This window comes from Cyclopterus lumpus, chromosome 1 (assembly GCF_009769545.1).
Source record: "Cyclopterus lumpus isolate fCycLum1 chromosome 1, fCycLum1.pri, whole genome shotgun sequence".
In the NCBI taxonomy this organism is placed as follows: Eukaryota; Metazoa; Chordata; class Actinopteri; order Perciformes; family Cyclopteridae; genus Cyclopterus; species Cyclopterus lumpus.
The window spans coordinates 11,377,921-11,450,009 of NC_046966.1; the positions used below are offsets into that span (position 1 = coordinate 11,377,921).

The window sequence follows — 72,089 nt, forward strand, 5'->3', positions numbered from 1 at the left end:
GGTTTGAGGAAAGTGGCTTCTAGTCTTTTTCACAGTTCAAGCCAGAGGAGGGACCTGTGAATCAGCCTGAGAAACACCGTCAGTGAGTTACAAAGGACTGTCTGGCTACCAGGAAGGGTGTGCTGAGCTCATAAAGGTAAAAGTCCACTGCCTCAGGAAAGGCCATGGAAATCCCATGTGGTCACTTTGGATTGTGTCACAATAATTAAACCCCTAAGGTTGATATTTTAATTGGCATCCAGGACTTAATTAAGGTAGATGTCCAAGAGTCCATGTGTTATCTGCTAAAGGTTTACTTATGATGTTCACTTATTGAAGTTTTCTACAAAGACATGGCAATAAATTATATATATATATATATATATATATATATATATATATATATATATATATATATATATATATATATATATATTGATAGATAGATAGATAGATAGATAGATAGATAGATAGATAGATAGATAGATATTTTCTTTTATTTCAGACTCATGAGTCCATACAGCAACACACACAAATACAACAACAATATACAAAATACAAAAACGAGGACACAGGTATAATCATTGCAGTTAAAAAGTCACTTATGGTTAAAAACATAAAAACACGTGTCAGATAGATAGATAGATAGATAGATAGATAGATAGATAGATAGATAGATAGATAGAATAGGTGCCATTGTTTTTTTAAATGTGTCCCATTTAGCAACCAAAACGCGAACTCTTTCTCTTAGAGTTTACATTTATTTTTCTAACAATCTAACACAACTTTGTACAGTAGATGAGGGTTTAAAAAAGTTGCAATGGACATGAATTCATCCAAATACACTCTATATGTTTAACCAGTATAATAAGACTGAAGAAAATACGAAAGATAGGAAAGAGGCAGAATGAGATGAAACCATGCAACTCTACGGCGGTGAGTTGAAGGTGGCTCCACGATCCTCCTTCAGGAAGTAGCCTCCAGTGGGACGCAGGAGAGGTTGTCTTCCTGACAGCGGAGAGCCAACTCCCTGTGGAACTAAAGTCTTCTCGCTCAATTGTTTACTAATAGTATCCAATAAGTAGACATTTGTATTCTTTTCACAGACGGACACCATGGAGGTCGACTCAGGTAAACTTGAAGTTAGTCAGCGCGATACTCGTGTTCGCAGCTGACGTTTTGCTTCTCGATAAGTTCGCTCGGCCATGTCAAACATCGCGAGCTAACGGCTAACGAGGCTAGCCTCAGACTAACAGCCCGCAGCCGAAAACATCTCTGACCTGCTCGGAAATAATAATTTTAAAAAAAAGGGCCTTTTGGTTTTGTTACATCGTTGAAGGAGTTGTTTGGTTTCGTCTCTTTGCCGCATCAACACTCGCTGAGTGTGCTTCTTGGTGTAACTTGTTGTTATTCTGCTGCTGGATGAACAGACAGAGAGACGACATTGTTTGTGGTGGCTGCTCGCTTGTTTCAACTAGTGGCGTTACTTAATAACAAGCAGTGCTTTGGAACCGGAGACACTCCCATGTGAAACATCTGCTTCTTGCCGTCACACCAAGTGTCAGTCATGTTACCCAGCATCCATGACCCAGTCCCACTCAAGATATTAATATGGGGATTCAATTTATAATATACAACTACCTACCGACATGTCTATCTCAATTATTATTCACAACTGTTTTTATTGGGAAAGTTGCTTATGGCAGACACAAGTAGGCTACCATCTGAAGGCTTCTATGGGAAGTCATTTTAAGACAAGAATGATGAGGCTTCATATTCTGATTTTGACTGAAATTGTGACCAGTATCTAACCCCAGTGGATTTGAATTGTACACAAAGGTTGGCAGCTGTGTTTTGTTGTTTTTCTTCTTCTTCTTTTGTTCAATTGTCTGTCTTGAGACATTATCTCCATCTGTCAATACAACTTTAACTGACTTCAGTCCAGTGTACAATACAATATAATTGACTCTTTATGATCTAATCATATATATATATATATATTTACATGTTCTAGTCTTCTACACTGATCACAGTGGAAGAGTCAATAGTAACCCGCTGTTGGACCAGCTCCCCAGCTACCAGTCCCTGCTGTACCGCAGAAAGTCATCAACTGTTGGCTCCAAGCGAAGAAGCAGCTCCAGAGCACGACTTGGCTCCTCTGGCAGCGGGAAATGGGGCTTGAGCACCGTCAGCAGAAATGAGGAGAAGCAGAAGAGTCTGATGGCTCAGAGACCCATCAGGGAACAACCCAAGACCATGGCCGAGAAACGCCGAGACAAGTAGGAGAAAAAAAAGATGTTAAACAGACCTGTTCAAAAGGTTCAACTCATTTTTTATTGTTGACTATGTTTAACAAGTATCATATCGCCAACACTTCTCAAAAAATATTGTGTTTGTATGTTAGAACACAGCGCTTGGAGGAGAATCGAGAGCTCAGCAGTTTGGGCCAGCGGGTGCAAAGCACACGCAGGTATCTGAGGAGGCTGGGGGATGATGCCCATGAATGGCTGAGCTCTTTGAAACTCTGGAGGGGAGACATCCACCTGATCGAGGGTAAGAGAATTAAAAATGAGATGGACTGTCCTGTTCCTCAGAGGCATTTATTGATTGCCCACATGAGTACACACACACTTTTGCTCTAACAAAAAGTGTGTCCCAATTGTGATATTGTTTTCCCAAAAGGAAATGTCTCCCTCTCTTCTCCTTTCCACTCAATAGGGATGTTCGGCACAGGTATTCTGTCCTACTTCTCCTTCCTGCGCTTCCTGGTCATGCTCAACTTGATCATCTTTTTGCTCATGTTCAGCTTCGTCATGTTACCCATCATCATAGCCCCGAACGCTTCAGCAAATATCACCTACAACCAGAATGACGGTGAGCGGATACCTGCTTGTTTCAACCTTGAGCATAAACAAGGCAGTGCATAGTCTTCAGCTTGTTTGTGCCTGTGTTTTACTGCAGGAGGTTTGTGCACTGTTTATCCAAGCAGCGCCCGTCGAGGTCTGGTCATCTTTCATGAGCACATTACTGATCTGCTGTCTGGTGGAGTAAGTCACTTCAAATTGAATGGATTCAAGCGAGGTTTGCATTTGGTTTCTTCACTCATCTTTGGTGCTTCATCTGCAGGGCTTTCTGGAACAAACCTATCTGTTCTATGGCTACTACAAAGTGGACAAAATCCACTTTCCAAAGACCACTTACAATTTGCCGCTGGCCTACCTGCTGGTCACTATAGCCTACCTGTTCCTCAGTCTCATCTGGATAGTTAAAAGGTAAAAAAAAAAGACTGAAAATCATGGGGAATTAACTGGAAGTTTCTGGAAATGTTACACGCGAATAACTTCTCTTCAAGGTCTGCCACGGGATTCAAACGTAACCTGGTTCAGGATGAGGATCGCTTTCAGAGCTTTTGCAACAAGATCTTTTCTGGCTGGGACTTCTGCATCACCAACGAGAACGCAGTGCGGTTGAAGAGAAGCAGTTTGCTCTACGAGCTCAGGGTTAGTTGTTAATGATTGTTCATTCATTAGTGGTTCAGTATTGAACAAGATGTTTTGTGGGACAGAAGAGCATGCTCAGAGTACAGTGTAAACCTCAGTACCAGCATAGTATCGGAAAATAATGAAGCTCTATGCCGTATAGAACAAGTGTAAGATTTCTACCTCCTTATTTTCTTCAGCATGTTTTATATTTAAGAGCCTTTCAAAAAGCTCTTCTCAGGCATGATGACTGATTTATAATTTATTTTCCTCCGAATTTAGTTGTTTGTTGCAAATGTTTAATCTTTGTATCCACTAAATGTTTGTCTGCCTCGTCCTAAAATTGCATATTCTTATATTCCCAGACAGATTTGGAGGAGGAGAGGATCAAACAGAAAATAGCAGATCGCACACGTAAAGAGAGATGTCGGATTTACCTTATCCGCCTCATTCTCAACCTTTTTGTCATCGGCGTCCTGGCTAGTTGCTTCTACAGCATTTATGAAGCCACCATCTTCTCCCAGAAAGTACAGATGGATAAGATAAAGGTAATGAAATGTTGCTGATGTCCTTGACCCCCTCTTCAGCCTTTTATTATTATTATCCTTCTTTCCATGTAACTGCTTGTTGCCGCTAGAAACTTCCTTCAAAGGAATGCACTTAGATCCAGATTTTGTTTGAGTGATATCACTCGTTCTTTTTCTTTTAAGATAAAAACTTAAACATAAACACTTTTTGCTTGATTGCAGGACAATTTCATTGTGGATCTCATCTATGAGTATCTACCCTCAATTGTTATCACCATGGCCAACTTCATCACCCCCCTCCTCTTCTCTGTTATCATCAATTACGAGGACTACTCACCTGCGTTTGAGATCCGCTTCACGCTGATGAGGTACAGTGGACTTCCATTCATTGACCACTCACTCATCCCTTACTGCTAAAGGTGTCCTTGAAAAGTAATTGCATTAGGAGACAAGTGGTATATCTTCTGCCATGAAAGGATGATGCAAAAAGGATTTAATACATAGTCGGTAATGACAAATGTGTAAAACTGGGAAAAAGATGTCCTCAATTCATTGTTGTCCTTGTTGTCCTTCCAGGTGTGTCTTCATGCGGTTGACCAGTATTGGGGTTCTGCTCTTCTCTCTCTGGTCTCAGATCACTACATGTGAACAGGAGCCCTGCATTTGTGGCTATAACCATAAGCTTTACTCTGTAAGTCATGTTTCTCCATTCCATTGCAATACGCAATAGGGAGGTCCCGAATTGGGCTCATTTAAAGCATTTCAAAATTGATTGGTACCAGTTATTGAGCTACAGTGTGCCCGATCCCATCCTTTATTTTACATCGGCTGTCACATACGTGTTTTGACCCGTTAAGCTGCAGTCATCATCAACTCTGCTGAGCGCCTACAAAAAAAACTTGATGGTGACATTTCTTGTATACAGTGATCCCTTTGAATAATACACAAAAGTGCCAGAATCAAACCCACTTTTATCTCTGTGTCAACGTGCATACCTGTAGCTCAATGCTTATTGACTTCCTGGAACTATTGAAGGGGTTGCAAAGCTATTAAGATCACAGTTAAGATTGTACATGTGCATTAGTTAAATTATAACTACAAAGATATGCGATTATTTTTTTTTTGGTCTTGATAAAATATTCCCTTCATTGCTAAGTGAGCACCATGTGTTCAGTCCTTTGTCACTTGTTTGGGTTTCCAATTTATAATGCATTCTTAAACTGTAACATACCTCCCAACAATGTCATGGTAATATATATATATATATATATATATATATATATATATATATATATATATATATATTTACTTGTTTATTTGTTGTCCACAGTGTTGGGAGACCCATGTGGGCCAGGAGATGTACAAACTCACCATCTTTGACTTCATCATCATTATCGCAGTCACAATCTTTGTGGAGTTTCCCAGGAAGTAAGTTCTCATCTTTTTTAAAAAAAATCTTCTTGCCTAATACTTTTAGGTGGAAGTCTTGCTCACCTTTTGTTCTTTAGTCATTTGTAACAGTGCCCTTGTGTTACTCCTCCCTTCCCAGGCTGATAGTGAATTACTGTGACTGTGGCCTGGCTAAGTGGTGGGGCCAGCAGGAGTTTGCTATCCCTCAGAACGTGCTCGAGATCGTCTACGGTCAGACCATCTGCTGGATCGGCACGTTCTACAGCCCAATGCTGCCGGCCATCTGCACGATTAAATACTTCTTTATCTTCTATATCAAAAAGGTTGGTTGATTATTACATTTTCTTTACACAGATCAAAATCCGATGTTGTTGAAGTGTGCGATGTTCCACCTGCTCTTTGTTTTAGGTCTCATTGATGGCCAACTGCCGTCCGGCCACACGTCCGTTCCGAGCTTCCAGCTCCAACTTCTTCTTCCTGGTTGTGCTGCTGATCGGCCTTGCTCTGGCCTGTCTGCCCGTCTCTTTTAGTGTGGCTCAGTGAGTAATGCGCTGTCAATACGCGTGTTATGTTTATACTTCAGTTCATTGGCCATGTTGATACTTATCTCTTGGTTTTTGCTGTTAAACATACCATGGAGACATGATATTTGTCGTCTCCTTCTCCTGCATTTCACCGACTAAATCAATGATGCATCGCTCGTTGCTACTGTTTACACGTGCCTTGTGCACCTGTTTCTTGTTGCACAGGATAAACTCTTCCCAGGCCTGTGGACCGTTTGTTAATTACAACACCTCCTGGGAGGTGCTGCCAGCTACAGTATCTGAGCTGCCTCATGGAATCAAAACACTCCTCTTCGCTCTCTCCTCAGAGGCCTTCGCTGTCTCCTTCTTTGTTGTCACGTGGTACGTGTGTCCGTCAGGTATTGCAGCATTTAACTGTTAATAACAAGTGGTCTTTTCTCTCTTTGGTTGTAATTTTCAACGCTTTGCTTTTCCCCTGCAGTTTGGCCATGTTTTATGTGATCGCACTAGCTGGAGCTCACAAGAGAGTTATTAACCAACTAAGGGAGCAGCTAGCCATGGTAGGTTTTCAAGAAACAAGTCGAGTTATTTGTGAGCATTTTAGTTTTTACACACAAAAGATGGGATCTACTATCGGTGTCATTTTTGTTTCCCAGGAAGGCCGTGATAAGCATTTCTTGATCCAAAAGCTGTGCCAGGCCCAGAGGCTCTCAGCTATCAAATCACCGGTGTCCAAATCTCAACCCCGCAAAAGCAGCAGCAGAAGCAGCCCCAGCTATCACACCAGCTTCTCCAACAATTTTGATGAAGGTGTGTTTCTGGCACACTCACTTCATGACTCCTCCACACATGTGTGAGGCAAGGGCCGGATGTTACAGACCAGAGACGGGACAGACGGACTGGATTTTAAAACCAAATGAATATCTTAAATTATGTGAGTGGCTATGGACTTGCTTACATTTATGTGTTGCCTTTTTTTGTGTTCTTTTGTTGACAATCTCATTATCATAAAACTATTAGGAGGCCACAATGTTCAAGTATTTTTAAACCAGAATAATCATTGCTGGTCAGATGGTTTGTGGTGTTTTTCTTCTTGTGGCACGCATCTTTTCCTTCTGAGAAGGACTTGACTTAACGTTCTCAATTCTATGCACTTTAAATGTATTAACACTAGTGTTTTCTTACTTTTTTTTAACTTTTGTGTTTATGTTAGTCTCTTCATTGTGTGTTTTCACCATTCATCATTATTAAAAACACTATAGTACTTGGTTGTAATTTTCTATGCCCGGGAGCTTCACTGCAGCTCACTGCTCCTTAATACCTAAGGATGGGTCAAATGCAGAATTTCCCCACAGGGATCAATAAAAGTGTACATTTCTTTTTCTTTATTTCTACTGCAAATAACTAATACATTTCAAAAATAATGATCTGTAACCATTTCTATGACTGATTTTAACGATTTGATATAACTTTCCTAAATACTGTACATAAAAGATACATCATACATACTTGCTTATCAACCAAACAAAAACAAACAAAAAATACAACAAACACTTGTATTTTGAAAGAAAAAAAGAATAATCCAACTTGGTGGATACTTCTTTGTATCTTGAAATATACAAGTGGATGGGGTACACAATTCATTTCACTCCCAATAAACACTGTTCTATATCAAACCAAACGTTTTGACTTTTGCAATAATCCTTAAAAAGTGGATCACTAAATATCTAAATCCACATTTTAGACTGTTGACATAACTTTTGAATCTCGTCTGATTCTTGAAAAGGGTGTGGGGAAAGTGGGCAACTATGTCCCCAGACAGTAAGTTATTAATATAGATCTTAGCTGTAAGATATTTATCCAGTATTTTTACACAATTTATCATTTCAACTGGAAGATAAAAAAATAAAGGCTACACAAAACTGGTTTGTTTCTCTAGGATGACTTGTGGATGGTGGGTGCTGGTACAATTTGGCAGATTTAGGGAATAAATGCTGTTTTACTTTATTAGGGCGCATTTTGTATATAACTGTGGTGACTGGACAATAAATACTGAAATTGGCCAAACAATCGTCAATCTTTTTTTTTCCTGACAAAACGGCCCTCACGCTGCGGTACCACCTCCAACCCAGCAGAGGTCGCTGCTCCCGGCGCTTTGCTCGGTCCTTGACAGCAGCTCAGCTGGTACGGAACCGGAGGCAGCGTGCTGTTGCTCGGCTCATCGAGAGATCAGTCAGCTAAAAATGTTGAGAATTACTATTCGGGCGGACGTGGGAGCCCTCTGGGTGTTATTCTGCATCACCTATTCCCAGTTCTTGACCGTCTCCTCCGACGACATAGTGGTGGCATGCGGCGGCTTCGTGAAATCCGACGTTGAGATCAATTACTCGCTGATCGAGGTGAGAGCGCAACCCTCGGGCTGGCTAGCTAGCAGCTAGCTGCTTCATCGTAGTGAGCTGAAGGTTAGGCGGAGGCTGGACATTTGGTTCAGTTGCAGTTTGAATGAAACCACCACCGCAGCAGCAGCGGTCTACTTTACCTCGCGGTCGGCTTTCTCTCGCCGGCAAACACACATTGGCACAATGTGTGCGACGTTGGTTTTACGTCAATGTAGCTATGTGCTAGCTCGCTGCTGCGGATGCTTTCTCTGCGCGGCCACGGTCGACTGAAACCCCCGCTATGTTATTTAATATCACCGTTGTTGTACATTATTTGTGTTAAACGCGGTTCACTCCTAAACGTGAACTACGTCTGTTGGAGAGGAGTACGTTAAGTGCTCGCCTAATCCCTGCTCATTCACAGGCTCCATCGGATTAGCCATTTGCTTAATTAGTGACATTAACTAACGCTAAACCCCAGATAGACTGGTCCGTGTGTGAATGACAGCTGATACTAATTACTTGACGTAGTGTTGGCGTGAAAGCAACAGAAGCCGTACCCTGCCTCACCAGTTCCGGTTTAGTAATCAGAATAATGTATTGATCTGTTTTTGTCTTCTTTCACCATCAGATCAAACTGTACACCAAACAAGGTTCCTTGAAATATCAAACGGATTGTGCTCCAATCAATGGCTACTTCATGATCCCTCTCTATGACAAGGTACGAGATCCACTCCGTTGAGAACTTATAACTCTTTTTGTTTTCTCCAACTAATGATTGTAATCTATGGACGTGTCTCTTTCACACAGGGAGACTTTGTTTTGAAGATCGAGCCACCTCTTGGGTGGAGCTTTGGTAAGATTATACAATGGCTTCATCCTCCCAATTTATCACAACAGCTGTTGTCCACCAAATGCTATTATCTTTGTTCTTGCTTCATTTTTGGGTTTATGACTTTTATTTATTGTTTTCTCTCACCAGAGCCGACCAGTGTTGACCTCCATGTGGATGGAGTGAGTGACATCTGTACAAAAGAAGAAGACATCAACTTTGTTTTCACTGGCTTTTCAGTGTCCGGAGCGGTGAGCATTCTGAAGGATTTCATGCCTCATTGATGGAAACATTTAGTCTTGAACACCTTAAAAGTGTATCTGTGCACAAAGGGGGTATATGAATGAATTAATGTCATAAATCTCTCTCTCTCTCTCTCTCCAGGTTCTGAGTAAAGGCCATCTCCTGGGTCCAGCTGGTGTAGAAGTCAAACTCACTCGAGCGGGAACAGAGGAGCGACTTCAGAGTGTCCTCACACAGCCTGGAGGAAAGTAAGTGGCTCTCAACCTTCTTTTTGTTAAGGTGCTACACTTGTTATTCTGTAGTAAACATATGTCTCTAAAATTGTTTGCTGTTTCAATGGCTTTCCTTATTTGATCTTCCTAAAACAGGTATACCTTTTTAAAAGTACTCCCTGGAAATTATGACATCACAGCTGCCCATCCCTCCTGGACTCTGGAGCAGGTTGGTAACGTCACTTCAGCGGCCTTTTTAATTTGATCAGCTCACCAGGTTTATAGCTCATGATCTCCAGATGTAATCTCACTGCTCCTGACGGGGACATCATTCTCATCCTCACGGTAACTTCCATGGTGACCTTCTCCATCTCCCTATAGAGCACCACCTCAGTGCTCGTTTCCAATGCCAATGCCCCGGCCGTCGACCTTCTGGTCGTCGGAGGCTACGATGCCTCGGGGGAGGTCCGCAGTGATGGGGAGCCCATGAAAGAGGTCACCTTCCTGCTGTACTCAGCCAATGTCAAGAAAGAGGTAAACCAACACTTTAATATTTGTTTAGAAACTGTGAGGAGTCAAAACAGATAATTGCGGAGGGCTAGTCTCACCTGTCCTGCATTATTTGGTGGAAGTCGGTATACATTCATTTTAGATGTAGGCTATTCCTGGAATATCATGGAATTTTGTATGAAATATAAACACAAAACTAAGTTAATGCGCCATATTTATTCATGTGTGTTCAGGACATTGGGGGCTGTAACATGTCTCCAGTGGAGGGGGCAGATTCTGGGGACAGCTCCCTGGTCTACCTGTGCAGCGCTTTATCCAGGGAAGATGGGACCTTCGTCTTCCCCTCACTGGCCAGCGGCGAGTACACCGTGGTAAGTTTTTCACAAAGCAGAAGAAGGCGTGTGTGCGTGCGTGCTCGTGTGTGTGTGTTGCAGCTCTTCATCTAACAGCTCACTGTGGCTGTTTCCTCTTGTTCCACTACTCTCAGGAATATTTCAATGACGATTACAGTGCTTTACTGTGACAATAAAAGCCAGTTTCCCCAATTGATTGCTTTTATTTTGAAGGAGCAGCGGTAATTTTAAATGGCAGTTATGCGTTGTAAAGAGAACCATAACAGCTAGGCTGATATCCATAGATAATATTACACTGTCTAGCATGCCATTTGTTTGCGTTGTCCTTATATAAATGAACAACAGATTTCTTTTTTAAATTTTTTTTAAATATATATATATATATATACTTGCATGTTGACAAACTGTATTACATCATGCTGTAATCCAGTACATGGCAAACCCTGCTATTACCACTAAAACTACCATATAGTACGATAATTAATGAATGCAAATACATCGAGTGTGTATTGCTGGAAAATGGAGAAGCATAATTGGATTACATTTAGCTAATTCTGCTTGTGTGAACTCCTTCCCTTCAGGTGCCCTTCTACCGTGGAGAAAGGATCACATTTGATGTAGCTCCTTCTAGGATGAATTTCAACGTGGAACACAACAGTTTGAAACTGGAGGTAAAGAATCTAATATCTCAATACTAGATTTAGTTTTAGTCGTCATCTTGCATTTTATCCACAGTACCGCCTTTTGTCATGTAATGCTTTTTCTTCTGCGTTACACGCAGCCCATCTTCCGCGTCATGGGCTTCTCTGTGACCGGCCGAGTTCTCAACAGTGTGGGTGGGGAAGGTGTCCCCGATGCCACAGTGTCCATCAACAATCAGATCAAAGGTAGCCATACTAGAAGACTCCATGCTTTAGTTTTAAAAGCGACAAAAATATCTAAATATTTAAACACATAATATAATAAACACATTTTAACACTCTAGCTTACTTTGCTGTTCTGTCCTCAGTCGTCAGCAAGGAGGACGGTTCTTTCCGGTTGGAGAACATGACAGCTGGTACATACACTATTCGGGCCAGCAAGGAGCTCATGCTCTTTGAGCCAATCACAGTGAAGATCGCCCCCAACACACCCCAACTTCCTGACATCATCACAGCTGGGTACGTCTGGCCTAAATACATTTTCACAAAGAAATCAAATTCTTACATCATACATGTTTTAAAATGAATTCTAAAACATCAGCCTCCCTGCTCTCAGCTTGGTTTTTCATGTAACCACTTTGCTAATTAGCTTGATCTAAACTCTTTTGTTGGTCCCACACAGGTTCAGTGTGTGTGGCCAGATCTCCATCAGCCGCTTGCCTGAGGGCATGAAGCAGCAGGGCCGCTACAAGGTCACTCTGACGCACCAAGGCCAGGACAAGGCCTCCAGCAGGACCATCGACTCCGATCCTCAGGGGGCCTTCTGCTTTCAGGCCAAACCTGGAGACTACAGTGTCCATGTAAGACTGGCAGCATCACGACAGGCGTGAGGGGAAGCATCATGTTTTTAGGTTGTCAGTCCGAAACTGACATTTGATTGGCCCACAGTTTCAATTTTATTTCAGTGCTTGTATAGTAGTGATTAAAATACTTGGCTTTTAACAAGGTAGCTTTGGTTATATTTCACTGTGTTCAGGTATCGCTCCCCGAGCCGGAGGTGAAGGCGGGCCTTGCTCTGCAGCCTCAGGCCCTGGAGGTCTCCCTTGTGGACCGGCCCCTCACAGACCTGCTTTTCACCCAATTCATGGCTTCAGTCTCTGGAAAAGTCTACTGTTTAGGTGAGGACCTGTTCATTTGTTTCTGGAAGACCATTTGGTTTTTTGTCTGAAATATGGCTTCAACTCCTTAAATATATAACATTATTGTGTGGTTGTCCTCTCGTTGACCTCCAGCCTCCTGTGATGACCTGTCGGTAACCCTGCAACCAGTGAGTCGGCAGGGAGAGAGGAAGACAATGGCTCTGTCTGGCAGCAGTGACATCCTCAGCTTCTCCTTTGACGATGTTCTACCAGGGAAATACAAAGGTCAGGACTCACTGCCGATGACACTTAGTAATAATCATTGTTAGAAACTGGTGGTTGTGAGTAGTTTCAATCAGCATGCAAGTTTTGACAGAGGAAATCAAAATGACCATTGTTTATAAACTGATTCCTCCATTCTATCAATAATATTTCTATTCAGAAATCCAATTACTCTCGGGATTGTGGGGAAATCAATTAGTAATTAGCTCAGTTATTCAACCAATGTTTCTGTATCTTCTGGTGCCGCATCCATACACAGCATCTTTTCCGATATGTTTACTCCGCTTGTATTATTGCCAGGCCCAAGTAGTGAAGGAAGTTTTCTTTGATGATGAGATGACGACAAGATCTTGTTATAATGATATTCATAATATAAGCCTGGACCTGTAGTGATCACTGCTTCAGAGGGTTTTCCTCCTTGGCTGGTGTGACAGACGTAATTGTTCCAACAAACATTCACATCTGTTATGTGACTTTTAGTCTGTTTATTGGTCGTTTCCTCTTGTGCTTACTCCCGCCAGTGAGCATTCCTCATGAGGAGTGGTGCTGGAAGCATAAGTCTACGGAAGTGGAGGTTCTGGACTCTGATGCTTTGGGGGTGGAGTTCAGACAGATTGGCTACATCCTGCGCTGCTCCCTCTCCCATGCCATTACCTTGGTGAGTAAGCAGTACCTGGTGGGTCTTGTGTGTGTTACAATTGTTCTTCTGATCATAACTGAATGTGTTGCGACTGCACAGGAGTTCTTCCAAGATGGCAGCAAACCTGAGAACGTTGGCGTGTACAACCTCTCTAAGGGAGTCAACCGCTTCTGCCTCTCGAAACCTGGTGAGGGTCATTGTCCTGACCTCATGAGTTAAACATAGCAAGGATTAGCATATCAAGAACATAACAATATCAGCGTTCCTGTGTGCATAGTACAGTGTTTTGAGCCAAAAGGTCTGTCAGGCTCGCCAATAAAACTGGAGCAAAGTAATTAATCAACTAAAAACTGCTTGTCTAGGTGTTTACAAAGTCACCCCTCGCTCCTGCCACCAGTTTGAGCAGGACTTCTACACCTACGATACGTAAGTATTGAGATGCTGTTTCCATTTGTTTCTGGGTTAAAGTGCTCTCCCGCTCTGCAGTCCCACCAAGTGTCTATTGTTAACCTGTGTCCAACAGCTCGGCCCCCAGTATCCTGACCCTCACCGCAGTGCGGCATCACATGACTGGGCTTATCACCACTGACAAGATCCTAGATGTCACAGTTACTATCAAGTAATGACTCAACATGGTTACGCTGGAGTGTGCTAGTATCAGCTGCTGGTCATCCTCCTGCAAATGTCCAGTTCTCATGTTTGTTCTTTCCTCCCTCCCCTCCGTCAGATCATCTATTGAGAGTGAGCCGGCGCTGGTTCTGGGTCCCCTGCGGAGCCTGGAGGAGCAGCGGCAGGAGCAGCAGCTGCAAGAGATTCAACTGCGCCGCCAGGAACGAGAGCGCCGCGCTGCTGAAGAGGACGGCGGTGCCAGAGACGATAGCCCTCCTATCCAAGAGAAGGCTGATGAACTGACCGGCCCCTTCCACTATGAGTTCTCGTACTGGGCCAGGTCAGTTATACTGCTTTTTCATTTTATACTCCTTGATCTATGCTAGATAGAAAAAGTGAGGATGGCAATTTTGTGTGAAGAAGACTGGCCTCTTGCTCATACTGAGGCTCAATGTCTTACAGCATTGCTAAGTGGAATGAGCTGTTAGCGTTCTCTTTCAAAGTCTTCTTTTAATGATATCCACAATGTTCCTAAACACACTAATATGCCAGATAATGTGACAATCCTATGCGTTTGTTTCTGGGTTCCATCCGGTTTATGTCGTACCAAATACAACGTTACCAAACCTGTCAGCAAGTAATGTGTACCAACTAACTACAAAGTGGCCATGGTTTAAAGATGTAGCTGCCTCAACCAATAAGATTGAAGCAGCTCGGCCAGCTTCTAAAAGCTATTGCAAGTAATGGAGTATATCCTGAAATGGGCATGAGACTGGGTCTGACCCCTTGTCCCTTCACCATGAAATAAAATGCAGCCCAACAGTTTCTATACACAATTCTTGTGGAAGGAACTCTTGCACTCTACCAGGTCTCACAAATTGAGGGTTCAAGGTGAGTTACGAGTTATACTCGAGTTGAAAAGGCTCCCTGGGATGCCAATTGTGGATGAGCCCATTTCCACAGCCTCTTGAGCCCTTAGGGACTTCTTGATGGTTCATATGAAACACAGCTGACGTATTGCCTGTCAGCATCTTTTCCATTCAAACAGCCGGTGAGGCAAAGAAATCTGAGCGAGAACTGTGATTAGGCCACAGGATGCCAATCAGAACCTCCAGCAGATAATCAAGACCAACTGTAGCGTAAGCTCTAATAAAGCTGCCTGCAAGGGCCAGGATATCCAGACGCAAGCTGTGTGCTAACCACCAGAGATGAGATCTCGACCTGAGTGGAGTCATATCCACTTACTGTTTACCCGTCGTAGTCAGGAAGGAATGAAACGGAACTCCTTACATTTTGCATCCTTATTAGTAATAATACTATCAGGTCTAGGAGTTTTGCTTAGTCTTCAACCCATGTGATGATGCAATGAGGTAATACAGACTGTATGACTGTACAGGGCTGGAGAAAAGATCACAGTGACACCGTCATCCAAGGAACTGCTCTTCTACCCTCCTGAGGTAGAAGCCACTATCACTGGAGGCAAGTGTACACACACACACTGTAGTCTTAACAAACCTACTGTGTCTACGAGTGCTAATATCCACGGTATGGGTTGCATGGACAAGGAACAGATAAGTAATGTCTATCCTCTGTGAGCTACAAAGTAATTACTCTCTCTCCACAGAGTCGTGTCCAGGTCGGCTGGTGGACATCGCAGGGCGCGCAGGTCTCTTCCTGGAGGGCAAGGTGTCACCAGAGCTCCAGGGTGTGGAGATCTCCATCACTGAAAGAGGAGCTGCTGCTCCACTCATTACTGTGGCCACTAATGAGATGGGAGCATACAGGTATGAGAACCCAGCTCTTTACACAAGAGATAAAAACCAGAGGGAGGATGTTCGTGAGCTTACAACACAGGGAGCTGGAAACGGCCTTCCCATAATTCTTGAGCTCAAATGTTTTGTCATGCTGAAAGGAAAACGAGTCCAGATATTAGGGTTCTGCTTGAAGTTTTTGTGCTTGCAAGACATTCATATTCCAGGGTGCCTAAAGGTGTGTGTGTGTGTGTGTGTGTGTGTGTGTGTGTGTGTGTGTGTGTGTGTGTGTGTGTGTGTGTGTGTGTGTGTGTGTGTGTGTGTGTGTGTGTGTGTGTGTGTGTGTGTGTGTGTGTGTGTGTGTGTGTGTGTGTGTGTGTGTGTGTGTGTGTGTGTGTGTGTGTGTGTGTGTGTGTGTGTGTGTGTGTGTGTGTGTGTGTGTGTGTGACCTGCAGTGACCTGCAGTGACCTGCAGTGACATAGTTTACTGTTCAAGCCCAGAGAAGTAAAAAGTCCCTGTTAGTGCAAACAGATCAAAGACCAGTTTGGTGAATTTTGTTTTACAGCACATTAACAAGGCAATTAAGCCTGTCTCGTATTGGTGTAAGAGAGAAACTTAAATTTCAACTGTTTTAATGTTCGGTTTACGCGTACGAATATTTAGTTCATTGCGATTATTACTATTACTACGCTATGCGTCTTGGTACATGTAGGCACGGCAGCAGGAGAAACTGTCTTTCTCCGTCATAATAGCATGTGTGCTATTATGACACAGTATTATTATTATATATATATATTATGGGAACTTAGTTGTGGGAGAATATTGTAATCACAGTATGCATCCTGCATGGCAGGCAGTCCTAACCCTGTTTGGCTCCTCCCTTCCCCCCAGTGTGGGTCCGCTCCACAGCGACCGACAGTACAACATCAGTGCCAGTAAAGAAGGTTTTGTCCTCAGTCCTGTGGAGGGAACCCAGGGACATTTCAAGGCGTTCGCTCTGGCTGGCGTCACCTTCAAGGTAAAATGTGACCAATAAACCATACATGTTTCATCTCAGTATTCACCAGCCTCTTATAACCTGTACTCTCCTTCTCTTTCCTTCAATGTTTTAGATTAGATCGGAGGAGGGTGTTCCCCTATCGGGCGTCCTCCTGTCTCTGAGTGGAGGACAGTTTCGCTCCAATCTGTTGACTCAGAACACCGGCCTGCTCACTTTTAATAACCTGGTATGAATGAAACAATTGATTAATTTGCTTTCACCATTATGATTTTATTTTCTGTGGTGTAGGGATATTCTAGCTTAAGTATGTTTCTGCTTCCCATTTGATAAAAACACTGCTTTTCTCCCCTCAGAGTCCTGGTCAGTATTACTTTAAACCCATGATGAAGGAGTTTCGCTTTGAGCCGGTGTCTCAGATGATCACAGTGGAGGAAGGTCAAAACCTCAGTATCGACATAACTGGCATTAAGACTGCTTACAGGTAAGCACATGCACTTTGATGCCGATTGTTTAAGGGATCTATCGGCAAAAAAAGGTCCACAGCCGGTGATCAGGGTCTTACACTGTGTTCCTCAGCTGCTACGGAGCAGTGCAGTCTCTGAGTGGGGACCCGGAAAGGGACGTGGCCGTGGAGGCGTTGGGGCAGGCAGAGTGTAGCCTGTACAGCGAGGACACCGTCACCGATGAGGAGGGTCGCTTCAGACTGAGGGGTCTGTTGGTGAGTATACTAGCGCAAGGTTAAAGGACGAAGTGGAAGCAGCACTTGAGCTGGCATTAACAGACTTTTACAGTACCTAATGAAAATATTGTTTCTTTGCAGCCGAGTTGCAAATATCTAATTCAGCTGCGAGCAGAAGGCAACGACCACATAGAGAGGGCCTTACCACAACACAGAGCTATTGAGGTAAGAAGCAAAGTCATTAAAGGCTTCACTTGTTTCACACGGTAGGTTTGTAATATGACTGTTTGTAATACTCACAAACAGGATTTTACAACTCGCAACAAGTGATCACTGCAGCAAGTATTTTAAGTTTAGTCATATTTGTATGTATATGTGATTGCTATTGCTATGGAATATTAGACATTCACTTTTATTTTCAGTGTGCACTTTAAGGGCTTCTCACTGCTGAAAAGTTGAGCGTCAAAGTTCATCCATTTGCTGATGAATTTCATGAGATATGATCAAAAGCTCCCGAACAGCTACTAAATGGACATTGTTGAGAGATTTTTGACCCCTGACTTAAATAACGCTCTTAATCCTCCAGTCTAACTAGTAACACAACATTGTCAATGTCATAGTGCTTTTCCTTTCATACCTGGCACTGAAAGCTGGATGGGAGGGTATGAAAACATCTGTAATTGAATTGTTAACATAACAGTGGGAACGCTGTGATTATAACTTATCTGCAGTCTCATCACATGGGTCCTTTCTCTCTGCAGAACAAAAGCAGCGGTAATCCCATTGCACTTTTAAACCTCTTGGTTCATAATTCTAGCTTGTTTGAAAAGTGCAGGCTTCCTAATCTCTCGGGCAAGGCTGGAAATGCCTTTTAAATCCACTTAATTCTCTGTTATTATCACACCGAGTGACTTGTAGGCAGCGTTATCCACAGTTCACATTTGGAGTGAGCCCAGGGTTGTATTTGTACATTAAGCTCCGTGTTCCCGTTCAGGTCGGCAGTACTGACATTGAAGGGGTCAACATCATCGTCTTCAGGCTAATCAACCAGTTTGACCTCAGTGGAAACGTCCACACATCCTCTGAACATCTCGCAACACTATCGGTAGGACTACTTAGCTTAAATATCCCTACTGTCTACTTTGGTCCTTTTTTTATTGAACATTCCTGCAATTCTAACAGCAGGAAGGGACAGAACTAACAATGTAGACGTTTTATTACTTTGTCCAGGTGAAGCTTTACAAAAGTGACAATCTGGACAATCCAATCAACAGCGTCTCTCTGGGACAGTCCCTTTTCTTCAACTTCCCTCCCCTGGACAGAGATGGAGAGGTATCTGCTTGAATTGCTGTTCTTTATTGGAAAACACTGTTGTGAGGCCCAAACGACTCACACGTTTTCCTCATGGCTCCTAAAACCAAAAATCTGATTGTCTAGTCTACATTAATCTATGGTTATAATTCTCCTTAATGTTGAGACAACTGTATATTTCTCTGTCTTCTCTAGAGCTATGTGCTGATGCTGTACTCCACACTGTCCCGCTCCCAGTATGACTTCACTCTGCCTCAGGTCACCTTCACCTCCAACGGCTACCACAAGCACATCACACTCACCTTCAACCCCTCTGTAAGATGCTTCTTTCTAGTCAAAGTTTAAACCCACCAAATGTTCAGGTTTCCTGACGTATAGTGAGCTAAATTGTGCAGATATGTTTCCTCTATCGTTGTCTCATCTCAGGTTGTGTGCTTTCCCACAGCGTAAAGTGCCTGACCAGGATGTTGCCCAGGGCTCCTACATAGCTCTGCCCCTCACTCTGCTGCTGCTGCTGGCAGCATACAACCACGAAAAGGTACATACTCACCTGCTGCACACAATATGTTCAAAGACCTTTTCTTGAGTTGCAATAAACCTCACTGGAAAATTAGCTGCATCATACCCAAGCCTAAAATGTGTTATATCACAGAGAACGTCATTTTTCTTGTTTTATAATAATTAATGTGCCATTTCTCAGAATTCCTTTCAGAGAGTTTCTTGATGTTTCTTTTTTGCAGGTAATCCCCCTCCTGTTACAGTTGGTGAACCGTATCCAGGGAGTGAGGAGCATGGCCCAGGCCAGCGGGGACAACGCTGCTCTGGATGAAGCCAAACGTCAGGCTAAGAGACCGAAGGCCAGACGTACATGAGGACACAACCACAGCTCACCTCAGACCACATCCTAGGACACTAAATAGTACACTTGCAGCCATGGTGACAGCCTCACAGAGCACTGCATGGTTAGCTCTGGAGTAGATGCTGGTTCACCAAATACACCTCTTAATGTTTGGAGTGGCTTATTGTGGGTGCTCGTGAACTGTTTAGTGCACTGAGATGTGATTTGAGAGTGAAGCCCAACACGAACCACTCGACCTGCATTACCACCACCACCTCATCAGCCAATCAGATTCACTGGACTGAGCTGACATTTTACAGGTTGCTTTCTTCTGTTTTTTTTTAGAACTCCAGAACTCATTGTTTCAGAAAATTGTTAATATTTGTGATAGAATATGAGCCATTTTTATACCTTTGTAATTTATCTAGGTCAACAAAAAATATTTTGCTTGTGTTTTAAAAGCACTTGAATGCTTTTGATATCAGTTCTAACTGTGAGGCAACGATGATGATCATGTGTCTCACCAGCATTTGGGCCAATTCAAAAAATACTCCTCATAATTTTTGAAAGATCTAATCATAATTTCCAGTATTGGATATATAAAATATATTAAGTTTAATTTAATTGATTACTGTGAAATCAAATGAGAATCAATAAGATTTTGAACTTGTGAAATGATCAGAAATATTTGTTTTGTATTACTGGTTGCATGCGTAATTTGTAAATGTAAGTTTGTAAATTTGTAATGAATATTATATTTCTTTTTAAACTTTATTTCACAAGCTCCAAATCTTTTTGACTTGTATTTGACCCAGTAGATCTGACAGTAAAATGAGTTGACTTATAAATGCCATCACAAACGTGGGCTTGAGTAACTACTGTGATTGAACGACAGCCAACGCTGTTGACAAGCTAATAAATGCTTTATGTCATAGCCGATCATGTGACACCCACGAGTTACTGCAATGTACTCTTCTTCTTATGGTATTTCATAAGCTGTTTAGTGCGATGCAAGATTGACTGTCAGTTTCAGCTTGGGAAAGTGGGCGTTCATAGGAGGCGGGACATTTGGGTTCGAATACTGTTTGACAAGAAATGTAGTTTTTTGCTGTGGGGGGGGTGGGAACATTAGGAGATAACAGATAGTTGATTAATTTATTAACATGTCTAAATCAGACATCAATGATAGCCTAGTTTGTATGCTGGGGAATATCCTTCAGAAGTGTTTATTTTTTAAAGATAAGTTTGTGAGCATTAGATTTAAGAAGACTGACATCCACAGAAGGAAAAATGAATTAGAATATCTACAAAGGGTCTGTCATGACCTTGAGTTAAACTGGGAAAGATAAGGCCGAATAGTCATTTCATAAGCTCCTTGTCTTACCACTGAGCTGTGTAATGCACTGAAAACTATGGACCCCAATTATTATTCTGTATTTAATTCATCTTCTCTCAGTTGTGGCTGACTTGATGAAAACGCCCGCTGACTATTTTGTTGAAAGATATTCCAATACATCTACATTTAGTGGGAGTTGATTAGTTTGTTCGGGAGGGAGGATGAAGAGGTGGGGTGTAATTGTCATTTGGTCAGAATTCTATAAACAAAATAAGTGTTGAGATAATGAATAAAGTTTGACTGGAAGGAAATTAACTTGACTGTTTTATGGTTTCACCTCAAGGGAGCAGTGTTAGTTAAGGTGAGAATATTTTCATAAAGATGTTAAATCTTTCTGTCCCAATGCCTCTGTTTTCTGTCCTTTTGATAGTTTAAAATGTATCAGACTGCAGACGGCTATGATTTTAATGAACTGAAGTCGGGCCAGTGTCTTGAGGTCGGTACATTTCTCAGGAGGGACTGTATATTCTCTTTTAGCCCAATGGCTTGAAAATTAGTCTGGGGTTTCAGTGTTCACCTAAAAACTGATATTACACAATTTCCTGACTTGTTTTAATTGTCTGGCGTTAGGTTGCTAAAATGGCTGATAATGGTAATATTCGCTGCGCCAATGTGTTTGTACCAGCCGTAAATGTAGCTGGTGTCCCCAGCATGAAGGTCACGAGGTGGGTTGGGTTGACGTTTATTTATTTAATAGTATTGCTCTATAAAATACGGCAGTTGACTACTGTAGTAGAAAATATTCAGATAAGTTGCTTTGGCATCATCAGTTAAATTAGAAGGCCTGTTTTACACAAAGACATGTTTACTACAGAAGAAAGGTGAACAAAATTAATTAAAAACTCACCAGTTACTTCTGTTAAACTAAAAACCTTTAAGGTCTTATAAGAGGACACTGAATAAAGGTGTCCAATAAATAAATGGAAAGGAGGTGATTGAGAGTAAACCTGAAGCGTCCACCGAAACATGATGCAAGACCAAAAGAAGAAGGAAAAAACAAAATGTCCATTGTAATATTCATAGAGGACCTGGTTTCGCGGATACTTATGAAAGCTAAAGTGAACTGGCTAATTGCAAACTGAGGCCATCAGAAAGCTTCTCTTTGAAAGAACATGAGCCAAGTCAAGGGTGTAGATTGTGATGCAACCCCAAAAATGTTCAAAAATCTTGACATGGTAATTTCCCAGGGCCTGTGTAAGAAATATGATCTGCAGGAAATTAAGGAAACCAGCACTGGAAAACTGTAACTGTCAAAGATCACCTGATGAAACCACCACAAAATGGGAGCGCCACCTGCAGGTTCTTCTCATGTGGGCAAAGCCATCTCCAATATCTACAGAAGCAGGGCTGGTGTTATGCAAGTGAACTGTGGTGTATTGTCTGTGTACAAGTTTTCTTTGGGGGCTCTGGTGTCTCCCACATTTAGTAAATATCAAGACTGATTCATCAAAATTATTTTAATAAAGAGCTCCAGACCTGCCCCTCATGCAGGTTACCGTCTCTTCAGTTTCAAAGGAATCAAGTGATAGTTGTATGTACAACCATAGGCACATCTATAGTTAATTTGCCATACTTTTAATACTAAATTGAGGAATCTGTTTCTAGCGATCAGCCAGCAGATGTTGGTATCTGAAGCGTTTAATTTGCATTTGTAGTGGTGACCAATCACGCTTGAGCAGGCTTTGGTGGAATGCAGGTAAACAGTCCATGTGGAGTACAAAAGAGGCGCAATGCATTGGCCAAAATGCAATCTCAGAATCCACCGAAATCGTGTAACAATGATTCAGTTTGCTATCGGTTTGAAAAGAGCTTTTCAACTGGCTGCTTGTGAAACAGTCCGGTCGAACACATGGTCTCTTTGCTCCAGCTCTGGTTCCGTATCTCAACTTGCTAATCGACTGTTAACAATGAGCAGTGCATGGAAACGCCTGGGCCCAGATATCCACTGGTTACATTGGATGGTTACATCGCTTAGAGGCTTATCCGTTGTCAGACAGATAGCGGATGGGTTCCGACATTGCCCACAGCAAAACTTTATGAATACATGGCAACTGAAAGCTGGAGCCTAATTATCGACTAAATAGAAGTACGAAAAAAAATGATGAGTCATTAATACTGTTTTATTCATGTTGCATAATAAATATTTGTTGACATTACTGAAGCCCACATTAGACTTTGTAATATTTTTTATAGGCAGGATTTTGAAACCATATTGCATTGACGTGTCAAAAGTGAAGAAATGTATATTTTGTACGACCTATTTTCTCGTTGCATTATATGAGGTTTGATCAATTATATATTTTTGCTTTAAGTTGGATGCAATTCTGTACTATGATCTGTTATCATCATATGCATGTCATTTACTTTGTACGTGGGAGAGTATTGTAATTCAATTCAATTCAGTTTATTTTGTATAGCCCAATATCACAAATTACAAATTTGCCTCAGAGGGCTTTACAATCTGTACACATACGACATCCCTGTCCCAGGACCTCACATCGAAATAGGAAAAACTCCCCAAAAATAACCTTTGACAGGGAAAAAAGGGAAGAAACCTTCAGGAGAGCAACAGAGGAGGATCCCTCTCCCCGGATGGACAGATGCAATAGATGTCATGTGTACAGAATGAACAGCATTTACAAAGTTACATAAACACATTACATGAATATGACAATGTATGAATGGACCTCCAATCCATGAAACAGAAGGAGGTAGAGAGGAGGGGGGGCGGCGCATCAGCAGGGCCAACGCGGGAGGCCGGCTCACCAGGCATCAGACACCTCCAGGTCCAATGGACCCTATGAGACGTGAAGTCACAACGACTCCGGGGAGGAAGCAGAGTTAATAAGGTGCAATGGAGAGATGTAAATTCATCCATAAGGAGAGAGAGAAGATGAGAGAGGTGCTCAGTGTATCCTAAAACATCCCCCAGCAGCCTATAAGCCTATAGCAGCATATCAAGGGGCTCGACCAGGGCAAACCTGATTCAGCCCTAACTATAAGCACTATCAAACAGGAAAGTCTTAAGTCTATTCTTAAATGAGGTGACTGTGTCTGCCTCCCGGACTGAAAGTGGAAGCTGGTTCCATAAAAGAGGAGCTTGATAACTGAAGGCTCTTGCTCCCATCCTACTTTTTAGGACTCTAGGAACCACAAGTAGCCCCGCATTTAGTGAGCGCAGCTCTCTAGTGGGGCAATATGGTACTACAAGCTCCTTAAGATATGATGGTGCATCACCAATCAAGGCTTTGTAGGTGAGGAGAAGAATTTTAAATGTGATTCTTGATTTTACAGGGAGCCAGTGCAGAGCAGCTAATACAGGAGTAATGTGATCTCTTATCTTAGTTTTTGTGAGTACACGAGCTGCAGCATTCTGGATCAACTGGAGGGATTTAAGAGACTTATTAGAGCAGCCTGATAATAAGGAGTTGCAGTAATCTAGTCTGAAAGTAACAAACGCGTGAACCAGCTTTTCTGCATCTTTTTGAGACAAGATGTGCCTGATTTTTGAGATGTTACGTAGATGAAAAAATGCAATCCTTGAGATTTGCTTAACGTGGGAGTTAAAGGACAAGTCTCGGTCAAAGATAACGCTGAGATTCTTTACAGTGGTGTTGGATGCCAGGGCAATGCCATCTACAGAAACCACATCACCAGATAATTGAACTCTGAGGTGTTCAGGGCCCAGTAAAATAACTTCAGTTTTGTCTGAGTTTAACATCAGGAAGTTGCAGGTCATCCATGTTTTTATGTCTTTAAGACATTCTTGAATTTTAGCAAGCTGGTTGGTCTCATCTGGTTTGATCGATAGATATAATTGAGTATCGTCTGCATAGCAATGAAAGTTTATGCAGTGTTTCCTGATAATATTGCCCAAAGGAAGCATATACAAGGTAAATAAAATTGGTCCAAGCACAGAACCTTGTGGAACTCCGTGAATAACGTTGGTGGTCATTGAGGCTTCATCGTTTACAAATACAAATTGAGATCGATCTGATAAATAGGATTTAAACTAACTTAGTGCGGTACCTGAAATGCCAATCGACTGATCCAGTCTCTGTAATAGGATGTCATGATCAATGGTGTCGAACGCAGCACTAAGGTCTAATAATACCAGTACGGAGATGAGTCCTTTATCTGACGCAATTAGGAGGTCATTTGTAATTTTCACCAGTGCTGTCTCTGTGCTGTGGTGTTCTAAATCCTGACTGAAACTCCTCAAATAAACTATTCTGATGTAGGAAGTCGCACAACTGATTTGCGACTACTTTCTCAAGGATCTTAGAGAGGAAGGGAAGGTTAGAGATTGGTCTGTAGTTAGCCAACACCTTTGGATTAAGAGTGGGCTTTTTCAGGAGAGGTTTAATTACAGCTACTTTGAAGGAATGTGGTACATGCCCTGTTAGCAAAGACACATTAACAATATCCAGCAGAGAGGTGCCAATTAAAGGCAACACGTCTTTAAGCAGCCTCGTTGGGATGGGGTCCAAGAGACAGGTAGACGGTTTAGAAGTAGAAACCGTTGAAGACAATTGGTCTAGGTTAATGGGAGAAAAGCTATCCAAATATACACCAGGGCATACAGCCGTTTCCAAGGCCACTCCTCTAATCAACAGTGGTGTTGGATGCCAGGGCAATGCCATCTACAGAAACCACATCACCAGATAATTGATCTCTAAGGTGTTCTGGGCCGAGTAAAATAACTTCAGTTTTGTCTGAGTTTAACATCAGGAAGGTCATCCATGTTTTTATGTCTTTAAGACGTGCTTGAATTTTAGCGAGCTGGTTGGTTTCTTCTGGCTTGATCGATAGATATAATTGAGTATCATATGCATAACAATTAAAGTTTAGTGTAGAGTGTAGAGTGTTTGCTGATAATATTGCCCAGAGGAAGCATATATAAAGTAAATAAAATTGGTCCAAGCACAGAACCTTGTGGAACTCCGTGAATATCGAGGCTTCATCGTTTACAAATACAAATTGAGATCGATCTGATAAATAACGTCTGAGCTTCGATGGTGTGGAGCCGTGCATCTAACCCACTGGGAACTACCTCCAATCTAGCAAATTAACTACACTTATTGCATGTACCGTTATCATTAAGGGAGGCAGAGGAATAGCTATACATGTGACACACTGAGCAAGAGAGAGCAGGAAGGGGAGAGGAAGAGAAGGAAGCCATCGCTAGCTGCTAAGCTGGTACGGTGGCTAACCTTACCAGAAGTTAACAATGTGAAAATAAGACACCCATACATGTTTCATCTCAGTATTCACCAGCCTCTTTTGCATCTGCACTCCTTTAGTAGACACTTTCACCCAGAATATCTTAGAATTACTGCTTTTTGTTCACATTTACTACTTTCAATGAGTATGTGGTTTGAAGTGAATATGAAATGACACAATAAAAAGCTGGAGTCCGTACCTGTTTTGTTTTTACAAAATACAATTGTAGAACACGTCTCTGCTTTGTTGTGCACTGTCAGTGTCACCTTTTATATTGCCTTTTAGAAAAAGGTCTGCAATTAGACCATGAGATCCTGCCACAAATGATCAGTGTTAGTTTCTCTTTTAGACTGTGTGATGAATTGCTTTGAATCTTTTGTTCAACGTTGACGAGTTTTGTGTCCTTATTCATCCTTCTTTTGTATCTGGAATAGAAAAAGAGACATCACATCACAACTCATCATTTCAGAGACATTAAACTCACCATTTCACAATTTGGCTCTCGCAATCTGAGCCATGACTGATTAATTTAAAGATGGTCTTCTCCCATCAGGCGTCCTCCTGTCTCTGAGTGGAGGACAGTTTCACTCCAATCTGTTGAATCAGGACACTGGCCTGCTCACCTTTAATAACCTGATCTGGAGCTGATTATATCAGATGATCTTCATCAGCAGATGGATTTTGCCTAATTACCATGGGATATTAGACATTCACTTTTATTTTCAGTGTGCACTTTAAGGGCTTCTCACTGCTGAAAAGTTGAGCGTCAAAGTTCATCCATTTGCTGATGAATTTCATGAGATATGATCAAAAGCTCCCGAACAGCTACTAAATGGACATTGTTGAGAGATTTTTGACCCCCGACTTAAATAACGCTCTTAATCCTCCAGTCTAACTAGTAACACAACATTGTCAATGCCATAGTGCTTTTCCTTTCATACCTGGCACTGAAAGCTGGATGGGAGGGTATGAAAACATCTGTAATTGAATTGTTAACATAACGGTGGGAACGCTGTGATTATAACTTATCTGCAGTCTCATCACATGGGTCCTTTCTCTCTGCAGAACAAAAGCAGCGGTAATCCCATTGCACTTTTAAACCTCTTGGTTCATAATTCTAGCTTGTTTGAAAAGTGCAGGCTTCCTAATCTCTCGGGCAAGGCTGGAAATGCCTTTTAAATCCACTTAATTCTCTGTTATTATCACACCGAGTGACTTGTAGGCAGCGTTATCCACAGTTCACATTTGGAGTGAGCCCAGGGTTGTATTTGTACATTAAGCTCCGTGTTCCCGTTCAGGTCGGCAGTACTGACATTGAAGGGGTCAACATCATCGTCTTCAGGCTAATCAACCAGTTTGACCTCAGTGGAAACGTCCACACATCCTCTGAACATCTCGCAACACTATCGGTAGGACTACTTGGCTTAAATATCCCTACTGTCTACTTTGGTCCTTTTTTTTATTGAACATTCCTGCAATTCTAACAGCAGGAAGGGACAGAACTAACAATGTAGACGTTTTATTACTTTGTCCAGGTGAAGCTTTACAAAAGTGACAATCTGGACAATCCAATCAACAGCGTCTCTCTGGGACAGTCCCTTTTCTTCAACTTCCCTCCCCTGGACAGAGATGGAGAGGTATCTGCTTGAATTGCTGTTCTTTATTGGAAAACACTGTTGTGAGGCCCAAACGACTCACACGTTTTCCTCATAGCTCTGGAGTAGATGCTGGTTCACCAAATACACCTCTTAATGTTTGGAGTGGCTTATTGTGGGTGCTCGTGAACTGTTTAGTGCACTGAGATGTGATTTGAGAGTGAAGCCCAACACGAACCACTCGACCTGCATTACCACCACCACCTCATCAGCCAATCAGATTCACTGGACTGAGCTGACATTTTACAGGTTGCTTTCTTCTGTTTTTAGAACTCCAGAACTCATTGTTTCAGAAAAGTGTTAATATTTGTGATAGAATATGAGCCATTTTTATACTTAATTTATCTAGGTCAACAAAAATATTTTGCTTGTGTTTTAAAATCACTCGAATGCTTTTGATATCAGTTCTAACTGTGAGGCAACGATGATGATCATGTGTCTCACCAGCATTTTGGTCAATTAATCGTTCACAATTTGTATAAGATCTAATCATAATTTCCAGTATTGGATATATAAAATATATTAAGTTTGATTTAATTGATTAATGTGAAATCAAATGAGAATCAATAAGATTTTGAACTTTTGTATTACTGGTTGCATGCGTAATTTGTAAATTTGTAATGAATATTATATTTATTTTTGAACTTTATTTCACAAGCTCCAAATCTTTTTGACTTGTATTTGACCCAGTAGATCTGACAGTAAAATGAGTTGACTTATAAATGCCATCACAAACGTGGGCTTGAGTAACTACTGTGATTGAACGACAGCCAACGCTGTTGACAAGCTAATAAATGCTTTATGTCATAGCCGATCATGTGACACCCACGAGTTACTGCAATGTACTCTTCTTCTTATGGTATTTCATAAGCTGTTCAGTGTGATGCAAGATTGACTTTCTGTCAGTTTCAGCTTGGGAAAGTGGGCGTTCATAGGAGGCGGGACATTTGGGTTCGAATACTGTTTGACAAGAAATGTATTTTTTTGCTGTGGGGGGGGTGGGAACATTAGGAGATAACAGATAGTTGATTCATTTATTAACATGTCTAAATCAGACATCAATGATAGCCTAGTTTGTATGCTGGGGAATATCCTTCAGAAGTGTTTATTTTTTAAAGATAAGTTTGTGAGCATTAGATTTAAGAAGACTGACATCCACAGAAGGAAAAATGAATTAGAATATCTACAAAGGGTCTGTCATGACCTTGAGTTAAACTGGGAAAGATAAGGCCGAATAGTCATTTTATAAGCTCCTTGTCTTACCACTGAGCTGTGTAATGCACTGTGAAAACTATGGACCCCAATTATTATTCTGTATTTAATTCATCTTCTCTCAGTTGTGGCTGACTTGATGAAAACGCCCGCTGACTATTTTCTGAGTTGAAAGATATTCCAATACATCTACATTTAGTGGGAATTCATTAGTTTGTTCGGGAGGGAGGGAGGATGAAGAGGTGGGGTGTAATTGTCATTTGGTCAGAATCTGTAAAAGGTTTTGTTGAGATAATAATGAAAAGAGTTTGACTGGAAGGAAATTTACTTGATTGTTTTATGGTTTCACCTCAAGGGGGCAGTGTTAGTTAAGGTGAGAATATTTTCATAAAGATGTTAAGAATTGTAAACTTTAACTTTAACTCTAACTACAGAACTGATTCAAATAGATTATTATTAATTTAATCTAGCTTCCATTGTTAGCTCATAATAGGCCAGACACATCATTCATCAATACTATAACCACTGCAAATTACATGGCAGCTTGACACAGATCTGGTGTTAGGATGCTAAAGTAATAGCCACACTGTGTTTGTGTGAGCTGGAATTTAGCTGGGTGGTGTCATGAGGTGTTTGTTATAAATAATATTGAAGTAACAGTTAAACTATTGATATTATACCTGGTACAGTTCCCGAACTGAACCCTCTTTAAAGGATTAAACTGTCCCGTTCACAGCTCATTTTGACGCATCACAGGTGGATGTCTGTTTGTGCCACTTCTAGGGTCCTGGTAATGTGCATGCTGGCCTACTAGCATGACTTTCTGAGACATTTTAATGGGATGGATAGCTTTGGACATGCAAGTAATTTCGCCATTTCCTTTCAGCTGTGACATGTCAGAATGTCTGCTGGTAAAAAGGTATTTATTTTGATCACAGGGGGCAGAAATACTCTTACATTTATATCTTTTCAAGGTATTGTTGCTAATGTTTCAGCCAGTTACTGATGCACCCCGTCAAAGAGCAACTTGAGCATCCCTTTGGAGTTGTGTTTGTGACTGCCTTGAGAATATAAGACTAATATTAATTTCTGGCTTACCTTCTATACACCAGTCACATGGAGTGTCAAGTGGGTGAATCTAGTGGGCCGAGGTCCACCCACTTGACACTCAGATTCAGCCAATTTGGAAGGTTTCCTTTTTTGCTGGATCATCCAGTACATTTAGAAAATGCCAGATTGTGAGCAGGCCCTCTTCTCTCTCCGGATGTACAGCCAGTGTTTCACTCAAACAAATGCCAAGTGTGTTCATTGGTGTCTCTCAGCCGCATGTGACTTAGTTGCTTGGCGGTATTCTGACACATATGCTACCCACTCAGAAAGTAGTACTAGTCTGATGCACCCTCTATAAATGTAGTTAAGAGTAGCCTATTCTGCCAGGTAGGAATACCTATCAGAATGGCTTACTGCCTTTATATTGTAGGTGCAATTATGGTTGTGTCCTCTGAAATATTTTTTTTTCTTCCGAAATGGACTGCACATGCTCACATCATATTGGTATGTCATTCTGAGCGAGCAGATGCTTTACTTGACAGAGCATCGGCAGCTGGTGAAAACCCAAGTAGAAAGCCTTGAATTTAATTTCATCAGTTCAGATAAATGTGCACCTTTGTTTATTTACCAACGCCAACCATTTACCTTGCCTAAGTAACACACGGATAAATTCCACTAAAAGCCACCAGATAACACGGTCACTCGTTAAACCGAAACACCCGCATTGCACACAGATGAACAGTCTACTTTCCGCAAGTTGCTTTGTAAGTTAAGATAAAAAAATAGAATTGTTTGTCACAAAAAGATGTTGTGTGAAGCCAGAAGAAGAGAATCCCAGTATAGTTCAGCAGTCATTGTCAACTCAGGCCTTCACCTGCAGCAGTTTCTCCTCAACAAGGGCCAATAACAATACAGTTGAATCACTTCTCATCTGTGGAATAGAAATTGGTATCAGGGCTCACACGGACTGGACTCTTTGTCCCTGTGCTTCTCGATGGGTGTTCAATTAGATTTAGTACTGCGTCTGCCATCTTGTGTGTGTGTGTGCGCGTGCATGTGGTTTATGTGGCCGCCGTGCCGAGCTACAGTGTCATTATTAACGTTACTGGGCATGTAGGTGCCCAATCATCTTCTTTTATTGGCCTGTAATGTGCAACTCTGTCCCCTCTCTTTGCTGATCAACAGGCGTCCATTCTTGAGCTATTCTGTCCATATCCTTGTCCATTATTCTACTGGATACTGAAATTTGTGCAATTGGCATTTTAACAAAGAAAACCAACCTGCTTTGTTTGCATTCAACAGCAACCTGTGAGGGTTTGAAGTGTGACAATGGCTAATACTCATGGGTCATATTGTTTACTGCTGGTGAAGACACTGTTGAGCATGAGGGCCATTGAATCTAAATCATGTTGAATTAATGAAATAGTTCACAATGACAATAGCTAGGGTGAAATACAGTTAACAAGAAGCTGACATATGCACATTTAGTTTCTAGCTAAACAGATTGGCCGTGTTAGAGTGTGCACCTGAAACATAAATGTGTTATCTCAGGAATATTTTTGCCAGATTTAACACTATAATACAAAATATCACTGAGGGGAAATACTATTCAAGGCTGATATACATGGCGTCCACAATAATAACAATAAAATTATTATTATTAACAAAAGTGATATCGTACTCATTTGTTAGTAACATTTCTTGTTAAAATGACTTTCCTCAAGAGTCTCAAGATTAAGATGCTCAAAAATGGTGCTTGTCACTCAATGCGCGCGGTCCTTGGACGCCGCGCTGAGCTTGTGTCTTGGCAATTCATCTGGATGAGATGCAACCAATTAGTGTGAGCCACTCAGATCAGCGGCTGTCTGCGACGACCCGAGGAACGGAAGACAACAACGCACATCAGGGTCAGCAGTTTCATTCATCAAGTTCATACTAAATGGCAGCACGCTGTTGACGTGAGTCATAGTTTATTCATATTTCTTCAGAAAACTGTTTCGGTTGTATTCCTGTTGCAGCCATTTCCTCGACGGGGATGATTATGATACAATTTAATGACATTCTCGTATGATTTCACACAAGCTGCTGCTTTTTTCACTGTTTCACTCACTGTCATTAGCGCCGCTTTCAAAGCACTATGTGTGTGCTTTACACGGACACTAAGTAGCCCCTGAATAGTATTTCAGGGACTTTCCCAGATCCTTGAGGGCTTATAAGAATTCCCCATCAAAGTGTGGATTAGTGGAAGCTTTTTATTCCAGATAATGTGTAGTATTTGTTGTCTCGTGAGAAGTTTCCACACCTACAATATAACTGCTAAATCGTTACCACTCATAATCTTTTAAATTAAGTTTTGCTTTCTTTCTGTAAGTGAACCTATCCAGAGTTTATTAAATGCAAATGAGGTCTTATCCAAAACCATACAACATCATGGCTGGTCCTGTGTCTGCTGCATTTGCATCAGTGTGTCACCTCACGTACCCCCTCTCCGCTCATGTCACCCCACACTCCAGTGGCTCGCTGCCCGGCCTGAGTCACCCCTACCAGTCATAATGCATTGGCCGGCACACTAGTCATTGTAGAGCAGAGGAGCGAGGAGGCGGAGAGGGGACACCGTCTGTGCCACATTTAGCAGACGTTTGATGAGAGGGCTACAGAGGGGGAGAGGAATTGAATATTCATAGGGGATGATGACAAGACGGGCAGCGGTGAGGATGATGTGTAATAGTATCTACTGGCTACTTTTTGTGGGAGCTGAAGTCTGTGTGTGTGTGTGTGTGTGTGTGTGTGAGGGGGGGGTGGGGGTGGAGGTGGACGCTTAAGTGCCAGTTTCTATCAGACCGAGAGGTGTGTCATGTCACCCTTTTATAAAAGCTAATACCAACTTACTGTATGCCAGATGTGATGATGGCTGAGGTGGCTGTGCCCCCAATAATGTAGTCAAGTGAGATCAAAAGTGCACAGAAGGCATTAGAAGTCTGGCATTATTCATGCATATTGTGACTCAGAATCAGAATATCGTTGTTCTCTAAGGGTTTAGTCACACCAGCCATTATTACAATTAAATCACCATGTTCATTGTGTTTGCTCGTAGAGGCAAAGTCAATTTACGCAGCGCTTAGAGCCAACACATAGGATTCAACTGTGGTGAACTCTCATATTCCCATTTGTACTGTTGCTGAATTGCAAATGGTCTTCTTGACAGAGCTGACCTTTGAGGGCAGAGAAAGCCATTGGGTCAAAAATGAAGGAAAGTATCATCTTAGCTTCGTTGCACATCCAATTTGATATGACTCTGCCGACAGAGTGGACGGCACACATGCCTTCCCTTGAATTCAAAGCTGCAATCATCAGTCTTTTTATGTTCACAATCCCTTGATGGCTTGTATGTAAAAGATGTTGCTTGTAGTAATGAACCCTCTCAGAACTATCACCCGACTCTGCATCCCTTCAGCTCTACTAACTTCTTTCAGCACATTGTTTTGGTTCTCCAGCCTGAACTTTTAATGTTTTTTCCCACTCATCAGCATCATTTCCAGTAGCAGCTGGCATCTGTTTTAGAACAAAAACTTTAACTACTCGCCCAGCACCAAACAATGATTAGTTGGTGAATATACTTGGCAGCTAAAGAAAGAGATATTTCCCTCAAAAGTTGGTGGAGACCAAAAAGAGAGCTAAAGGAGAGTGAACACGACTTCTAATGTTGCTCTGTGTGTGTGCTGGTTGTCTCAAGTTTGCCATGTCAAGTTAAAAGGTGACAATTTGTTAGAGTTTGCAGATTGTTTCCATCATTGCAGGTGTAAAGTGTCTTGATTCATACTTCATATTTCGCATGGACACATAAAAGATACAAAAGACAAGATTACATTAACCCTCTTTGATCATATGTGTGTCGATAAGGTCAAATTTGAATTTGTATTTGTAAAACACTTTTAATCCATTATGTTAAACAATGTAGATTAAAGGTCCAATTTAAGAGAGATCAGTTTAAAATGTTTGAGATTTATTCACATCCGTCTTATACTTTGTCTCTCCTTGCTTTTCCTGCACGTTCTCCCTTCTCTGAAGAGTCAGTTATTCCAGTTTTACCCAGAAGTATGAGCGATGACATCTAAAACACATCTCCTCTCTGTGAGCCTCAGCGCCTCTTTCCCAAACAGTTCCCAGTGGAAGGTGAGCCATGTACGGACACTGTTTTCTAATCCTCTCCCCGTCACCAAATCTCTCCTTGAACATGTGTGTGACACTGACCACTGCCACTGGATGTCCTCAACATGCCGTGCGTTCCCCTTCCCTCCACGCTGCACAGGGTCAACAAGGTGAATCGTCCTTCCTCCAGACCTTTCAAACCCTCGCAAAGTCTCACTGTGCCTCCACGCCTGCAAAGCTCAAACGCCTTGTGGATCTAATGAGCGTTCAGGCTCTCTCGGTATTCAGCAAGGTCTCTGTAGCTGCCACCCCATTGGCTCTTAGATTTTTGTGTTGGCACGGTGATAAAAGCACAGACATTATGGTAATAAAAAAGCTGTCAGGCTCTGGAAAGGACTGACTCTCTCTCTCTCCCTCTCCCTTACTATATCCATCTCGTTTTGTCTGCTATCTCCTTTCCCTTCCCTCATCGCTCTCCTCAGCTCTTGGTTTCCGATACACTGGTGCCGAAGTCCATACTGTCATCTGTACGATCAACTGAGTCTGACGAATGGGGAGGAGGGGTGAGACAGAGGGGGCAGGGGGAGACAGAGGGAAGTGTGTGTGTGTGTGTGTGTGTGTCTGTCTGTGTGTCTGTGTGTGTGTGTGTGTGTGTCTGTGTGTGTGTGTGTGTGTCTGTGTGTCTGTGTGTGTGTGTGTGTGTGTGTGTGTGTGTGTGTGTCTGTGTGTGTGTACGAGGGAGAAGTTGATCACACTCGAGTTGTAGAAGTCCTTGAGCAAAGTCACGTTGTGCAGGAGGACAAAAGAGGCGGACATGGCTGCTGACACTTTGGAGGAAGCCTTGACCAAAGGGCTTCCATACACGAAGACCTTTCCTGAGTGCATCAGTGGGATGAGCTTTGAATGTTAAATATTTAACAGCAGCTTGCAGCGCTAACAGTATCGATTAATGCCCAAGCAGTCATTAAAGCTGCCCTTCTAGACCAGGTGTGGGCCAGACTTAATTCAAACACAGCAAATGTTGTTTCTGGACTCAAAGCCAGAGTCTGTCTGCACCGTCATGGAGACATAGAGTTCATGGTTGTGGCTCTGGAAAATGTCACGTTTCAGAATTATTGAGGATAATGAAACGTGGAGGAGAAACCGTGAATTATAGTTTCCTCGTCTCACCCTTCACACTTTGCTGAGCAGGGGAGGATACTGATGATGCTGCTGGATACGACACACATGTTTTCATCAGGCGGATATACCTTTTTTGATTAATTGGATTAATTAAGTGGGTGAATAGTCAGCCAAGTGATAGCATAAGAGGGTTTTGTGTGCAGATTTATAGGTGTGCGGTGCATACAATTAGGAGAGCTGTAGAGATGTGCAGCAGAGAGGCTGTTAGAGTGAGGGAAAAAATAGGTAGATATGATGTGTGTGTGTGTGTGTGTGTGCGTGTGTGTGTGTGTGCGTATGCGTGTGCGTGTGTGTGTGAGGAGAGAGTCTTATCTTCACTGACCTCCACTGTTGGTTAGCCCGAGGATGAAGAGATGACACAGTGGGAATGGGTAAGCTAGTGTGGGCGGCCTTTGGTGCAAGAAGGAAGACACATGGATGAAACATTGTCAGAATTAAAATGCGCTGTGTGCAGCTTTTACCATTAAAAAAATCACAGCACATTCATTTGGAGTCATTCATTTATTTTAGCGTGAACAATCAAAGCTGAGACGATTGGTCGTATCTACAAACCACTGTGCTAAATTTTAAATATCACCCCAGTAATATGACACTGCGCATCCAGTGGAAACAGAGCTGGAGCTTCTAGTGGCTTGCAGCATGTAGTGAAGTAAACAGAAGTTCAGGTCAGTTGGAAATGATTGGCAACAAAAGAAGATGTTGACTCAATTGACAATAGGCGTCCACATTAGGTGTTCTCCCATGAATAGGACAGGATCCTCGAAACAGAGCCATGCTAGCTGTCTCCCCATGCTTCCAGTTGCGTTGCTATAGTTACTTACAAGCTTACTGTCTGCTGGATGAAACTACTTATTTAGCATACAGAAATGAGTGGTATCAACATTTTTTATTAAACTCTCAGACAGAAAGCAAAACAAATATTACCCAACAAGTTTTGGCTATAAAAATACTCCAGGTGCTGCAATAACAAATTTCTGGCCACATGGGGGCAGTGGAAGGATTGCCATGAATACACCTATGTATATTCTAACATTTTAAGTTGATATAGTGAAACAGTTGCATATTTCCAGATACAGAGCAACATTGTTCACTAACCTCTGAAAGAAATATCTGGCTCTTTAGCTGCCAAATGCTCCACTACATGCTCAGCAGCTCGTTGCTTGGCAATGTGCAGGTAACGTGAGTGTTACGTGACAGGGTGGGGCGCCTGTGTATGTGCTTTCCCCCCCCCTGCACTTATTTCTCTCTCCCTCCCTGTTTTTTTCTCTTCAGGTGCCAATAAGGTGATTGGTTTCTAACCAAATCCTTGGTTCCCACAGATTTCAAGCTGGACAATCAGCAGAGAGGGGCCCCACATAAAAGGAGGAAGCCTGAAGAGTTCACGCTCTTCTTTTTTGTTCTCTGCCTGCTTAAACTGACACTGTTGCTGTTGTTGTTGTTGTTGTTGTTGTTGTTATGGTTTATGGTGGGAGGTTGAGGACAGTAGCTGAGTTAACCAGGCCTAGTTTTGTTAAATTGATTTCTATTTGTTTGGCACAGACACATTTGTTAAAATAGATTTAATCATGTTACAACATTACTTCTACTTTTGACACATTATTTCATGTGTTCTTCTCAACTCTTCCCCCAAGACTAAAAAAGGGTTCATACCGTTTAAAAAAAATGAATTGTGTATGAGAATAAAGGGGTAATAAGTGAGTCATATTTTTGGATATGTGCATGTTTTCCATGAAGTCTTAAGGTTCCCAAAAAACAACACCCCAATCAAAGTGATGATCCCAGTGGTCTTCACACAACCCTGTGCCACTGAAATCATGTTTACTCAGGATTGCGTTGGAGCCAAACACAAGAGCAGGTGATTTCACTGATTAGTTCCTCCCCTTTGACTGAAGGTGTGCTAATCAGCGGAATGAAACGCTCAAGTGTTTGCTACAGACGCATAACTCTCAACGGCACACCGTCTGATCTACTACCAAGTCTATCTTCATCTCGCGTTTGATCTTGTTAATGTTTATCAGCCCCTTCCATCCGTTTATCTCTTTCTCACATGTTGCTGTAACCCAAGTGCTGTCATCTTCACATCTCTTTGCTCCATCCTTCCTGTTGTTCTTGCCATCCCTCATACCTTGTCTCCCTATTGTACGTAAATAATACATGGCCTCTGAGGGAGAATCTGGCCTGTTTCTTCTGTCTGCTCACCTCCTGGTACCCTTACGCTCACAGCTGCTGAGAGGAATACTGAGTGATCTCCTATAACACACATGTAGTCACACCGTTGAAGGCAGGTCACCCATATATGCGAACCTTTGTATACTCTGCATGAGCGAAAGATCCAAATACAAAACTTCATGAGCTGTTGCCTGGTTATGATGTAGCTTTATCTTTCTTAGGATAATGGTCCATCATCACTTGTTGTCTTTGGTAATTTATTGTGCATATCCTGAAACCTCATTGGAAACATCTGCTCTCAACAAAACAACCCAAAATGGAACACCAGCTTCTGGGTCCTTTTAATGAAATGACAATTACAAATTCACAGCTAGCTTCTCTTCCCCATAAGCCCTTTTGAAAACATGACATCATAACAGGGACAAATGAGAGCAAGTCTCCCTTTAATTGATAACCTCATTACATATATCTCCCAAGCTATTAACAGCACCCCGCTATGTAGCGCCTTGGTCACCGGGTCACCACTGGGCCTAGCATATGAGAGCAGTCGGCATTAAATTGGTACAAGCTGGCTGGACCTCCGTGTGCTCTACGCTAGCTTTCTGCTGTCAAAGGGCTCCGTCGGACAGACGCACATCTCAACGGGGTCCCACCTGCAAACAGCTGCACTTTGGTGATACAAGCAGAGAGAGGGACACACGGGAATGTTGGACGGAGGGATCTGGCAATGGAGGTGTCAGGTGTCTAAGATTGTTATCACCAAAGCTGACAATGTCTTTGTTCTTCCACTTCGTGAGACGTCTGGATTCGCTTCAGGAGAAGTATTTGAAGGAAAAGACTCAACAGATCATGTAACTTTGTGTCCCATATGTGTCTGTAGGTAGTGTACTGATGTTGGATAATAACATCTGACCTGGGGTGTTTGTGGGTTCATCCTCTGAACTCTAGAGATGTATTTCACCAATCAATCACAGACAATAGTTTGCTTAATTCAATTTGCAATCTGAAACATTAACAAAAACATAGTTGTGTTGAACCTACTTTTAATTACAACTCTTATCACCTTAAAGTTGGTGTAAAATGTTTATTAGTAAGGGGTTAGCAAGCAGTTACTCCCCTTTGAGCTATGTTTTAGTCGCCGCTAACTCCATGTCCATCTGGTTATGACAACAATTAAATATTTTTTTACACAACAGTGTAAAACAAGTTGTAATTCTTAAGTACTTTTTAATTTCCTATCTGATCCTTTTTTACATTAATCAATCATGCTGAAATTGACTGCAAAGCTTCATGCCTGGTTTTTATTGATTTAAAGACAAGACAGCTGCTTTCTTGATGGTTATTTTGTTAACTGCAGTATGTGGTTTTCTTTTCCATGTTCATCATCGTTTTTTTTACTTAAAAAAAATGTATGCAATTCTCTCCTCAATTATGTGAGTGCACATAACGACCGACTTCATTAATTCATTAACTTAACTAGAGAAGTCACAAGTCAATTTAGTCAAATTGATCAGAGCCGTAGTACAAAGTCACACTTAATGAAGTGCGACTTTCATCGATTGTTTTCTTCGCAGACAACTAGCAAGATCCTTAATAATAACTAAACATCCACTATTTACCCATACAACATTTTTTTTATACGCAATCTGCAGCCAGTCATGTGACATTGTTGACCAGTTTAGTCTAAAGCTATTTCCAAACTAGGAAGGTACACATCTCAGAAAGCTGTCTCAAAGCTTAAAACGGGTATTTAACTCATCGGATTATGTCTATTTATATCTCTTTATGTTGTTGAGACCACAAAACTACTTGCATAATACACTGCATAATATCTTCGTGCTGCTCTCCCTGTCTGACAGCTGTCCAATCGGGCTCAACCACAGTAGTGCTGACAGTTTATTGGTTCTCCTCTAAGGCCTTAAGATACTAAAACTTGTATGTGAATTCATCAAAGCCCTGCTGTCATTATTGATGTGCTGTATTTCTCCTATCTACATCAAAATGTTTACTCTTCACAGGATTTAAGTGGATTTAAGTTATTTTGACACTTAAGCTGACAGATAGCTTTACATCAAACATTAAACAAATTGCTGTTAAAAGAAAAAACTATCCTGAAAAACTCTATACGGGAACTTTTGGAATCTCAGTTTTGGATTTGTACCAAAAGATGAAAATGAATGCTAAAGGTAATATTAGCGGTTTATCTGAGCAAATAATATGCATGTTTAAGAGTTGGTTTTTTCTCTCAGTTGACTTACAACAACTTGGACATCTGGATCCATCTCATCCACGCTTGTCAAGATTTATTTTAAGTTTACAATTTTCTTTTATTTGCCATTTTACATTAAAATGTAAGTTGTAGTCCCTTCCCTCTATTATGATCACTGAACCAGCTGGAGGTGTGGGTGGTGATCCAGACGTCTGGCATCGGGCTATGCTAGCGGGCCTCATAAAGTTAGCTCTAAAGTAACACAATATATATCCATTCACACGTTGACAGTTAGAGACAGGTAAGCGCTTGCTAATGCAGCCAATCTTGATCGTCCCTTCAATGTGCAGTCAGATTGGGACGTGAACAGTGGTGGTGGATATATACAAATAAGATCAGCAGGATGCTTAGCGAGTGTTTCCTGATGGACGCCTACAGGAAGGTGGACTTGAGTGGCAGCTTGGCAGCCAGTGGTGGAGAGATCCATCATGTCATGACAGGAAAGAGAGGGCTCTGACGTCTTGGCCTGCCCTGAGAGGCCAGCGCCTGTCAGCTTAATGAGGCTCCCACTGACAGGTGATGTGGTTGTTAGATTGTGTGTGCGTGTGAGAACGTTCGTGCACGGGTGTGCCTCGTTAGCATGACTTCTGCATTTAAAATGCCCGTTATTGTATCTAGCACGTCTCCAACATCCATCTTACTCTTTGATATGTTTCTTAGAAAAATCACATTTGTGCAGCCACTGAACCCCACCCCGCATCAAGATCTAGAAAAGTCTCTCAAGTTCCCCAAAGTCACTGAGTTACTCCAACCTGTGTGAGTGCACCTGAAAACATTGTATCTAGATAACTCTTTAAACTCTCCATCTCTAACTTCCTTTTCCCCTCCAGTGTGCCTCCCTGCCTTTGAAACTCCCTCACCTCTTCCCCTCAAACCACCCACTCATCTTCCTTTCCCATGTGAGGGTATTAGGTTGACACAGTAGAATATAGATGAATCCAGCATGGACACCTCTATTGATTTCTCCCAAACCACAGGCACCAGGGATAATGAAAGGGTTTTCCTTGCTTCCCCCAAGTAGCCTTGCGTCATATTTCTTCTTGAGGTCTTGAGGTGGAAGACCAATTGAACTGGACTCGATACCACTGATGCGGTAGACTGCGCTTATCTGATGTGTTCACTGTAATCAGAGTAAAGTGTGTATGCTTGTACTGTAAACAGTATTAGGGGAACACATGATGTACACATCTGTTTGTTTTATATCAATTAGCTATTAGCTAAACCCTGTCCTGAGACTACGTCTATCAATATTTCCATTATGTGCAGTTTACAGTGATAATGGTGACAATTTACCACTTGAAATTATTTGTAAAAATGGTTACTTTAGACAGCAGCAGACGAAACGTATACTTTTTAGCTGGAGACTCAGTTTTTCCAGCTAAAGTGACGACTGTTGATATCAGATTTGATGAGCTTTAGCTAGCTTGCTAACAGTAGCTCCATCCGTTGGATGGAAAGGCTGTTTTTCATGTGTCCAGCTGACCCATATTAAACACTGTAAAGGGGTCTTCAATGCACTTATTGCTACATAGATATTAAGGTAAAAGACTGAAGCTAAAACTTCATGTCTCAAGACAAAAAGTCTGTAAACTCACCAGTGGATATAAGCTATACTGTTTGAAGACAAATAAAGGAGAAGCATTGTTCTTGTTTTGAAGTGTACTGTAGAGCTAGTTATGATCTGAGTATATATTGTGTATGATTAGGAACATCTTTCATTCTAACATAACCCTATTTTGTTCTGAGCAAACATCCTTTTTATAGATTTTCAAACAGCATGTTTAAACTTTAAGCATTTAAGCATAACATTAAGAGGATGAGATATGACTGATATGTGTGTCACAAGTAACACTCTCCAGTAACGTTGGCTGACTTTTCCAAAGGTCAATTTTGGGTGATGAAATTTCTTATGTGAATTAGAGGAAAAATTATCTGAACTCACGACATCTATTCTTCAGGTGTAAGGGATATAATCTAAAAGTAAGTTATATCTAGGAATTTATCGTCCCACAAATTACACCCAGAAGACTTCTTGAAAAGCTTTGAGACATTATTCTTTCATTGTCATCATTTTTTGATGTAAATACAGTTTACAGTGACTGTTGTTAAGCAGCCAACTGGGAAGTTTATGTCACTTTCATACTGATTGGATGGGGATACAAGTCGTACATTGTAGACTGATGAACTGCCCGAAGCAATGGTGGCCATTTGGAAGCAGCGAGGGGCTTATTTCTCTTATTTTAATCTGGTCACACTGGGATGGGTGTGTCCTCATTTGATTGCTCGTAACTCTAATGGCAGCAACACTCTGGAGGACTTAATTACTACCCAAGCAGCGCTCAGAGATACACTTGGAATGTTAAAGCCACTTGCCTTTTAATTGCTGCCATTTCTTCCCCTCCGTGAAAAGAACCCTCTCTTTTGTGTCCGTATGAAAGAGTTTGGAGAAGACCAGAGTAGAAAAGACAAAAATAAACAATGTTACAATAAAGCTAAGATCTGTGGGCACATTATTTCCTTGATTTTGTCAGTGTCTGAGACCTTGGTATTGATTGAGAGACATCACTTGGAATTTTCCCTGTACAGTGTCAAACAGCGTATGTGCTTAAATATGTTGTGTCTTTATTGATTTCTTCATGAAGCTCTGCTCAGATGGAATATTGAGCGATTCAGCCTGCGCCGGCACAGACTGCTCGCCCATGTCTTTCTGTTTCTCTGCACCCAGAGGCGGCACCTGGTATCCATGACGCTGAAGGAAGAGACTCCTTTCATGGGAACGTGACGAGCAGGTCCCCAGTGCGTGCACGTGTTTGGGTTCGGTGCCTGCAGGCTTGATCTCTTGGGCTTTTCTGCTGTGACTCTGCATTAAACATGCAGATGAGAGCGGATCGGCCCTGATGAGCGATCTCAGGTTAACACTGATGAGCTGAGATTAGATGGGGATAGTCGTAAAACCTTTTGGTCCCATTGTTAAGAGGTTTTGGTGCCACAGATCTAAAAGAACCCAGAGGCATGTAAAAGACAAGGAGTGAGGTGAAAACCACCACTATCGTTTCCTGCTTATTTTCACCTGAACACATTGCATTTCAAGGGTACACGTCCTGCACATTTAAAAATAGCATAAACTGTCCATGTAACCTCATTTAAGAACTCCTCTAGGGCTTGAAATCATGAAATGATTTATCAGAGTTGACACGTCAATTTCTCTGCACTCACAACTTCTGCTGCATATACTCGCTGCATATGCTTTTGGTCATGAGATTATTTTCATATGAATGCTGTCACAGATGTACATTTTTATTTTATTTTTTTCATACAATGGAATGCTGTCACTTTGAATCAAACCAGCACATTTATCAGTTTGGAGCTTTCAATGCAAATCCAGCCCTATGCATTATGTATATATAGACACATATATATGTGGATTACTGTACTGTACATCATTTTCATCTGTAAATTAATATTCAGTGGAGGAACATAAATCTATCATTCAGTCTCCCCTTTTCTTTTTAAGTATAACACTATTCAGAGTGCCACTAATGAAAATATTCCATTTAATTATATAACAGCTGCACACTCTAAAGGCAGACGACTGATACATATGTGACACGCTTATTAAATATCAAAGAACGTTCATATCCAGTGTTATAAAGTATATGCAGAGAATGTTTTATGGTGATATGTAAGTGAATATAGTACCCTCAGTCCTCTCCGTCTCTCACCTATCTTATTACTCCTTCAACCTCCTTTTATCGGCCTGTTGCTGCTTTTCCCAGTTGGTCATCACTCAGGTTTGCATAAAAGAAGTTTGGAAGACTGGAGGATGGTAGTCATGGTTTAATTCCTCTATGGCTTTTGGTCAGCTAACTGGCCTTATTGGAAACCTGATTGGATCACCTTTCACTGTCACAGATTTTACAAATCCCTTCCATAATGTCAGGACTGCTGTTCCAGGGCTGTAGGATTTAGCTGGAAGGTTCCACTGACATTTCCTCTAAAGGTCACCTGAGCCATTTACTGTTATGTTATATGACTTTTAGAGAATGCTGCTTCATCGATATGTTTGATTGTATTGGCACCTGATAGGTGGACTGAGTCCCTAAGTGTTATAATTATTGATTGCAGAGGGACGGGTTCAGGTGATGTCTGTCTAGAATGTGGGATATTTTACAGCTGCCCAGTTTCAACTGGATATGATCACAACTGATTTCAATGTTCTCTTCAATAGGACAATGATTGGAAGAAAATACTAGTCTGAGACCAATATATTGTTGCATTCAAAATGTCAGTTTGTGATCATTAAATCCACTAGTAAATTAATTCCTACATTTCCAAAAAAGCTTTTGGAAAAAACAAACGCAATCTTTTACATACACTGCTATTCAAAAGTTTGGAGTCACCTGTTACTGTATATTGATGTATTCTTCTTTCTTTCAATAATGTCTATTTTCACAGAGACAAAAAGAGTGTAAATCATACACCAAATGTATTATTTATATGTCAAACAGTTTTGGTCCCAAAAGACAAATTGAATTACTAAACTTATGTTTAATAGATGTCCCCTAAGTGTTACATGATGAGAGAATACTGTTACAACCATTTCTGCCCAGATACCCTTTTGACTTTAAAGTTGTTGCAACCTTATTGAAAAACCTTATTGACCCTAAATCATTATTTAACCACAACGGTGCATTTTGGTGCTAAATATGTTGGGTATCAGTTTGTCTTTGTGCCCTCTGCAGTCTACTCAGCGGTTCGATTGAAGAGGTTTAACTTTGATTAGTTAGTCATAGTATTGTTCATTCATAAGCAGCCTCTTAGTCTTGCAGGATTACTCCATCAGCTGATTGGGGGAGTGTACAATGAATGAACCAGGCAGCAGTTCTGTATTCAATCACAGCGTTGTTGGCAAACTTTTAAAATATGTTCTCCTCTCTGCTGCTGTCAGTTGTCATTTCAGCTCAAACCGATATGACCCTCCTCCCCCCCAGGCTCCTCCAGTCAGCAGTCAGTCCTGCTCATCTTTCATCATCGGCAACTCTCTTCTTCTGCACCATCACCAGTGTCTGGACTCCAGGGGGACTCTGCTTTCGTAGATATCAGCATCACTACCCCTTGCTTATCCTAATTCAGGATGGAGTTCAGTCCCCAAAGACTTTGCACTATTCAAATATATGCAATTGTAATAAATTATTGTTGAACTCAAAAAGCAAGTCTCTCCTGATTGAAATAAACACACCTGTTAATATTCCAGCTTATTAAAGGCTGTGTTATTGTACTTCACATTTAAACAGGAACTGTTCCTATTTAAATCTGCACACATTTAGATGTTAAGCTGCCAGCTTCTTTTACCTTCCAGCTTTCTTTTTGAACTGTTGCCCAGAAGGATCTTTGTCTCTTTCTGCCCTTTCACTAGTCTGGTACAAAACATGACTTTTGCTGCAAACCCTTCCCACAAAATAATATCTATTTGTAAAGTGTACTTCCTCCAACCTAAAAGCAGGAAAGACATTTAAAAAATATAGAGTATTCCTCTCAGCCATCTGACTAGCAAAATCAAGTTTTTGTGGCAAGCGATCCCAAACCTTTGAACGGCAGTGTATGTGACAGTAAGATGAACTTGATAATGGAAATCATTTAGATATTCATGTGACACCTCAAACAAGTACATCAGATTACTGTAATTACTTCAGGAGGAAAATAAATCTATAATCCAATTTTTAATTAGTAATTTTTTTTCATTTAGAAACTCTGCAACCCCTCTATTCAGACCTTCTTACAGTTTATAAACAATGATGATGTTCATAAGTGTGCACACACAGTTTGGCAATGTAAGAAGAGTGAAGTGCAATAGTTTATCAAGCTATCAAGGGCATTTCAGCAAGGGTTGGTAATGTTGAGAAACTAGCAAGAAAAAATTATCCAACCGAAAAATCCAGTCTTGCCAACTCTTTTCCAACAAAAGTAGATCCACTAGATTTTTTAATTTGTTTATTGTCAGAGCATTTGATTCATTGATAGCTGTTGGGGTGTAAGGAGAAGTTTAACAAATATAACAAAGAATGTTATTGAAGAACATTATCAACCCTACATTTAACGACCAAAGATTGCGAATGCTTGGAGGGAGTTCCCGGGCTGGGGCCACATCAAGGACAGTCAAATTAAGGATCACATATGGGTTTAGATTATGTATTTGGGTTATATACCACGGCATAGTTAGAAAAATGTTGCATCTATCATAATTAATGACGATTGTACCTTAACCACATCTTTATTTTTTTAATCACGAAGACAAAGATTCCTTGACTTTAACGAAGTAGTCATTTTAACCCAAAGCACAATGTTTCCTTTACCTTAACAAAGCACCTATTTTAACTGAACTGATGTTGACCTGCTGATAGGGGCGTTGAATCAGAAAAAAACCCACTTGTATCTCTTGTTCATTCTCTCGGCTCTGTCATTCGCTCCCATGGCTTCTCCTACCATCGCTACGCTGACACCCAACTGATCCTCTCGTTTCTCCAATCTGAAACACAGGTAGCAGCAGAGATTCCTGCTGCTACCTGTGTTTCAGATTGGAGAAACGAGAGGATCAGCGTAGTGGATGTCCGCACGCCATCTGAAAATTAACCCGGACAAGACTGAACTTCTCCTCCTTCCAGGAAAAGGCTCTCCCACCCACGACCTGACTATTACCTTCAACAACTCAGTGTTGGCCCCGACTCCGACTGCCAGGAACCTCGGTGTGACACTCGACAGTCAACTCTCCCTGACTGCCAACATTACCGCAATAACACGCTCCTGTAGGTCCATGCTGTACAACATCAGGAGAATACGACCCCTTCTCACTCAGAAGGCGGCACAGGTTCTAGTCCAGGCTCTGGTCATCTCACGCCTAGACTACTTTAACTCCCTCCTGGCAGGTCTACCTGCTAAGACCATTTGACCTCTACAGCTCATCCAGAATGCAGCTGCTCGACTGGTCTTTAACTTCCCGAAATTTACCCACACTACTCCACTCCTCCACTCCCCTTCACTGGTTACCGGTGGCCGCCAGCATCCGCTTCAAAACATTGGTACTTGCGTACCGTGCTGCGAACAGATCGGGTCCGGTCTACATCCAGGACATGGTCAAACCGTACACCCCAGCCCGTTCACTTCGCTCGGCTTCTGCGAATCGGCTTGTAGCTCCGTCACTACGAGCTAAACACTCAACAAAATCACGACTGTTTGCTGTGCTGGCTCCTTATTGGTGGAACGAGCTCCCCATTGACATCAGGACAGCAGAAAGTCTCTACATCTTCCGTCGCAAACTAAAAACACATCTTTTTCGACTACACCTTGAATAGGGAAGGTAGCGCCGTAGTAGCACTTTAGTAGCAATTAAATGTCTCTTACTGATAGCACTTTGTAGTTTAACTTTATTGAAGAAATTGTACTTTCTTCATTCTTGTTGTTCTGAGTTGGACTCATGGTTTAATGCACTTATCGTAGCTAAGTCGCTTTGGATAAAAGTGTCAGCTAAATGACATGTAATGTAATGTAATGTATAGGGCATGGACAAATGACACATGTTGTCATTTCATGTGGAGGACTTGTACAGGACGGTTTATGGTGAATATACATAAAGCACAACAATGCTTTTTATGATGCTTTGGCTGCTGTGCATGGATCACCAAAGCCAGCCTCTGTTTTGTCTAAGTGTTTGTTGCAGACTATAAACAGCATATTCTGTAGACGCAGCATATCTCTGCAGTGTTGCAATGAAGCTTCTCAAGCTGACAATGCATTGAGTGTGTGAACGGTGTGAGCACATTAGCATTCCAAGAAGCTCATGCATAAGAGCTTGTTGAAACTGTGGATAAAATAAGACCTGGATGAAAAGTCTTATTCTGCCATGAGCATACGGTAACAATCATGTAGCACAGCGGGTTTGCATTCATATAATCTGCAAGGTATTATCCTTTTTTCCATTGCAGCCAAGAGGACAGAGCTGTCTGTGCTGCATCCTTGGTCTCAACAAAAAGTCAAAAAGGTGTTATTTTCAATTTGACTTCCATAGGTATTATGTCTGGTATGTTTTGGTAATGACTGTCTGGGTCTGGCAGTTTCTTTTATATTTTATATCTGGCTTTTTGTCCCTTCCACAAACTTTTAGTATTTGGCAGACCAAACAAAGAGCTTTATGCACAGATGTGTTGTGTGTGGCTACAGCATGTCGATTCATAACCCGTGTGTATTTCTCTTTTTTTGAGCTGAATGTGAATATGTGTGATTGGACACACAAATATGAATGCATGTGCACATGAATGGATGCGCTGACGAGTAATTGGTTTGGTCTGCAGAATCACCAGTGAAACAGCAGAGGACAGGAGAAGAGAGAGACAAGGATGAGAGAGGATGCTTTGCTTCAGCTCATTAGCCAACGCCTGTTAGCTTGGAAATAAATTGGGTGAGATTCCACCACTGGAGAAGCTGATTAGTTCATTTTTCTCCTCTCCCCCGACTGATCCGTCATAGGTGTAGTGAGGCAAGGATGCTTCTCTCTCTCTCTCTCTCTCTCTCTCTCTCTCTGTCTCACTCACACACATGCCATGTGAGGCCAAGCATGCATACACTCAAATCAGCGGCCCCTGGGACCCGGAACAGATGTGATTGAAACAAGTGTCCCATGACTTGCAACCTGCCACAGTTCAAAGGTCACTTCGACTTCCAGTGTCTGTGCCTAACTGGGCTAACAACCAGCAGTCGGGGCTCCATCCAATGGGGCTGACAGCAAAACTTCCAGAAGCATGCAGGGTGATGGGGATTGTTGCTTATGAGGAAAACAACACAAAAGATGTGATACTGGTGGCGCTGCAGAGATGTGGGGTGCTTTGCCAGCGGTTGCTCTTTTCCGCTGATGACTCCTCACATATGATTTTGAGACATCGTCCCTGTAAATGCATCGGCAGTGGAAAATGCCTCTTCTCCAATGTCGCAAGCATCATAGTGGAATAGGCTATAAAAGCTGACATTTGGATAATTTCTTGTCATTTTAAAAACCCTGGAATGTGGTTACTAATATTAGCAGGCTGTTCAAAACACCGGCTGAACAGTTAACCAGGCTGAAAGGGCCATTGTCATCTCGAATGAAAGCGCCTCAATTTGGCGAGGAGTGAAATACAGAATGGAGATGCAGTAATGGACTAGAATACGTGTTTAGCGGAGTAAGTGCCCAAGAGCAGTGGAAAAGCATGAGCACTTCACCCTCGGGATGTTTTTGATGAGTTTTGTCAACACTCACTGTACATGCATGTTTGTTCACCCCCTCATACCCACTTACACACAGCTCATCAGAATATATAGAATAATAGACATCAATAGACATATTGCATGCATGAATGCACCACTGAGCACAAATGCGTGACCAGGTGCACATTCAAGTGCTAATTTTGTGTTCAGACACATGTGGCAGAATGGGCCCGTTTAAAACTACATGACCAAATGAACACACCCACACACACACACACACACGTTAATGGTCAATCACAGAATGTCCTGTCATTTTTCTCCCTCCACCGCTCCTCCCTCCTTAATAACATCATTAATCAGGAGTGTCAGCGCTGAGATATGGGTCGATAAACAATTTGGTTCAACATGCCTAATGGAAACCGGAGTCATTTAATATTCACCCGCTTATAAATCCTACAGATTAGATCCTGCTGTCTGAAACCCGCCCACCATAGCTATTATGCAATATTTTATCTAACATGGGGAAACATATAAATGATTTAAAGACATCTGTAACAACCCCTCACCTGACCTGTTACATACCTCAAAGTCTCTGGCTCTCTCTGGAGCCTCTTCCAAGATTGATTGATGTCTTTGATTGAAGTTTGATGTTAATGGTCAAATTACCAATAAAACAAATGATTGGTCTCGTAAAGAATCTATTTTAACAACCAACGTGCCAAGCAGTTATTAATATGGCGGGATGGCGATGATCTCAGACCAATAGGACCCATAAATTGGGATAATATTAAAATTTTTTCTTTATAATCAAATAATAGAAATCATGAATCATATAATCAATGATTATATAAACAAACAAAAAACGTATATATTTCTTAAACTACAGGTACTGTATATGCTGTAGTGATGCTGGGTTGGGCAGGTTTGGGTTGAGCTTACTGGACAATATCACAAGTTTGAGGGAAAAAAAGAAGTAACTAAGTAGCATTCCAAGTGAGTTATTAATAACATAGTAAAACATTGCATACACTTTCTCTTCCCCTCCTTAAACACAAACGCACACCGTAAGCTCTACGGCACTCTGCTTGTCTGTGTCCTTGTCTCAGACCTCCTGACAGTTACTATAATGCATAATGCAGGTTGGGTTTGGGTGTCTGAGGAACGCAAATGTATGTGGCTGTGCGGATTGGCCCTCACAGTGAGTTTGTTGGGTGCTAGGGCCTCTTTGTTGATCAGTCGACTGATCGGTCAACTAAGATCACACATTTTTGTATTACTTTTATCTTAATTTCAATCAAAATCTCTTAAACACAAGTACACACACTGTACTCTGATGAATTTCAGATCAGGCTGTATGGTTCACTCCTCATGTCCATGACACTGCGATACTGACTTCATGACGGTCACCGTCTCTCAAACTGACTGTTCCCTAAAGAGCAAAGAACTTTCATTTGTTAAAGATATATAGATACAATGAGGAAAAACGTTCAGAACTTTGGTCGAAACTACTTCGGCAGCATCTGCGGTTGATGATTAATTTCCGACGCAGGGACAAAGCCTTGACAGGAATAGAATCACACTTTTTATGTGCCCACATCACACCCTCAAAAATGAATGTACAAAGTTGTGCACATGAACCACCGTGGATTGAAAGATGCCAAACTGGAGGCTATCTCTTTAATAAATGGCCAATAACACACGCACACACACACACACACACTCACACAAGCATACAACTTTGTGGGTAACATGGTCGACATACTCATGCCAGACTAGTGGGGGGGGGTGAGTGTTAACTGGATTAGTCATGCATACACAGCTTCATCTCTCACTGTGTGTGTGTGTGTGTGTGTGTATGTGTGTGTGTGTAGTTGTGTGTCCATACATACACATCAATGGCTGCTTTCTGAAGTACCTATGTGTGTGAGGCTGCCACACACAGTTCCTTCATGTTTAGATAAAAATATTTCCCACCTCAGAAGCTTGATGATGCTCACTTTTCTGGTGTTATTGGTATCTTATCCTTCCCTCTCTACTTTAATTGTCACCTTTTACAGCGATCATCTGTTGGTTAAACCGCCTACTATGAAGACAGAGCAGACAAATGCATGGATTCATTAACACACGTTCCATGAGGGCTGGATTCCTGGCTGAGTCTGATCTTGAGCTGGCCGTCTCTCTCTTGTCTTTCTGTGTCAGCCCTCCTGAGTGACATAAAGCCTGAGTGGACATGGCACCTGTCATCTGACTGGGACCAAATGGGCAATGAGTAACAACAGGGGACACCCAGCCCATTGGCTAATTGTCCTGAATAATGAGCCTGATTCTCCTCTCTGATTGGTGTTGGAGTTGGGAGGTTGGCAGGTCCATCCACAGTTTACAGCGCAGTGTCACTAAAATGGATTTGTCGGATGACTGCTGAGGTGGCAGGAGTCAAACCTTCATTTTCCATCCACTCACTGCAACATACACACTATGCGAGGAATAAGCCCTCGCAGGCTACTGTGGCAGCGGGGTGTGGTTAGGCTCAGCTGCAGAGTGGATGGAACCGGGGGGGGGGGGATTCAGGGAACAGTGCCGGGATGAGGTCTAATCAGCCGCAGCTGGGATTAATATATGTGTGTGTGTGTGTGTGTGTGTGTGTGTGTGTGTGTGTGTGTGTGTGTGTGTGTGTGTGTGTGTGTGTGTCTGTCCCCAATAAGGAGCAGTAGCGACTGAGGTGAGGGGGAGACGAGCAGGAGGTGAGAGTTCGGTCGGTCGCCATACAGCTGCAAAGTTTTTCATATCAATAAAAGGTTTTGTTAACCGTAACAATCCGTGTTGCTGCCTCTGTTCAGTCCGAGACTCACGGGGTAACGGGGAAAGCCGTTACAGCTACTCTGCAGAACAACTTACGACTTACAATCGTAGGCTTAGGTTATTTTACAGAGCCGAGACTATTTGATTAAAATCTTCTCTGAGCTGCTGTGAAAGTGAAAACAATTTAATTTGCATTCGCAACGAACCACCTGTTCATTTTCAGACTTAATTTCTAGAAAAATAGCTGCCATTTGTTCAGCATCTGTATCTAAAACACTTTTGTTTTGCGATGTTTTGTGGCCCAATCCTGCACCAAAGAACAAAATGAACCAAGGGAAAAATTATGGGTTCACTATGCTACAGAAATAACGGAGGCACTGTAATGGCTTTTTGTTACACAGGCCTTGCCTTTAGATTGGCTGCTAACTGGACTGTAATACCCTTTGGAGTGAGGCTAGCTGCTACTGGTTTCCCACTGGTTCTATTGATTGGATTGTCAGATTGTAGCCAGACGCTGTGCAACATGCAGAACAGAGACCTGATTGCAATAGAAACCAGCGCTGACAGAAAACCAGGGGGGTGGGAGAGAAAGAAACATGTGATAGACGATCGTGCTTTATGAGCTCAAATCTGATCTGGTCTCATGTATTTCACTTGTTTTAATATAAAATGATGATCTGGGACTTGCTAAATTCCTCATGGGATATATTGGGGAACAAAGCAATAAATAGAGGAATGTTGAAATGAAAGGTTGATCTCAGGTGCACAGAGGTAAAAAAAGAACGTCAAGATTGCACTACATGGAGAAACCTGAGTGACAAACAAACTTATTATAATTTATTTTCCGACACGATTGGTGAAGAACATTAATTGGTAAGAGAATTCTCACCTATTCTGCAGGTCCCCTGAGCTTATTTCAGCTCATTGTTTGTCTGCAACCTTAAAGTTTCGTTATTCAATATCTAGAGCATTAAACAACTATGTATATTGTAAAGATATTGTTGAGTAACGTCTACCTGAGCAAATACTGAAGGGGCTCCTCCCTTTTTAGTGCATGTGAACATGACAACCGATCAACATCGTCCTGGAGGAAGCGTCTGGCTCCCCTTCTGGTTCATACTGGTATCTCCGTCAGCACTGTTTACATTGTAAGGTGTCGTAACTCATAACATAGGAGAAACCCATATAACCATTACAATTTATGATGTATACATAAAGAAGTATGGTGAGTTTTCACCAACCCTATCCCAAAACAGGATCATTAATATTGGACACATTGGCAGAACTATTGACATTGTTCCATTACAACGTTATTTAAATGTTTCTTTCTGAAATATCTGTATATGGTACTACAGTATATGATTTAGTCAAAATCATCATTATAAGCAAATTAATTGATTTGATCGATGATTAAGTGATGATTATGAAAAGGCAAATCAAATACTTACTGTAGTTCTGGTGACGGAAAGATTGCAGTGTTGGTTTAAAGAAGAGAACCTTAATTTCACAGCAGTTCCCGGTCATGAACCCTGGTCGTCCACATTCAAGTCCGGCTACTCGCCCATCGACCATGCTTTTAGATTCAACTTTGTTAAATATAGGGCATACAACTTCCTGCATTGGCACTGAATGTTGCTGAGGGATGTAAATGTCTAATGATCCTATATACTGCTGTTGTTTTTTACAGTTATGCTTATCTATACTGATTGTCACAAGGAACAAATGACAGCGACGCTAACAAAACATAAACAAAAAATACACAAAGGAGGAGGCAACCTTTTATCTAGCTATAAAACATGGCATGATATCTAAGTACCTTTCCTTTCCATTTGTGCCAAGATCAAGATCATTAAACGCCTGATGGCAGATTTATGTGACAGATCTTGGTAAATAGATGCAGATCTGGAGGCAGCTGTCTGCAGTGCTTCTACTTGGTAATGGTTTGCACCCTTCATGGTAAATCCCAGCTTCTGTCATATATGCTTATAACTGTGCGTTAACATAAATAGGCATTCTGTCATTACCAAAATATCAAGTCATGTCGAGTGACACATATATTATAATTATATATAATTTAATGTCATTCAGCTGATTTTGGCTTTTTGCCTTTTCATTTCCTTATTCTAAATACAACTGACTTAATATGTGTGAATTTGAGTGTGACTGTCTGATCTTGCTGGCACAGATTTACCTCTAATTTTGCTTTGAAGGGTGCAGACATTATGCACTCAATATCAATTTGATAAAAATATTTGAAATATCCAGTGAATTTAGCACATCCTATATACTTCACATCACAGCTAGTGAAATAATTAGTGTAGGGTTCCAGGCATCCATTTAGTTCCTTTCATTTACCAACAGCATACAAACTCGATTCCTTACTTCCATGATATTGGGCGACTCACATGAGACAGATACCTTCTATAATTTTTCAAACATTAGAAGCTCTTGAAAGGCTTCAGCTGTGTCATCGTTCAGTGACCACACATGCTGCATTCTGATCTGTCATTATGCAGAGCAGATGTTTACAATTCAACTGCATATCAATACAATGATCTTGTAATTGAAAAAAGTCGGACTTAAGATCTTATTGATGTTCATGCTATAAGCAAATTAATGGAAAATAAGCAGCTCAGATTTGGAGGGAAAATGCATGCAAATATCTGAACTGCATTTCAAAAAGCACGCTACCAAACATTTGCTAATATATACATTCAGCAGACATGCAGCAATATTATCATCCATTTGGAATCATGTTGGTATTCACCTGATGAATATAAGTCCTATATTCACTCTCCTTTTAGCTCTGTTTTTGTTCTCCGCCAACTCCTGGCCACTTTCAACTGCATATTTTCTTGTGATCTGTTTGGCGAGTTTTCTCTACCATGAGGTCCATCAACAAAAGTTAGCTGAATTGTTGGTTCCAGTTACAATACAAATTATTTATATAAAAATTCTAGCGAACACAATTACAAATTGAATCACACTATGAACTACACAACATATATCCCATGGGACAGAGATCCAGTGCCCGCCCCCGAGCAGACCGCCGTAGATCGGTTACCTCGTTCTGTTGTTCCTTATCACTTTCTCCACGTTAGGTGTTGGTCAGCCCATCCACGTCCACATTCCTGAACAGTCCTCAGGCCTTATGCTGCGTTCACACCAAAAGCGTTGCGAATATTCGCAATGCTTTTGGTGTGAACGCAGCATTAGCGCGTCCTCTCATCTGCTCCATTATTCAGCCTGTGTCCTTGATTTACTCACATACATTAACTTATTTGGTGAGGACTTGATGTTTTCCTTCCACACCACCTAAAAAATCCCATAATTCTAATTGATACATTTGCACAATACATACAGTGTCATTCATTTGATATTGCATAATCCATAAAGAGTTATGCATTTGTCTTGACCCTCCAACATGTAAACTCCTTATATTACACAACTGCAATCGCTAGGAGCGCTATTAATTAAACCTAGTTTTTTCACAGATCTGTAAATTCAAGCAGTCGGGTCTTACCTTGATCCGAAACTTTGTACATATGCTCCATCATTAGCCTGTAGCTTTCAAGCTCGAGTCTTGGTATGTGTTGCAGAGACTTCGAAAGTGGCAACACAGGGAGAATGAAAGGTAATATAATGCACTGGTCAGCCAATGGGAGGCTTACAGGGCATATTTATTTGCATCGCAACCACAAACTTTAATCAAACTTTAAAAAAAAAAGTTTTACAAAAAAAAAAAGAGAACTAAAAAGGGGTGCACGTATATAGTTCACCAGAAGAGATGTATGAGACTCCAAACCGCAGGGCGCGGTTATACCACAGGCTTTTTTCCGGTGAAAACCTGTCGAGGCTGTCTCCTTGCCTTCCACTCAGTGTATGTTAACTTATGGCCCGCTGTGACTCTAATTAGCAACAAGTGGGTAAAGCCAATTGATTAATTAATTGTCAGTAATGAAGTGAGAGTGGGGAGACCACCCCTCAACTGGAGGACCCACAATGCTTTGCCATCAGCCTGTATCTCTCTGTGTATCTCTGGGTTTCCCAGAGAGTCTGGGTCACCTCTATGCCCAGCCCTACATGACTGGATAATTAGCTGCCCAGCCCTCGCTGCCAGGCTGTGCGCCCATGGATTTAGGATGCTGATGGCTGGCCTAGTCTCGAGGGAGATGGTGTGTGTTTGTGTGAGCATGAGGCCAAGGGAGACATGGCTGTCCTACTAATGAGGGGACACAAGGTTATTTACGGCAGGCTGGACTAGTGTTATGGATATGGAGATACGGTAATACATGGGTAATAAATCATTAAGTATATGTGGGAGTTTGGGGGTGTGTGTGTAGTTTGAAATCCCACTGAAATGGTCACAGATTAGTGTGCTTTTCAGTATCAGCCTCTTTCTCACACTTCTACTGCAAAGACACGGGAGCCCTCATCTTTATAATATCCCTGTCTCTCCTCTGTTCTTACTCAGAGACGTATACGCAGTAGAAAACTGAATCTGTCACAGGCATCTTGTTACATGTATCACATTTTGTATTTTTGTTGCTGTGAACAAAACTGAAGCTCTCTCCACCTCCGCTGTAGTAACTCATCCGTGCTTTATTTTCAATGCGTTATAGTGCCATTCAGAGATGAGACTGAACATCCATTGGCTGCAGGTCAATGGGAGACAGGTGCTGTGGTGAAAAGAGCATGCTTTTTTTTAATGTTGGTCCTGTCACATTTACACTGCTTGCATCCGAGCAGTTATTAGTGTGGTTCTTTTTTCATTGTTTGTCACAAATGAGAAACGGGCATTTCAAGGGCTCAGTGTTGTCAGCATGCAAAGGAAGCGTAAGTGGCTGAGAGTGTAAACCAGAAGACCACTTTACTGAGAATATGGGTAATGAAATGTACTTTGAAGGCCTTAAAGCATGCCCCGTAAACATCAGTTTAATCGATCATTTCAAAAAAGCTTTCTGTTTTCAAAGATCACTCACACTAAAAAAAATTAAAAAACTCTTTGCGTGTCTCTGATCAGACAAGGTTGACCTGTCTGAAGTGTCCATGGTCTTTTTCAAACATTCATCTCATCCAGCACTGAGAAGATTAATATATGGCTTCTTTGTATAATATGCACCACCTGTTGCGGATATTATTCTTACCAAATAAAAGTGATTTGACCTTAGGATAGGCGTCTGTTATTAAAGTGGAGAACATGTCTGGCTGTGGATTGGCTGCACTGTTGGGTATGAGCTTGTTAACCAGAGAGCTGAACTTTGTTCTCACCCATCTCTTTTTTCTGCTTCAAGCCACATTTGTCCTCCAGCAGAAATGCAAACCTTTGACCCCGTGCGCTTTTGTAATTTATGTTCTCTTCAGTCTGACTGTTTTTGTTTCATGCTACAGAGACTTTTTCTCCAAGTGTCGGACGCCTACAAAGAAAAATCTGCTTGTCAGAGCGAACATAAAACAGTAGGTGTTTACACTCCACTTGTATGTACCTTATTGGCCACCCACACGGCCTCTTTCTTTTGTACTTGACAGTCTATACAGACCTAATGAATTGTATTATACAACACTTGTTTTCATTAGATCACTTCATTTTATTTATCAGCTCCGAACGGTAGTGATGGAAACATGACACCTTCGTGGACACCATAATTTGCGGCCCTTCGATGCTATGTGATGCGCGTTGAATTGAATATGTAACAAATTCAATTAATAGGGATTGATTTGGACAATTATTTATTACATATAAAACATACAATTAATAGGTTCATTCCAAAGCCACCAGACTCCAGTCAGACAACAGTCATTTTACCTTGATGATGGTTGTAAAACACACTCTATTCGAACAGAAACCAAATATAACTCCTCAAGAAAAAAGAGAGACATAGAAGTAACATAGAAAAAAGAAGTAACCCTGCTTCCGGTGCCGGGTGGTACTCATTTTATACGTGTACTCATTTTGGTTGAATAGCAGTATAAGTGTGAGCAGCTACACCTCTCCAAGGGTTCACAGCAAAATAACCTTACTACAGAAAAGTGCACTTCCAAACGGCTGCAGGCAGCTGATCACGTCAAAAACAACACGAAGAGAGAGCTGCGTGCTTTCAGTGAAAAACCAAGAGAGTTCAGCACATAACCCCTTAGGTCTGGATCAAGTAATTCCCTCAACACACTGTCAGATTTCTTCAAAGATATTTAAGCTGCAGGAAGAGTGAACAGAAAAATACAGGGGATGTAGAGGTTTCGGCTTGAAAAAGGCATGTTGCTTTTTAAAATTTGTATTCTTCTTCATCCAACAAAGACCTGTGTTTTAGAGAAAAAAGTTGGGCCTGACACAAGCAGCTGAACATCAATATGAATGTGAGACTGTCAAAGAGCTTCTTTTTTACTCAGCTTAATATTCCCATCTGACATCTGTTAGCTTAATTTCTGTCGATATCATTTTGAATGGCTCGCTGGGAAAACGCAATGTCAATGAATTACACCCCATTATCTTAGATACCTAGCTTTGTCATCCCGTTGATGGGGCTGTCGGCTGTCTATGCCTGGACAACTCTGGCTGTTTGCCGGCGTGTCCTGTTAATGTAGCCGACTTTATCCCCTTTGCCAGTGAGTTGTGACTAATATGAAAACACATCTGACATCTGGCTTACTCAATCTGCTGGTTTTAAATAGATGTTGGCTCGGTAATGCATTCATTCGCTCTTTTCTTTAAGGGGGATGACATCTGCCTGAGCCATGTCTGGGGAAGGTGCTAGAAAAGCTTCTCAGTTGGTGACGTTTACGCTGAAAGCAAGCACAAGTAGATGCGTTTTTGAATATGTTTTACTGCGTGGAGAATGTTTAGAGATGGATAATGTCTCTTACTTTCAGTATCACTGCTGCCATTTGCGACCTCTTCATGTTAATTTGGATGTTTTAGTATTATTGTTTCTGCCCAGGAAGCTTCTGGCTGGTTCAGGTCATCTGGTTTCTGAGCCTTTCTGTTGAAAATGAAAAATGCGATGACTCCATGTGTATCAGAGCAAACACACTTTACGCCAGTCGTTGGCAACCTTTTTGGCCTGCGACCCCTTTTAAAAAAAGCTAAGTCTGCTCGTGACCCCTCGTCACAGGTCATGGCCTCCTTGTGGTCATGGGTTATGAGCAGTTCAACCAAAAGTTTTGAAGAGATAAAAGTGTTCAGTATTTTACAAGAAAGAAAAGTCAGAAAGATAAACATATTTATGACTTATTCCTTTAATCTTTGGACCCCTGTGACAATTATCTTTGGACCTCTGCTGGGGCCCTGACCCACAGGCTGGGACCTTCTGGTCTATATACCCTTCCCAGACCGGCGTAAACAAGGGTAGCAGTGACAAGAACAACAGTATGGGAGAAACCGTCCATGTCCTTAATGGCGAAAAATGTTATGAAGACAGGAAGAGTCAAAGAAAGGACTTGAATACATTCTAATTATCACATGTGTCAGCTTTAAAGTGCTCTGATAACATCTTGGTAACAACAAAAGTATGATGAAACAGATGCATATTCTGTAAGGAGTTATAATGTCTGTCAATCAACACTTTGCCTCTTGAGATGCACATTCTTGAACTTAATATAAAATATAAATATTCAATATTCACACATGAATTATGAATCAAGTGACTCTGTGGACTTGTTTTGACAAATGCACAGATATTTAGGACCTGGCTCTTAGGTTCCTCTCAGCTTCTTTCAGCCTGTTGTTTAGGTTTACCGACCCCCAACTTTAGCGTTTTGGTTTACTCTCTCTGCTCTTAGAGCTCTTTAAGGAAAGTGAATATTGGACATGACTCTGAATTAATGCTAATGTGGCTCTGTATCTGCTGGATGGGCAAATAGGCAACACATTTGCCCTAACAACTTTATAAGAAGATTGTATGATTAAAGTGTTTACAGCTTGTTTGGAACTAAAACTTTGCTTCTTTCTAGTGACCTGATGAAACTTTAGTGCCTGGATGGCAATTGTGAATTATCACCCTTCATCAGCACCCTTCCTAACTTCTTACATTATTTGTAGTTCAATCTGTGGAGCTCAGTCAACGAACGGGAAAACCGTTGAATAAAAGAGGATATCTTGGAGGCAAGGCGATGGCTTGATGCATGTTCACTGTGCTGTAAAAGATTCCCTGCTCTTAGTGTCTAATTACTCCTCCCTTTGTACATCCGCCTCTTTCCTCTTCTGTCTTCTTTCTCTGACCTCAGGAAAAACAATGAAACACCCCAACTGCTCCCTATCCCTTTGTTCCACTTGCCTGTTTCTTTTTTATTTATTTACATTTTTAGAATAAATAGCTAATTCATCAAATGCCTCACATTTACCCCACCCGCAGGCTCCCCGACATTAGGAGAACCTTTTGTTTTTGTTCTCCCAGTTATTCACACCAAATCTACACTCTGTTCGGAAGTGCCATTACTCAAAATAATATTTAATTATTAGGGTTTTCTTTGGGGTTTTGAGCTCAGGGGAAAATAAATATGTACCTTGATACTGTAAATAAGGCAAAACCTGAATATTGTTAATTGTTAATAATCACAGCACTGCTTCTCAGAATTAGAGATTAAACTCAGGCACCCGTCCTTCCATATTGGTGTCATGTATCTATAACCCATCATAGTTAAATAAAATAATGAATTCACCATTTACAGAAGCAGTTTATGATTAGTGCACAGAAATTGTACATCCCTGACCTCAGGTTACTCCTCTGAAGACATCCTGTAGTTCTGGCTAAGGACAAAGCAACGGTCTCTGGCTACATTTTACAAATTCATGCTTCAGTCTGCAGAAACAGCTGTGGTGCATTTAAGTACTCTTCTATTCCAGACTGTGTCAGAGAAGGGTGCAATTTAAGTACAGTGTAACATGCCGTCATAATCTATTTATTGTCAGGATCTGGATTTTGTTGTTTCTTGTTTCCTGTTCTATTTTGAAGTCCCCGTCTCTCGTGTCCTCTGTTTCCCTACACTTCCTGTCCCTGTGATTGTCTGCCCTGTACTTGATTGTTTCCTCCTATGTCCAATCACCTGCACCTTCCCTGTGTATTTAAACACAGTGTTATTCCCCAGTGTTGGTCTGTACTGTTTAGATCCCTGGTGATTGCACGTTGTAGACCTGTTGTTTTGTATGATTACTCGATTAAAGAGGAAAAGAGTTTGCAATGTTGTCGGTGTTTGGGTCCTGTCTCTCGGTGGCTATACACACATGACATTTATTCCCAGTGTCAGCATGTCTACGTTTTCATGATTCATAAAACTGATGGTATTGTACACTGATACTCAAGGCCTTTTGATTGTAAACAATCAATGATGTATGTACGATGAGAGCGTACGTGTAACCGGAGTCAAATTCCATGTATGTGCACATATACATGGCATAAAGCTGATTCTGATTCTGATCATGTCTTCTTTCATTTCTGCAGCTAAACTTAGGGTAGAAGTATTTCATTTACTCCTGTTACTGTAACAGGAGTTTTTTAATGTACTTTTTGGAGTATTTTCAGAAATTGGCAATTTACCCTTTACTTAAGTGCTATTTATCACAAGTATTGTTCTTCGCTACATTTCAAGTCTTATCTGTGACAGAGTAAAACAAAAGTCCATGGAAAAGTTCTGATAAACTGTGTGAAAACTGAACAAAAAAAACGTAGATAAATCATCAACTGCAGCAGAGAAGAAGCTGCAGTAGGGCAGAATTCATCGTATCCTCATACAGCGGTTCGTAGGATATCTTACGAAAAGTTACTCGGTTTTTTAGGGTGTTTTCCTACAAAAAGCCAGCAATACGTGTCAATTTCATCTGGTTACTTTAGTTAGTTAGGTTTAAGCAACACAAACTATTAGGTTTAAGAAAATATTGCAGTTTGGACTAAAATAACCTCAGAAGTGTCGTGACTACATTACTCAAGTAACTTGACAGATGAATCCACAATGACTGCTTGTTCTACACGGACAACAGACAGCGGTCTCCTGGCTGGAAGATTGCTGGATGTTGGACTCATTCATAACCCTCATGCCAGCTCGCTGTGTGATTTAGCAGTTTACTTCCTTGTTCATATTATGTGGATAACATAGGAATACATTTCTGTGGGATATCTACGTAACAGCAGATTATCTTTTGTAAGTATAGCTGTGAATGTTGGATGAGGTCAGTCTTCAGAGCTCCACGTCCAGAGAGGTGAAACACCCAAAATGATATGTTATAAATGTTCACATTCACAGGCCAGCACACTTGTCATTGTTTCACCTACTTGTTCCACTTGCGTGTAAATTGACATTCAATTAAATCTATTTTGTAGCCTAAAGATGTTCTTTAGTAATATTTAGCCAGAGTATAATTTAACTGACTTACATTTTATTTTCACTCAAGTACACTAACTTTTTTACTTGGGTAGAATTTCTTTAAATGAACAGTACTTTTACTTGAGAACAATACTCTTTCCAACTGTGGGCAGTGGTAATTATGATATCGGTCATTAATTGAAAAAAGAGCTGCTTAGTGGACTGGGAATGCTGTGTGATTGTTAAATGTTTCCTGAATATCAATGAAATTAATATGTATTATATACAATATCGCCCACTAGGCCCAATTCAATTCTCACAGTTTATAACCTAGGTTGTTTTGTTCTCTCCTCGTATGACGGCCAAGTACTGGGGCTACAGCCAGGTTCAAAGTATCATCACAAACAGGAACGTTTGCTCTATGTATTTTCAACAACAACAACACTGGCTCACTTTATACAACAATAATAAACAACTAATACACAATATGAAGCATGTAGTAAATATGGAATATGTATCAGACACCATCCTGTGTGAAAAGATGTGAAAGGAATTTCTGTCATGAAAAATCACCGTCAGCTAAAATACTTTCAAGTGATTGTGCAGAACATTGCTATTTGCTTAGCGAGAATGCGAATATATATATATATATATATATATATATATATATATATATATATTGTATTGCCTGTATACTACACAGACGTGGAGCCATGGATCATGTCTCATATTTTCATTTTTACAGTGACTAATGTGATATTCGCTCACTTTCTTAACCCAGGCATCGTGTCTCTCTTTTAGTTTATTGTGGCTGCTGCGCGGCAGCAAGCTGTTTTGTTCATATCCACTTTCAGCCTTTGTTATTGACTACGACACAATGATCTTTGTTCTCCATAGATTTAGTCAAAAGCTGTATATGGCTCGATTCACTGCAACACATACAATAATCTCAATCTTTGTTGCCATGGATTTAAAATGTCCTCAAATGCCTCCGCAGCCCCTCCGTCTGTCTGCTGCCTGGGGTTGGAGCATGTTCTTGCCTTCTTTGCAAAATCTGCACAAGTGTTCTTGGCTTTTGGTTTCAGCAACAAAATACTGTCATTCATGAAGGTTTTTACTGCAGAAAAATGTCATGTGTGTCTGTTACACATGCAGCTGGTTCATTTAGCTAAAAATAGAGACAAAGGGAAAAAGCTAGCATGGCTCTGTCCAAATGTAAAACAATCTGCATCTGGTTTGTTCAATCCATGCAAAAAACAAAGTCTAAAAATGACGAGTTGTGATGTATGTTGTGGGTTTCACTACTTGTTGGCCCGGTGCTGTGATTTCCTGGAGTCAGTGTTGGTTGCTGGCTACTGGTCTTAGTAGACAGGCATGGTATGAAACTTTCAATATTGCAACTAGAAATTTTAAAAAAAGTAGGTTGCTTCAGAAATCCCATACTTACATGCTATTTAGTATGTTACAACAGTATCGTGTTAGTATGTCTGTAACCTCAGTATGAAACAAACAGGATGCTGCTACGCTATACGGTATTAACAACCACGTTCATAACAGACAATAGCGAACAGCTGTGGAACGTCAATAATTTAAGTAGATTCCACTTTCCGAGAAATAATATATTTCTTTCGTTAGTTCAGACTTTATGATTCTCACAAATCATCGTTTGGTCCCATGAGGTTGGCACGGGTTACCATGGTTACTCGTCTCATACAAGGAAGCTCTCAGGAATTCACATATATATATATACCACTATATATATACCACTGATTATTCACACAACAGCATGTTGCACAATGCATAGTACGCAATTTCGGACACAGCAACATCTGAGACATATTCTGAATCCAGATTTGAAACAAAAACAAAACATTTTTCCACTGCCAATGGCAAACATTTCACTAATGCTGTTCACTGTTTTTTCTTTTTTATATATCCTGCTAACACGACTGAAACCATAATCCCCATAGTTTTACTCAAGGAGACACTTGATTACATATAATGTACTTGATTTTTTTAAAGGATTACAAGATGAATGAATAAGACAAAAATATTATAATTCAAGATTACGTGGGTTTAACAGCAACAACAACAATATGGCTAACACAAGTATAAGACAGGGTTTAATATGTATACAATCACACACAAACACCAGGCATTGGTTGCCATCTGACAGAAATAAAAGGAAAAAGGGAGGACGCACAAAAGGACAGAGCGGGAGGTGGAGGGGGGGAAGAATGGATGGGGATAGAGAGAAAGAAGTCAGCATAGTGATCTTTCATCATAATCCTGTTACTGTTGAATAATTTAAGTATCTCCTTGCAGACATTAATTTCCTATCATCTACTTTGCTTCTAATTCACTGGGAGAATTAATGAGGATTGACATGGCTGCTCTTTCTTGTGCCGTGAAAGCCAACATGGAGCTGTTGATAAGCGGGATGTGGTGGTGGAACAATGGGCAGCTGGTTGAAGCCTAATCGTTTATTTTACATTTCATCCAAGCTTTTATCAGCTTCCAAGAAAATAGGGCATGAAAATATATGAAATAATGTTAATCATCTCCAGTAATAATGATAATGATGATCAAATGTATCAAAGTACTTCAGAGATGCTGCCTTTCCATTAAATTTTTTTTACTTTTAAAGTAAATTAAGCATATACCATCATCTTTACTGGCATTATGTGTAAGAGGTCACCTCTCTGCAGTGTAGTAGACATGTCGAGGACAAAGCTATGCAACTGATAGGTCATCTGTTTCAAAGATTGATAGCTCACCGCTGCTATCAATGATACGCCCATGTGCCTCTTAGCATTCTGTAGATCTTCATTGTTTTTCTTCAAGGACATCCACAGTACAGTATACAACACCATATAAAATGACATTCGAGTGGGATGACTAAAGAGAGGATAATCAAAAAAAATGCACCACTGTCAACAATGTTACCTTAATAGGTTTGAAATATAGTGTTGCAACATTGCGCAGCTCTTAGGGCTCGTCATTTTAGGCTGGAAAGGGGAGGAACATCGCAGGGAAGAGAGGGGGGTGCGGCTTCAAAGATCTGTCATGTTCCAGGCCAACTTTAATGGCTGAGCGGGTGAAGGGAGCTGCAGTGACATTCACGCCGTAGACACCCCAGAACAATTGTATAAAAGATAAAAAACTAAGTCTCGATGTAAAACAGTGAAGGGGAATTACCGTAATTTATTTTTTATATGTTTTTTTTAATGGTAAATCACCATCATCATCATCTGTTCCTATCTTTTGTTTTCTAATAGCGGACATCTTATACTGTCAGTGAAACGTTGGCTGTTGGCCCTTCTACACTGTCCTTACTTGGGGAAATGTCCTATACTTTTCGAAGTAATTCAAGTGAATACACATATATATATATATATATATATATATATATATATATATATATATATGCGTGAAATATGAAATCAATAATGCTCTTGGCACATGAAGGCAATATAATTGAAATGTCAGTGGAGAGACAGGGACTCCAAATCCACAGAATCTCCGTGTTTTTGTCTCCTGTGTCTTCATCTCTTTCTCCTCTCTTCTTTCTCACTTTCTCCGCTCTGAGTTACAACTTCATCTTTCAGCCATAGCCGAGGACATGCATCAGGTGACGCATTCAATGTCGCACTCATTTGACCCATCACCCCAACAATGGAGGCTGACCCTGAGCTGCTCCTCCGATTAATCACCTAACCTTCCCTTGCCTTCAGGCCAGCCAGCACCCTCCCTCCCTCCCTCTTCACCCTCTCATCCGAGGGGATCTGAGGCGGCTGGGAAAAAGAAACGCCGCAGCTTCCCCAGCCCACGAGGTTCAAAAGACAGTCGTCCACCATTCGCATGACTGCCAGTAAATCTGACGAAAGTAAATACCCATCACCGTCTGGGGGCCATGAGCAGGCTTCTCGCCCCCTCTTCAACTTCAACGTAGTTCAACCTTATTATACTCAGCTGGGAGGAGAATTGCGGTGCATGAGCGGAGAGAGCCCTATTTAGAGTTAATTGCCTCTGGCAGGTGAGGACATCAGTTCCACCGTGTGCCCAGGCAGATGGCTCACTGGAGGCAGGTTCAATCAACTAATTGTAAAGTTCTGATAGGGCTTCGGGGGGCGTTGACCTAGAGACGAGGTTGGGGGACATGAGACAGCCTGAACGGCTGAAGGTCTGCGTAGGGCAGATTTATTTTGAATGCTTTCGAATTTTCTGCATATGCTAAATGCCCCTTTCTGACATTTTTTCAACTCAAAACATCATGTGAAGTGTGTGAGCAGACATTTTGGAATTCACAACACACGCATTCCACACACGGGCATGCATAAACACGTGCACGTACAGAGCAAGGCCCCCAGCCCAAGCACATGTCCTTGCAGTTGCCTTGAGCTGTGGCCTTTTATTGCTGAGGGAATTGAGGGAGATGTAAATAAAGTTGTAGGCTGAGGTGAAATTATTTTGTTGGCAAACACAAAAGGTAAGGCAGCCAATAAAAAGACAGGCCAAAGAAAGAGGTTAAGTCAACAGGGACCAATCCACACCCACAACTGTCTCTCAAAATGCCACACGTGTGAAGCAGCTACATTCCCATTTCCTTTTAATATTGAGTGAGGTTGTCTTTATTTTTGCAGAGTTCATCCACATTTCAAAGGTACAAATGCTACCAACGGTATCTTTATAACACCGGCGAGAGCAAGACACCTGGACAAGATATGAAACAAGATAAAGTGGGAGGACAGACAGGGACGGGTGAGGTGAGATGGATGGAGCATACTTCAGGTCAGGTATGCCCATGGGGCTTGTGTCAGTGAATAATCTTCACATTAGCATTGACTCATTTAAATAATATGGATCACTCAGCAGGTAAAATGTTGCTTCAAGAATATTAAACCCTCAGCTGCCTTAAAACAAAGTTATCTTTGCAAATAAATCCACACATTGGGTTGATGTTCCGGCTGTTTTATTACCTAAAAACAGTAGTGTGCTGAACCCGACATGCTATGGTCGACAGTGAATAGTTAATTGTAAAAATATGAAATCCATTGTCTACTATTTGAATGTATGGTACATGCCGAGTTCCAGGGAAATGCAGACAAGCACTGTGAGCAATGATTTGGTGATTTGGATAAAGTCTAGACGACCTGTCTTTCAATCATATTTAATGACTATGCACTTTTCATCAACTTTTAAATATAGTCATTAAAACATTTAACCTAATTGAAGTATCTAGACGTCTAGACATCTGGTGACAGAACAACGATCCACCAAAAGCATGTCGACTGGGACGCTGTGCTCCAAATTCTCCAATTGATATACTGTATTGGTGAAATCATAAAAAACATGGCAACTTGGATTTGAACATATGAAGGCACAATTTATGATACACATGTTATAAAAAAAGTAAACAATTCCTGCCCACATTGCTGATTTGTTCTGCAATTCATGGTGTGCTCATACAAAGTCAACCAGTGGACCTTTTCACAGCAGACATTTTGACATGCACAGGTGTTTTTAATGTAGGCAGGTGAAACTTGAACTGAGACACCAGACGCAACACTATCTTCAGGGATCTTTATTTCTCGACTACTCTTAAGGGATTTAGAGTAGTATTAAATTAATTTCGAATGTTCAATTTAGAATAGATTTAACAAAGATGGTCCAGTACATTTACACGGTGCACATAGAATCTCACTTGAAAACCTAACTAACTCAAAGTGCAAATAATCGGTGTATAATTCAAGTGCATACATTCAGTGCATAAATACAGTGCAAAAATAACTGTAGAGGTAGTTCTTGGAAAACAACCAACCCGTCACCAGCTCGTCACCCGATACAGCGGAGCCCACTTCCTTCTTCGCTCCCTGCCACTGGCCCCATCCAAAGTACAGTGCCCTCTAGTGGCTCCAGTGGTGACAACGTCCCTCCCACTAGGTTACATTAATAACATTAGTAGTTTATTCCACTTAGTGGAGGCTCTAGTATCCTGCATGCTGGCTCACTGGAATAGTAAACTGGGACACTTAATGGTACTGAGCTGTCCTTAAAGTAATGTAAATTAATCAATTTGACCTTTTCCTTCTATGAACATTTCTGCTGAGAAGCCAAGACTATTAATGGGGAAGTAATCGTCCAACATAACTACTAGCTAGCTACCTAGCTACCTAGCTACTAGCTACTAGCTAGCTACCTAGCTACAACCATGAAAACTGGAGGCAGGAAAATAAGGACAGGGCAAACACAGCTGTAGATTGTAAGTGGACTGAGAAATAACAACTCTTAGATACATCTTTGTTTGTGAGGTAGCAACTGCTGCCACAGCTTCCACTGGTACATTGTTGCAATGGAAATGTAACAAAGGCTACCTCTGCTTAGTATGTTCACTTAGTGTATTACTAGATATCAAACTGACTAAATCTGTTCATCACTCCTCACAGCATTTCTCAGGTTAGCAGCACGGCAAAGCTATTACAAATCACTGATCTGCTCCACAGAATGAGAAAACCTACATGGTCCTTTGAGCATGAAGCTGACTAGTGCAATTGAAGGCAGGAGGTCACGGATGAGTTCATGTTCACATGGTTGCTGCTTTAAAGCAACAATAAACTGTAATGGTGTTTTTGATACACAGTTTTATAGGGTGTCTTGAGGTCAATGCAACAGCGAAGGAACACATTCACTTTGCTGATGTTGGGATAAAGCTTTTAATGAACGTATAGTATTGGTCTCAGTTTTAAGTTTTCTTGCTGACAGTTTTTATGATCAAATGTCAAAGTGTGTGTGACACAGGCACTGGGAGCAACTTTGCTTGGGGAAAGTCCTTTTTGTTTTGTTGTTTGTTTTCTGCGAAGTCGATCAGGCATCTGTATCGATGGAACACGCAATGCCTCGAAGCAGCTGGCAGCTCTGCCTTCTCTCTGACAGGATATCCGTCAAAAAACATGATAGTCTCTCATTTCTCACTGAGACACTCAAAGTCAGCTTCACCCCCACCCCCCTCTGGCAGATTACACATTCGATCCACTTTGGATCTTACTATTCGTCATGTGTGAATTGTTGTGCTGCTGCGCCGTGTTGTGGTGATACAGTTGATAAACGCCAACGGGGGAGATTGCTAAAACCTCACCTCGGCGAAAATGTAAGACCTGAAAACAGTCAGACATGACTGAAACCTCACCTTGACTTTGATGGGCCACAACAGGAGCAAAACAGCAATGAGCTGCTGTTGCTCAGCTAGAGAAACGGCAAGCGAGAGTTTGAGGGATGAGTTGAGGTGGCATTATACTCATCAGGCACAATGACAGCTCTGGTGGATTGGATTTGTCTCCTTCTTTTTTCCAGCCATAACTCATTCTGCCCGTGGAGCCACTGAGCTGCCGCAGTAGACGGAGAAAAGTGGGTTATTGAATTGTTTGTGTGCTTGTATTTTAGTGCAAATGAATTCAATTCATATTTGAGTGCAATGCTTTTAGCTCAAGGTGTCACATGAAGTGTGTTTCACAAGCTCCTTGGGAGAACTGTGCTGCTTTCACCGAGCAACCTTCGTGTATGTGTGTGCGCGCATGTGTGTGTGTGTGTGTGTGTGTGTGTGTGCGCGCACATGAGTTAATAGTCTCTGTGTGGTTCCACATACACTAATGTGCATTAGTGTGCAAGCCATAGGGATCCAGAATGCTTTCACAGAGGTACGAGTACTGAAAGTTGGGTTGACATAGCAACCGTGATGAGAACTATGAATAATGCTGCCTCTCATTGTGCCTCCGTCTTGATCAAATTCAGGTGCTGACAAATGGACGCGGCCCTGCTCAGAGTGCACCGTCGGCTCGTCAGAGAAATAATGAGTTGCAGTGACAAGTTGGCATATTCTACGTGCGTTTTCTGTCAATGCCGTAATATCTCTCTATTTATGGATGCTGCTCATAACCCCGGATGTGAATGAAATGTAATACATTTTGAAATAATATTAATGTATTTTTGAATGTCATGGGATAATATGTCCACAAATGAAACGACATATAGAGAAGAACTTCCACCGTTTCACCTGACAGGCAATGAGAAAACATCCTCTCGTGTTAACAAACCGGCATAAATTGATTATTTTCGGCCACATGGGAACAGCAGAAGCTCTAAATGTAACACAGTCAGTTTATCACATTATAAACTTGATATGGCTAACTTGTTAGCAAAGAGCTATATGCACACCCAGCAGACACTTGTGAATGTGAAAAAGTATTACTTTGACTGAACCAAAACTGCAAACGTTAAGGGACAAACCAAAGCAATGGCAAAAAATGCAACAATGCTGTGTAGAGCAGAGTGCCGTTAATTTATATTTCTCTGTGGGTTCATCACTACAAGCGATAGCTTTCACACAACACACATTTCTTTCATTGTTAATATGAACATATCGATGAGTGCAACTTTAAGAACCAGTATTATTATATATATTTCCCACCACATAATATAAGCTTTCTGTGGCAGTGCCCATAGCCTTTGAGTTTAGACCAAGTGGTCTAAAATGAAATTGTCAATTTGAAGTCAGACAAAAAGCCAGAGAAGCATGTGCTCACCTCATCCCTCACAACCCCACACCTTCAGCAGAGATACACGTCTCCACAAAACACATCCAGAGTGCTGCTGCAGTTCCCTGGAAAATATCGGCAGCCGAATCTGTGAATTGTTACTTTAGCTGAAAATCCTTTCAAGGCAAAGTATCACTAATCTTTAATATGATCAGTAAATTCGCTGTATGCACCATATTTTATCGATATAGTATCATTGCTGTAGTATTACCCAATTCACCCTAAGGGATCAATATGGTTTATCTCATCTTTCTTCTTTCCCTTTTTTAACAACAAGGCAGCTTTACAAATGTCTTCCACAAGCAATGATACACATATTTATTTATTTTTGTATAATTATTTGTCAGTTCTCCAGTTGTTTAATGTGCTGTGTTTGAGATATCATCAGTCAATTGGATTAACATTAGTTTGAAAACACCCCTGTGCACGTGTTTCTGAAAAATCTCGATCATTTCTGTCTGACAAAGCATGCAAAAGGAAACCCAAAGCCTAAAGATGTTTGTGTTATTCTGAGCAATAACGCCCTGTTATCATGACTAGCTTCTACGAATAATCTCGCAGACTGGGATAAGGATCAGCAACTGTAAAGGGCCCTTTCCTCTGGAAGCCTTCATTTTCTCTGGGACGTTAGCACTGTCCCTCATATTCGTGCATGTAAAAACACACAGTACGGTGGTACCGGATCTCCGCTGACATAAAGGTGGCAGCCGCGATGAGTTGTGGCCAGGGTTGGAGGGCATGAATCAAGATCACCATAAACAGAATTAAAAAGAATAAATACTTAGCTATGATAGAGGGCCAAGAGATTTATTCTACACATTCACAGCGCTGGCTGAACAACGGCCCTCGAGAAATCAATATGTAATTATAGACATCCTACCCTGGGCCGTTCCTCTCCCACCATCCACCTCCCACCACCTGCCCCTCACCAACACCACCACCCTCACAACAAATGTCAGAACAGCACTGGGCCCTGAACAAGAACAAGAAATAAAAGACTTCTCCCTGGTGACCACAGCTTTGTGTTTTCGTGGGTTTACTGTCTGTACATGCACAGTTTGGGTCTTGCAGCCATTTAGCATTTGGTTTCTTTTGGATTTGGTTTATGCACATTGTATTTGTTATGTCTGGGCCTCAATGAGTAAGAAGCTGAATGCCACACAAACTAAAGAAAAAAGTAAGGAATTCATTTAAAATACTATTACGTTTACGCTATGAGATTACTGCACCAACGTATTTATAATAATGAATTAGTCAAAATAATAAATAAGTCAAAAGTAGTCAGACATTAGCTTAGCCAGGCTCTGTCCAAAGACCAACAAGCACCTCTGAGCTCACCAATTTAGACATGATATCTTGTTTGTTTAGTTCTGTATGTTAAGATGTACTAATTCTAGTGAATAAAGACTGACTGAAAATATGCATATATATACTCAATACTTATCAGTAATATCAAACTAACATTTAAACATTGAATCGATTTTCTAATTGATAAATTAAGTTTGATACATTGATGGATAGAATATTTC

At 41.3% G+C, this 72,089-nt stretch overlaps 2 protein-coding genes across 7 annotated transcripts; both read left to right on the top strand.

Annotated features, from left to right (window-relative positions):
• Window positions 1-947: 947 nt before the first annotated feature.
• On the top strand, window positions 948-7,302 carry LOC117726452 (transmembrane channel-like protein 7). Of its 6 annotated transcripts, none has more exons than XM_034526789.1 (16): window positions 948-1,110; window positions 1,994-2,258; window positions 2,384-2,532; window positions 2,698-2,853; window positions 2,941-3,026; window positions 3,106-3,251; window positions 3,332-3,479; window positions 3,824-4,006; window positions 4,208-4,353; window positions 4,562-4,676; window positions 5,316-5,413; window positions 5,535-5,718; window positions 5,804-5,934; window positions 6,145-6,300; window positions 6,401-6,479; window positions 6,576-7,302. In XM_034526789.1, the coding sequence occupies exons 1-16, from the start codon at window positions 1,095-1,097 to the stop codon at window positions 6,774-6,776; spliced, it is 2,259 nt and encodes a 752-aa protein (XP_034382680.1). In that variant the 5' UTR covers window positions 948-1,094; the 3' UTR covers window positions 6,777-7,302. The 6 variants fall into 6 exon arrangements, 5 of the variants coding, with proteins under 5 accessions (XP_034382680.1, XP_034382800.1, XP_034382790.1 ...); XR_004608999.1 differs by having other exon boundaries at window positions 964-1,110; window positions 6,145-6,317; window positions 6,576-6,689; XM_034526909.1 differs by lacking the exon at window positions 948-1,110 and having other exon boundaries at window positions 2,141-2,258; window positions 2,698-2,712; window positions 2,786-2,853.
• Window positions 7,303-8,096: 794 nt separating this feature from the next.
• On the top strand, window positions 8,097-20,294 carry nomo (nodal modulator). Its single transcript, XM_034526669.1, has 31 exons — window positions 8,097-8,318; window positions 8,929-9,018; window positions 9,108-9,153; window positions 9,280-9,380; window positions 9,514-9,620; window positions 9,741-9,813; window positions 9,966-10,118; window positions 10,328-10,465; window positions 11,029-11,118; window positions 11,229-11,334; window positions 11,457-11,607; window positions 11,771-11,948; window positions 12,125-12,266; window positions 12,381-12,512; window positions 13,031-13,167; window positions 13,249-13,336; window positions 13,512-13,575; window positions 13,673-13,768; window positions 13,877-14,098; window positions 15,155-15,237; window positions 15,383-15,542; window positions 16,402-16,528; window positions 16,623-16,736; window positions 16,864-16,991; window positions 17,087-17,228; window positions 17,331-17,414; window positions 18,184-18,294; window positions 18,420-18,521; window positions 18,696-18,815; window positions 18,946-19,038; window positions 19,241-20,294. Exons 1-31 carry the CDS (start codon window positions 8,163-8,165, stop codon window positions 19,370-19,372), a joined length of 3,666 nt encoding a protein of 1,221 aa, XP_034382560.1. The 5' UTR covers window positions 8,097-8,162; the 3' UTR covers window positions 19,373-20,294.
• The last annotated feature ends 51,795 nt before the right edge of the window (window positions 20,295-72,089 follow it).

What these genes read in the sequence shown, in the direction of transcription:
- LOC117726452 (XM_034526789.1), top strand. An exon ending in ATCCGCTTCACGCTGATGAG is followed by an intron (nt 4,354 to 4,561) that starts GTACAGTGGACT and finishes TTGTCCTTCCAG; the next exon opens with GTGTGTCTTCATGCGGTTGA. An exon ending in TAAGGGAGCAGCTAGCCATG is followed by an intron (nt 6,480 to 6,575) that starts GTAGGTTTTCAA and finishes TTTGTTTCCCAG; the next exon opens with GAAGGCCGTGATAAGCATTT.
- nomo (XM_034526669.1), top strand. Translation starts at nt 8,163, where the DNA reads ATGTTGAGAATTACTATTCGGGCGGACGTGGGAGCCCTCTGGGTGTTA. An exon ending in CTTCTGCCTCTCGAAACCTG is followed by an intron (nt 13,337 to 13,511) that starts GTGAGGGTCATT and finishes CTGCTTGTCTAG; the next exon opens with GTGTTTACAAAGTCACCCCT. An exon ending in TCAGACTGAGGGGTCTGTTG is followed by an intron (nt 17,229 to 17,330) that starts GTGAGTATACTA and finishes GTTTCTTTGCAG; the next exon opens with CCGAGTTGCAAATATCTAAT.